The sequence below is a fragment of the Eulemur rufifrons genome, chromosome 30 (assembly GCF_041146395.1).
Source record: "Eulemur rufifrons isolate Redbay chromosome 30, OSU_ERuf_1, whole genome shotgun sequence".
NCBI classification, from domain to species: domain Eukaryota; kingdom Metazoa; phylum Chordata; class Mammalia; order Primates; family Lemuridae; genus Eulemur; species Eulemur rufifrons.
The window spans coordinates 15,556,641-15,628,729 of record NC_091012.1 but is presented as its reverse complement, the minus strand read 5'-3'; the positions used below and the strand labels follow the sequence as shown (position 1 = coordinate 15,628,729).

Here is a 72,089-nt window from a genome sequence, read left to right as displayed (position 1 = left end):
ACTAATATTTCATGACCCTTGCCCTGTCCATCACTGCCCAGGTCATCTCCACTTACTTTTTTTTTTAATTTTTTAAAATTTTTTTGAGACAGAGTCTTGCTTTATTGCCTTGGCTAGAATTAGAGCTGTGGCATCAGCCTAGCTCACAGCAACCTCAAACTCCTGAGCTCAAGCAATCCTCCTGCCTCAGCCTCCCCAGTAGCTGGGACTACAGGCGAGAGCCACCACAACCGGCTAATTTTTTGTTTCTATTTTTAGTTGCCTGGCTAATTTTTTCTACTTTTAGTAGAGACAGGGTCTCACTCTTGCTCAGGGTGGCCTCAAACTCCTGACCTCAAGGAATCCTCCCACCTTGGCCTCCCAGAGTGTTAGGATTACAGGTGTGAGCCACGTGCCCAGACTCCATTTACTTATTTATTTGCCTTTTCCAACAGATTATTACAAAATCCTTGAAAGCCTCCAGGATGGATCGATTCTATTTTTTTGTTTTGTTTTGTTTTCCTAAAGCTCTGCTTGTCATGTTTCTTACTTCATGCTTTTACCTGCATAAAGTTTAAGATTCCTCTGTCTATAAAATGGTTTTTCTTACTCCTTACCATCCTTTTCATTACATTTTCTTTTTCCTAAAGGTATCATCTATATATCATAATAATATTAATATAATAGATTTTTTGGCACTACTGATCTTACCACTTTTGAAAGAGCTCTTACCAGTTAAATCCTGTGAGTGACATAAATGGTTATATCCCCCACCTTATCCAACCTTTCTCCTCTTCAGCATCTTCTCACATTAACCGCCATCTCCCTCAGGAAAGTCACTTTTCTTATCGGCTTTCTAGATCATCTCTGAAAGTGCATGTGTTCCACAAGGCTGTATGTGTGAGCAGACAGCCCAAGTTGTTTGTAAGTTACATTTCATGAAAGTAGAATATTTTTTGTCTTGCAAAATCTATATGCAATATATTTTTGTGTCCCTAATTCTCATTCTTCTCTATACAAACCTGAAGTCCTCACCTGAGTACACTCCTCATTCTCAGAATAAACCTAAACTGGTCTCTGACTGTGCCACTTTCCTTCTTTGCCCATAATATCATGCTCTTCCCTTACCATCTATCTAGTCTTTAAATCCAACTCAAATACCGCTTTTGCTTTGAACCTTCCTAATAAATTCATATTTATTCTACCTACATTTTGTTTAAAATTTGAATTTTACATGGAATTACAGGAATTTTTTATGTGTTTATCACCCACACATTTGTGTAAATTCTTTGAATTTTTGACTGTATATATTTTTTTTAACTTTTATTGCCAAGTACATGTCTACACATGTGACAGTTAATAAAGAAATGCATTTTAATTTATCTGACTGGCCACTAAAATTCTTCCTTATCCTACTTATTTAAAAATGACTAGGTACAAAATAAGATATGTTGTTTCCCAATCTCCATAAATCAATATATTGAATGTAGATTTGAAATAATAAAACTCATATCCCTTGTGAGAAGTACAGGCTAAAGTCTTAATTTTTCAAAGATATTTACTGATTACACACAACCATCTAAAAGCTGTTCTGACAGTGAAGTTTTAGTGGAAGAAGGAAATTATTACTATTTTTAATTGCTTGTTTTCTGTGAGGAGGTAAATACTACGATATATAAGAACACAAATAAATGTGAAAATTTTGGTTAGTAATGGGTAACAAGAAAAACAAATATTTTTTAAACCCTGCAAGCCTTTTCACTCTATCAAAAATATTACATGGAATGGTCAGATATGTCTTTAAACCTGGATGGTAGCATAGAGCTATGGAGACATTTTCTTTTTTTACACTGAACTACCTACAACTTTTTTGTTTCACTAACAGAACTTAGTAAATTGTCCACTAGCTAGTTTGAATTAATTAAACATAATTGATGTATTTTTTTGTTTATATGAGCAAGTTACAACTTGGAATTGCTTTTCTTATTTATTTGACTTTGTTTGCCATGTATCATTCTTACAGGGAAACTCTAGATTACAAAGCAACACACTGAAGTCATGTGTAAAAACCAGTTTGCAAATTACCATCCAATTCTTACATAGGACCTCCAATAATTTTGACAAATAAAAATATAACTACTTTATGGACATGTATATTTTTTAACAAAAATATACTGGCTTTTGAAAATTTTTTAAATTTTGACCATGATAAGTTTAGAGAGACTTATGGAACTAAAACCATCTTAAGTGTAAGGCATGACAGATATTTATTGAAAATTTCCTAGTACAAGCAGTAGGGTGGAGTTACAAATAAAACAAAGATTAAATAGAATTGAAAGAAATATAGCAATAAGGAGAGGATAGCATATTCCTGAATGCCACAAATATTCAAAGGGATTTTTAAAAATGTTTTCCTCTGTAATTGGTAAGAGTAGAGGGTTTACATTTTTCCTGTTGTTGTTATTGGTATTTGTAAATAAGAAAATATTCAATATTCTTTACAAAAATTAAAAAGGATTATTTTAGTTGTGAGATTAAAGATTGTAACAATTTTCTAAATTAGATTTGCCATGTTAAAAATATTAACTAATGTTATCCATAAACCTTTGAGAAATATTTAGGTACACTTCATTACATACTCACATTCAAAATGTGCGTCAAAAAGTTGTACACTATTATTCTCAAATATTTATAAATTGTACACACTTTCATGCCCACACACCCACATAATACACTTTTAGTATAAAAATATTAAAATGATTAGAAAAGACAAAAGGATAGTGATCAAAACTAAAAAGTGAAATTGATTCATTACATTTCAATAAATTTTTATAAAATATAAAAATATTTTTATTTATTATATCTGTATCTACCTACAAACTGTTTTTCAATTTTTTTTGCATTAATATTGGTGTTCTTGTCTTTCTGGAACTTCTACATACAAAGTTCTGTGTGTTTTTCAAGTTGATGTTAAGTAAAGTTTTCTTTAAAAAATAAGAATTGTTAATCAGTAGAGGCAGCATAAAACAATCGTCAGCCATGATTTATTTTTATACAACTATAAAAATATGATAAGAATTCTGCCTACTTGCTATTTGCTTCAAAGAATTAACTATTTCCTTACTAGTTTGACCTACTCCCTTAATGAAATTTTTTAATTGTTTCACAGAATAAAACAAGTCTGTGACATTGAATTGAGACTCTAACCACAAAGTATTTCTTGGTGAGTAACGTATGTTCTTAACCTGGGGAAGAGAACAAAGTTTCTCTTCACAGTTTCTCCAAATCAAGGTCTGATTAATGGTTTAAACAAATTTTCTACGTAGCCATATTTAAGAATGTCTTCAGATGAAAAATGTACCATTCTTATGTTGTCTTAAAAGGTCAATTATGTTGTACTTTATATAAAATGTGGCATGTCCATGCCACCACCTGCAAAGCCTCTGGGAACAAAGCCTTGAACATCCAGTGACAGGAATATGCCCAAGGATCACTTCAGACAGAAAAATGTTTGTCAGAGTACAGGTGATAGGGGACCCAATTAAAACACAAGTGGGGTTGAACACACAGAAATACATTTACCTTTGCATGAGCGTAAATGATTCATTTTGAGTCAATTTTGTACAGGTTTGTGCTAGGAGTCCAGCTTCATTCATTCTGCATGGTTGATATCCAAGTTTTCTAGCAATATTTGTTGACAACTCTTCCCCCCTCCCACGGAAATGCATCTACACCCTTGTTCACAATCAATTAGCTCGGGCTCCCTAGCGGACCCCCTGTGACCCTTGCTCTGGTGGCAGGATGTTGCTGCTGCCTCTTTGGGCCTCAGTGGGACTCAGATAGCTAGTGTCCAGACGGAATATAGTGAAAAATACAAAACAACAAAATTATAAAACCTGCCAATACCTCTCCAAATTGGAAAAGAGCCAATTGCTTGCTGTAGTAGAAAATTCCGAATATGTGCTAGAACAAGAAAATTGATGCGATATAGGAAATACTGCCCTCAAGCAATGCACCTGGCCAGCGCTTGCCAAGCATGCAACTCTTAGCTGAATGCAAGGAGCTTACCACAGCGGGATTCCCCACAGCTGAAGTGCTGGAGAACTTCAAGCCTGGCACCAAAACAATTACAGGCTGTGAAAGGAAAGAGAAAGTGAAGCCCAGTGTCAGCCCATGTTTGAGTATCCACATCCTGGGGAAGGAGAAGATTGCCAACACGATGCCCTTGAGCAGCTCTACTTCCTGCAGAGTCAGGGATAGGGGGAGGAAGAGGCCGAATACCACCCCACGCTGCAGCCCAGAATCATTTGCTGCTTCTTATAGAGAACTGTGCAATGACGAGAAAGAGTTCGTTGCTTCCCAGTATGTGAGGGGACTGCTCCACCTGTTATTCAGCTGTCAGAATAACTTCCAATAAAAACTACAGGAGCAAAATCTCTCAGGAAGGTGCTTTTATAAAGACGCCTGAGGAGGAACCCCATCAACCAATTTCCATCTTACAACTGATACAAATGAATGAGGTGCAGGTGGCCAAAATACAGCAGGTAGACCCAGAGTGTGAGATGGCAGAGGAGGAGAAAAGGATAAAAAATAGAAGTTCTCAATAAAAAGATATATTGGGAAAGGAAACAATGAACTTTTACAGGGGAATGATAGCCTGTTTCTTCATTTAACCAGCCCTTTCCCAATTCACTCTAAGACTTTGGAGGTGCCTCTTTTGTAAGTAACCTGTTGGCAAAGAAACTCTGGAACATGAACTAGCAGTCAGTAACCTGGAACAGAGCTACAGCCAGGCAAATTAGAGTGGTGTAGTCTCTTATTTAAGAATACATTCACGGAAACACCTGCACCCTATGTACCCCTTAAATGGTAAAGAAGCTCTTAGAGTCTTCTGAAAATTATCACCGAGTATTATTACTCTGAAAGTAATGTTTCTTAATTAGAATTCATACAGGAACCATTTGTGAGGATTTTTGTATTTTCTTTAATCAAATGCAAGTGTGACTATAAAAAAATCAATTGACAATAATTATATGGGTTTATTTGTGGACTCTCAGTTGTATTCCATATATTTATTTTTCTACCCATTTGCCATTGCCACAGTTTTGATTCTGTAGTTTTGTAATATATTTTAAAACTGGAAAGTGTGAGTTCTCCTACTTCTATTTTTCAGTTTTTTTGTTTGTTTGTTTGTTTGTTTGTTTTGGCTATTAGGTGGACAATTCCATATGTATTTGAGAATATACTTTCCCACTTCTGAAAAGACAGGCACTTTTTAAAATAGGGAATACATTGACTATATAGATCACTTTCTGGAGTATTGCCATCTTAACAATTGAATTTTTTAATCCATGAACACTGGGTGCATTTTCATTTGTTAGGCTGTTCTTTAACTCTTAGAAATATTTTGTACTTTTCAGCATTCAATTATTTCACCTCTTTGATTAAAATTATTCCATAGTTAAAGAGTATTTTCTATTCTGTGGAATTGTTTTCTTAATTTTTGCCATCTGGTACTGTTTTTCTTTGTTGGGAGTTGCTTTAATATATTTGATTGATTTCTTTTTCTGATTCAGCCTCTTTATATTTTATAGGTTTGTTCCTATTTTCTGTTTCATTATCAGTCACTTTCAGTAATGTATGTGTTTATAGAAGTTTGTTCATTTCATTCAGGTTATCTCTTTGTGCAACGGCTGATAACATTCTTCTATAATCCATTTTATTTCTGTAAGGTATTTATTAGTGTCTCCACTTTCATTTATGATTGTAAATATTCATATCCTCTCTTCTATATTCTTGGTCAGTGTACCTACATATTTATCAATTTTGTTAATCCTATCGGAGAACTACCTTTTAGTTTTGTTCATTTTCTCTAATGTTTTTCTCCTCTCAATTTTATTTGTCTTCACTGTAATATTTATTAGTCCTTTGTTCTATTAGGCTTGGGTTTCATTTGCCTTTATTTTTCTAAGTCCTTCTATTGTAATATAGGGTTATTCAAGACATTTCTTCTTGTTTCATATAGGCATTCACTGCTTTAACCATCCCTCTAAGCACTGCAGTCACTGAATCTATGTTCTGTTATATTGTGTTTTCATTTTTATGTCCCTCTCAGTATTTTCCCATTTCTTCTGTATTATCTTCTTTGTTTCATTGATTGCTTATCACTGTGATGTTTAATTTCCTATTTACGAAGTTTGCATTTTTCCTTCTGTTTTTGATGTCTGGCTTCATTCTATTGTGATCAGAGAAGATACTTGTTATAACTTCTGTCTTTTTACATTTATTTTCACTTGTTTTCTGCTCTAATATGTGGTCTAACTTGGAGAATTTTCCATCTGGGCTTGATAGAAATGTGCCTTATGCTCTGTGGAGGAATTTCTTTATGTCTGCTCTATTTGGCTGGTTTATAGCACTTTTCAAATCTTCCTTTCCTTACTGATCTTCTGTCCAGATCATCTATCCATTAAAGAAAATGGGGTATTAAAGTTTCCAACCTGTATTGTAGAATGATTTCTCCTCTCCATTTTGTCAATAATTGTCTCATATATTTTGGCGTACTGTTGCTTGGTGCATAAATGTTTCTAACTGTATCTTTTTGATGAATCAATTGTTTTTTCAATAAATAATGGCCTGTATCTTTTATAAAAGATTTTGGCTTAGAGTTTATTTTGTCTGATAATAACATGGACACCTAATGTTGAATGGAATGTGTTTTTCTATCCTTTCACTTTCAACATATACATATATCTTTGAATATAAAAGATAGCTTTTGTAGATAACACATACTTGGATCATTTTGTTGCTTGTTGTTTAAAATGTATTCCTCCAGTTTCTTCCTTTCATTGTAGACTTTCATACGTTTACACTTAATTAATTACTGATAAGAGGGAACTTATCTATGCTATTTTACTATTTGTTTCCTGTGTACCTCTTACCTTTTTTTTCTTTATTCCCTCCATCAGTTCCTTCTTTGCATTCAATAAAGTTTTGTAGGGTACTATTTTGATTTCCTTCTCATTGGCTTTTATTTGTATTCTGTTGAAATTTCTTAGTGGTTTATATGTGCTTGAATTTAACATTATAAATTTATTAAATCAAGATTGAGGCCACTAGCCGTTGCTAATTGGCTTGCTCCCTGGCAAACCGGAGGCCTCTGCTCTGGCTCCTAGCTCCCAGTGAGTGGCGGTGGACTCCCACTCAGGCTGATGGCAGTGGCTTCAGCAGCGCCCCCTCATGGGCGGCGGGGCCAGGGGTGGTGGTCCTGGCCAGGATGTGGGGAAGTGGTGCAGCTGGAGGGCTGCCAGTTTGAGTACCTAATTACCAAGCGCTCAGCGACCATCAAGTGCATCTCATCACAAGGCTCAGTGGATGTGAGCATGGGCCACTCGAGCTTCATCTTCCAGTGCCACCTCGAGATCTTGACGATCCCCAGCGGCAGCGTTGGCCATGACTGGACAGCCCGGGACCCACCGCCTGCACAGCCCAGGCCTAAAGTGGTGATTTCCAGTTGCATTGCCTTGGCCAGAATCGTGTTTGTGGACAGGTGTTCCAGAGGCACTGGGTGCCGCTGCTGCAGCTACCAAGCTTCATGCACCAGGTTTCCAAGCACAAACTTCAAACTAACTTTCACTTCCCTATCCGGCCAGAAGAGGAAAAAGCAAGAGGCGCCTGAGTCCCCAGCAAAGGCTGTGCAGCCACATCTCTCGCCTCTGACCATCAACATTCCAAACACCATGGCCCATCTCATCATCCCCCTTCCCTCCCCAGCGGGAACTATCAGTGCTGCCAACTCCTGCCCATCCAGCCCCCAGGAAGTGGGGTCTTCAGGTTTCCAAATGGGCCCACTGATGCCATCCGACCTCAATTTAGTGGCTGAAAACTCGCACCCAGAAAATGAAAAGGAAGCTTCCGGTGGAGGAAGCCCAAAGGATGATTCAAAGCCACCTTATTCCTATACACAATAGTACAAGCAATTACAATGGCTCCTGGTAAACAACTCATCCTAAATGGAATTAATATTCACATCACTAAAAATTATCCATGCTACAAGACTGACAAGGAGTGGCAGAATTCAGTTCCTGACAATCTCTGTCTGAATTGTTATTTCATCCAAGTACCACATTCCCAGGAAGAACCAGGCAAAGGCTCATTCTGGAAGGTAGAGATCCTGCCTCTGAAAGCAAATAAACAGAGCAGGCTTTTAGGAAAAGGCAGCCTAGGAGTGTACCTTGCTTTGGAACCTCTCTGTGACCACTCTCTTCTAGGAGCCTCTCCCAGTCACGCTGGAGTAGTGTCTGCTCACTGCAGTGGCCCCAGAGCCCTGAGAGCCTGTGGAGGGAGGCCTTGCCGGCCCATCGGGAGCCTGAGCCTGGCAACTCACACCCCAGACTTGCCATCATCCAAGAAGCCTGGTTTGCCCAAAGCTCACCAGAGTCACCTCTGTCCAGCCAGCTGGTCTTGATCACCATTCAGTGGCAGCTACTACAGGTGGCTAAGCCTGCTGCCTACACTGCTGCCACCCTAGTGACCACTGCAAGGTGGTGACCTAGTGACCTTCCAGCCAAACTTGGTGCAGACAGTTCACGTCCTCCACCAGATACCAGCAGTGACAGTCACCAGCGTGGCTGGACTGGCCCCAACGAACACCTACACTGTCTCAGGACAAGCCGTAGTCACTCAGGCAGCTGTGTTGGCCTCTGCTAGGGCCCAGCTGCAAGAGAATAGAAATCACAGGGAAGTAAAAGTAGAACCTGTTGCTGCAATTAGCCACGGCACATTAGGTGCTGCCAGCCAGATCATTCAGATGTCACAGACCACCTCTGTCCAGATGGTCACTGTAGGAGCGTTATAGCAAGTGTTACAGTGTGTGGTTCCAAGGACAAACCAAGCGGCACACAGGGAGTCAGAGAATCAAGGTTTATTTGCTGGCGGGCTCAGAGCGGACTTACCACCAAGTTCTGAGCCCGTCTACTGGGTTTTTTCTACTCTTATTAGGTCGGGGTGGTCTGAGGGGTGGGGTCTCAGGAGGCTGATGCAATAGGTAAGCGTGATTACAGAAGCCAGGTAATAGGTTAGTGTTAGATTGATGAGGATCTTTGTTATCAGTACAACAGACACCTGTAGGTCAACACCAGCTACCAGTAAAAAGTGTAACGCAAAACAGGACTCTTGTGGTACCAATCCCCACTGCGGTCCACTGCCAGGTGAACAATGCCACGAGGAGTCCTTTACACGTGCTGGAGACCCCCGCATCAGCATCTGCCAGGACAGCAACCAGCCTGGGCAGCCAGGGCTGAAGCGAATCAAAACAGAAGACGGCCAGAGCGTCGTCATCACCCGGAGTGTGGACACGTCACGGGCAGCTGTGAGGAAAACGGTGTCTAAAACTAGCGACTGGGAAAGTTTTTCTTCCTTTAAAATATCAATGTTGTGGTGCCAAACGGGGACATTGCCTCTCACCAATACTAGGAGTGCGCTCTCTCTCAGTGGGTAAAGGGCCCTGCGTTTGGACTTCACCTCTCAGTACTGAAAATACAAAACCCAGGTGGCCTGAAAACTCCTTAATTTACAGGCAGAAGTCACACTTGAACAAAAACCACACACAACAAAACCTGGTACTTGAGACAGTGTCTCTCCTGCTGAGCACTCCCTGGGCTGCTGACTTTGAGCGAAGCTTTTAACTACCAGTGAAAAACCATGGCCCTTCCTGGAGGACCAGGCATCTCCGTGTGAGGATGATGCAGCGTGGTCAGCGGTCAGGGGCAGGTGCCAGCGGACCTCCAGGGACTCGGCCGCCTGCAGAGACCAGGCAGGACCACCCTCCCATCCGCCCCCCACCACGGCCCTCGCAGTACTCACCGCTGGTACTGGCAGGCAAGACGGTATTTTGTTGTTCACATGTGCAATTAGAATATTTCCAAGTGCACTTTCTTTACACAATAATGAGGTCTGTGACATTTCACATCACTGCCTTTCTACTCTGGAAATTTTGTAAATCATACAGGATCTTTCATGTGGATTTCATTTGGAGAAAAGAAACAAAGTAGTTTTGTGTTTTTGTTGTTTTCAGCCTATGGAATGATTTCTTTATCTTGTTCAGGTGGAGCTACTTTATGACACTTGCAGATTTTCCACGTTAGAGCAGTTGCTTGGTGAATTTAATCCACCTCCATTTCAGTGCGCAGGACAGAAGACTAATGCTGAGGCTGCATGTGACCGTGAGAATTCAGGGACAAGCTGGTGCTGGGAAAGAACTGCCCGGTCTCATCCGAGCTGCACTTAACTGTTCTCTTTCTTGCTGTTTTTTGTTGTTTGTTTCTTTGTGTTAACTTTGTCCCTGGAAAAATTTTCCATTCTAAGTAAAGCCAGTCTCGTAAGTATTGTGTATTTAAAACAACAGAGCCATTACCACTACATTTTGGGGGAAACTCAGTCTCTTATCACAAGCATTTTCAAACAAAGATCACAGATTTCTCCATAGTGTGTTATTGCAGGTTTAGTCGCCAGCTCAAGGCATCATCTGACCAACTGTCTTCTCAGTTATATTGCACTTGTCCCCACTCCAGGCGGGAGCAGCCATGCCAATGGAGCGGGAGCTGAATGTTAATTCTAGGGTCTAAGCAAGCACCCTGTGATTAAGCACTGGAAACATTTAGGTTGTTTTCTGATTTGCAGTAAGAGACTTCCCTGACTTTTCAGAACTGAATTCAAAACTAAGGCTGACTTATCTCCTACCAAAATTGAAAAGGAGAGGAAAGGAAACAAGTGAGAGAATGAGAAGTTCCAACCTCCCCCCACCCCCAGCCTCAGCCCAGACTCCATAGGAAAAAAACATTCTCCTTTCCAGACCTTTCCAGAGTGTTCTAGGGTTTAGGACAGAGCAGCAGTGCAAATAGAAAAAGGATGTTAGCGTTATTTTGAATTTTTGGTGTCATTATCATAATGTTATTTACTTAAATGTAGTAATTTTGGTATTTAACTTTTTTAAGAGAGGAAAAAAATATCTGTATCTTCCTGGTGGAATGAAATGGCTCATAATGGTAAATTTAGGCAATTTTAGGAATGTTTATTAGTTACATAAAGACAAAATGTGATTTAAAAAATCTAGGTTGATTATATACCAACTTAGCATTGGTAGCATGCAAAAGCTCTGCTTCTTACACATCCACCTTAGGTTATTGTTGCACAAGTGACATTGTCATTCACAGTGTGCCTATTAACATGAATTTATAAATATTCATGTTTGTCTTTTAAATAATATAGGAAATGAAAAAAAAAGACTAGTTATAAGCCAAAATTCAATAGTATAGGCTATTATATTTACCTTGCAGTTTATTTCTCTGTTCGTCATATTACTTTGAGTTTCTGCCTAGTGTCCTTTCATTTCTGGCCAGAGGACTCCCTTCAGCATTCCTTGTAGGGCAGCTCTACTAGCAAAGAGCCCCCTAAGTTTTATCCATCTTTGAATATCTCAATAGCTTTTTTTCATTTATGAAAAAGGATAGCTTTGTTGGATATAAAATTCTATATTGATATATATTTTTTTCTTTCAGCACTTTACAAATGTTATTCACTCCCTTCAGACCTTGTTTCTGATGAGAAATATGCTGCTAATCTTATTGAGAATAATTTGCATAGGATGATTCTCTTCTGTCCAGCTGCTTTCAAAATTCTGACTTTTAACAATTTGATGATCATGTGCGTTGGTATGAATATGTGTTTATTCTCTTGGAGTTTCTTGAACTACTTGATGCACATATTTTCTTACTTAAATCATGATATTGTCTGTAATATATTAACAGCCTTAAAAGAATTAGCTTAAGTTCAAAGAAATTTGGCATTTCTAGTATTTCTGTTACTGATTTTCTAGGTAAATTATATTAAGGTAAAGAACGTATACTCTAATCAATTTAAATCATTTGGAATTTTTTAAGGCTTACTCTCCCATTCATCATATGCTCAATTTTGGTAAAATTTCCATGTACATTCAAAAAGATTAGATTGTTCAAGGGTGCAATAAAAATATATATTTATGTTTTATATTGATTAAATAAATGTATTTAATATATTAAAGTATACATGTATTTATGATAATATATTAAATATATTTTAATGTCTATTTAACAAGTATTTAATATACTTGTAGAAGCAGTGATAAAAAATCTTCCATCAAAGAAAAGCCCAGAACATGATGGCTTCACTGCTGAATTCTACAAAAGATTTTTAAAAATTAATACTATCCTACTGTAACTATTTCAAAAAATCAAGGAAGAGGAATACTTTCTAACTCATCCTATGAGGCCAGTATTACCTTATACCAAAATTAGACATAGACAAAACAAGAACAATGACAGGCCGCTGTCTCTCATAAACATAGGGGCAAAAATTCTTAACAAAATATTAGCAAACTGAATTCAACACACGAAAAAGGTCATTCATCATGATAATGTTGAAAACAGCCCAGAGAAGTATTTCTTTTTTCACTGAAGCTAACTCTCCTATCAATGCAATCAATCCCATCCCACTTCTGCAGGTCACTGTTCCAACAATTACCTCATTTTGAAGACTTTCCCCCTCTCTGCCAGAGATTTTCCCCAAGATGAATGTGTTCCCTTTGTTCCCATCCCATTCCCCACAACTCCTGAGATGTTTCTGCTCATTTGCTCACAGAATCATGCTCTGGTGCCAGCTTCTCATCTCCTGTCTCTTCTTAACCCACTCCATCTGCCCCCTGTCACTGTCACTCTCCAGAGACTCCTCTTGCCAAGGTCCCTCGTGTCTTCACACTTCTAAAGCAGAGCTCTTTTTCCAAACACACAACTCCCCAAGTCTGCCCTAATAATGGAAAGGGCATTGCCATTGACTAGTTGCTGGGGCAAATACCTACATGAGTTACCCTGCTCCAACCTGTGAGCAATTCCTCCATCAGGAGTCTGTCCGCTTTTCATTCTGAGCCACCATTTGTCACTGCTCAGTTTTATCACCAGAGTTTCTTCCTAACCCTCTTCTCTGCCTACATTCTGAGTTCCAACTATGGTCTACTCTCCCCTGAGCAGTCAGTATAACCTCTTAAATTAAGGCCCTTCACTCCCCTGCTCAAGATCTACCAAAAGTTACCCATCAAACTGGAATAAAAACCGAACTTCTTTCCATGCCCTGAAAGCCAGAAGGCCCTGTGAGCTATGGCAGGTGTTCCCAACCTATAGTGAATATAGTGTATAATTATTTCATTATGTATTACAATGTAATAATAATAGAAATAAAGTACACAATAAATGTAATGCATTTGAATCATCCCAATACCATCATGCCCCCACCCCCACAGTCCATGGAAAAATGTTCTTCCATGAAAATGGTCCCTGGTGCCAAAAAGTTTGGGGACCACCGAGCTACAGCATTGCCCATGTGACCTCCTCTCCTCCTTCTTTCCCTGATTCCTCACTCAGACCCCACTGGCCACCTTGCTGTTTGTACTTTGAACACACATGAAACACATTCCTGTCTCAGACTCTTGGCACTTTTTCCACTGAGTGTAATGCCAGAGCTCCTTACCTTCCTCGCTTTGGTCAGGTCACTGTTCAAATGTGGCCTCTTGGGAGAGGCACTTTCTGATGATTCTACCTAAAATAGTGAGTACCTCCAATCACTGTATCTCATTCCCTGCTTTGTCTTTTTGGTATTTTCCACCACCTGGGATATTTGTATACCTGAAAAAATACTTAATGTCTTCCTCACTAGATCATCAGCTCATAAAGGCAAGAACTTTGTTCCACCAGTGCTCTCCTCTACCCCATCACTTAGCAACTTCTTGGCAGCATTAGCATTATGACCATAGCCTCTCTTATCTTGTCTCCTTTTATCACTCTTTCCTAGTTTTCCTCCTCCCACTCTAGCTGCCCCTCTGGGGACTTGTCCCTTAAATTATGATAGTCCTTAGAAATCTATACTCTGTCCACTTTGATTCTATAGACTTTCTCCACATGTGAACAGCTACTCTTACTCTTCATTCCTTACCACTAGCTCAGATTCCTGCTCCAGTCTCATATATCTAAATGATGACTACACAGGACCCCTCTGCTATTTCATAGGCACATCAAGCTTCCCTTGTTTGCAATGAACTTCCCCGTCTCCCAACCCAGCTCTCCCTCCTGCATCGCTTATCTCTCCGCATGTGGAAGCACCACCCATGCTTCTCTCCAGCAGGTGCTAAGTGTCCCCAAATGGCTTGCAGCTTCACGATAAGTCCTGTGTCTGATCCAGTGCCCACTGAGGGGTTTCTATTCAAGTGCACAGCAGAAGCCTCCTCTCCTAAACCCTTGCTGGATGCTACAGGAGTAGGCACTGACCTAAGTATTCTGTCCCTCTGGGTCATGCAGTTTGACTTCTCTTTACAGGTTTGCTGTGGGGAGGAGAAAAACAATCCCAAGTACTTGAATAGGATTTGTTATTCCAAATGATGAAGACTAAACACAGGAATTCTGCATAAATGATGCAACTGTCAGGACACAGCTATAGTTTAGCAAGCTAACTAGCAAAGTCTTTGTCCAAGTTCTACTGGTACCATATTCCTGGGCAACTTCCTGAGCAGCAAAAGAAGTCATCAGGAAAAGATTAACACCCATGATCCAAGGAACAAAGACTTTAAGGAAGGAGTTCTCAGTCCCAACACACATGGGAATAGCCTGGGGAATATAGTCTGTGACTCAGCTTAGACCTACACTGTACTCAGTCTCTGCCTATGGAGCAGATGGTTTTAGTACTGCTCCCCATCCCTGCAGCATGCTGTGTGTGCCTGTGTGTGAACTGCAGGTTCATTTGGGCAATGTGTTGTTGGGGGAGAATCCAGAAATCTCTCTTGCTCTACTTTTTATTTCAGCTTATTTTGGGGGTACAAAAGCTCAGGTTATATATATTGCCATTGCCCCCCCATCCCCCTGAGTCAGAGCTTCAGGTATGTCCATTCCCCAGACAGTGCACATCACACTCATCATGGAGGTATTCACCTATCCCGTCTCCCCACCCCCCACCTCTGTCGGATACCCAATTGGTGTTATTCCCAAATGTGCACTTAGGTGATGATCAGGGAAACCAATTTGCTGGTGAGTACATGTGGTGATTATTTTTCCATTCTTGGGATACTTCACTTAATAGAATGGGTTCCAACTCTCTCCAGGAGAACAAAAGGGATTCTATATCACCGTTATTTCTTATAGCTGAGTAATACTCCGTGGTATTTATCTTGCTGTACTTAATAGCAATTGTTTTGTGATGAGAAAACCAATGGCAACTTCTTAAACCATAATGATTATTAAACTCCTATGCATGTATTTACTTTCCTTTGATAGATCTTTTTCTTAAAATTCAGATGTTAATTTCAGGAATCTACTTTTCTTTCTAAAGATGCTTTATAAATAAGAAATATCTTACAAAAGCTATCGATGCACCTGGAGCTGTTAGCTTTGTGTCACTGAAAAAATATGAACATATGTGTAAATAAGTTTGTGTTCAGGATCATCCTTGAAGTATTCCTCCAGACCATTTCCTCACAGAAAGAAGAAAAGATGCAACATAAGTATCTATTGAAGAAAAAAATTTAAGTACTCTTAAGACATCAATTTTCACATTTCTGCCCTTGTATCCCATAGAATGATTTTGGTTGGGTGACATGTATTTTAGGCTTTTAAATATAAACACTGAGAACTTAAATACTATAATGATTCAATGCTCATCACCATTCATTGGAAACTGGCATTAGACATGCCCAAGAAATTGGCACTGAGCATGCTCAGAAAATTTTTATGTTCCTTTCTACTTCCTCCTGACAGAACCTATGGAAATTTAAGCTATTTTTAGGCTTAAAGTCTTATATTGATCATATGTCATGCTTATCTGCAATAAACTTTCAAAAAAACACTTTTAGTTTCCTGTAACCACCAGGCTCTAAGCCTGCACTGTCCAGTACAATTGTCACTAGACACATGTGTCTACTGAGCACACAAAAGTGGCCACTATGAGCCTGAGGAAGTGAATTTTTAGTTTTCTCCATTTTAATAGATAAATTATTTTCTAATTCTTTTCATAGAGGTAATTCATGTCAGGACTAGTGATAAATATTTATATTATTTGATGCTATTGAAAATTATCCTTTAAAAAGATACATTTTCTTGTATTTGGATAGTACATTTACTCACTTAGCTCAATAATTAAATGAACCTACAAGTCAGTTCTTACTCTAGCATATCCTTTTTACAGCACTCCTTTTATAAGATGATTATGTACCGCATGAGTTGGGGAAGAAGACTTAAAGAATGATGATTTTGATTTCAGTATGGTATAAACACACAACTCTAGGAGAGAAACATATAGCCTCAAAAAAAGTAATACTGTGAGTGGCTGTGACTTCTCATGAAATATATCTATTTGCATCTCTATAGAATAAGAATGTTCACTTACAAGTTAATCCAGGAATTGTTACTATCTTAGTAAAATATCTGCTGGGAGTGAGGGGGAGTGGAGGGAGATGCCTAACCTTCAACAAAGCAAACAGCTTTGCAAATTCTCCTCCTGGCTTCTGGCCTCCAGAGGGTTCCTGACCTCTTTTTACTCAGCACATCAAGTCCTGTTCTCTGGAGTCTTCTACAGTGACCTGCCAGAGTTGCCCTTAAGTATTTACCCTCCCTGAAAGGTAATGGTAATAAACCAAATATATTTTCACATCTCTAACCTTGCACTGGAACACCAAGAGCATTTTACAAAGCAGTAGTGTTGGGCAATAAAGTCTTTAGAACTTTATTGAATCTGATTATGAGATTCAGATAGCCCAGGTTTTTCCTCACTTTAGTTCTATTATATTCTTATCATGGATTTCTTGTTTCTTTTAAGTAATCTGAGTTAAAAAATTAAATGCTTTTTTATTTTAAAATAACCATCTTTGATGAACTTTAAAAGTTCATAAAACTAACATATGAGCATTATTTTAAAGCACTTACTTAAACCAGTGATTCTCCAATTGTGGTGTGCCAACCTCTGGAGATCCCCTAAACCTTTTTCCAGGAGGCCCATAAGGTCAAAACTGTTCTTATAATAATGACAAGATATTGCCTGCTTATTCACTGACATTTGCAATGACTGTATAAAAGTATACATGGGTAAAACTGTTGGTTTCTCAGCATGAATAAAGGCAGTGGTACCAAGTTACACTAGTCATTCTATTCTTCACTCCCCCTTGCAGAAAAAAAAAAGCCTGCTTTATTTAAGAATGTCCTTTATGAATTAGTAAAGTTAATGGTGTTATTAAATCTTGACCTTTTTAATATTCGGAATAAGTGAAATGTACACTTAAAGCACTACTGCATGCTGCAGCATGGCTGTGTTAAGCAAAAGTGCTTGTGATTAAATTGGCTGAGCTGAACAAGCCATTTTTCAGAGAACACCATTTTTGTTTGAAAGTACAACCGACTTTTATTCTCAGAAATGAACAAGGTGAGACTTTCACTCCAAGGAAAATAACCAGCATTTGTTGCCAATAATAAAACTCAAACTGTTAAGCAAAAAATAGTACTAAGAATACAGTAGAAGGAAAACTTATACCTTCTACTGTGAACCTGACTGCTTTTCAATACTTAATGTTTTTATAAGATTGGTGCCGATAATAACAAAAGCAAATCTTTCCTCCAAGTGAGAGGAAAATATTCATTTATTGTGCAATATAGATTAATGAGTATTAATGTCACAAATGCATTCATATGCAATACTACATTGCAACTAAGGAACTAGGACTTGTGGAGTTTTGTTGTAGTATTAAAAAAACCCACAATCATCTGAAAGCTTTAAAAATGCACGTCTTTCCCAACTATATATTTGCATGAGGCTAGGCCATCATCTTATTGTCTCTTCAAAACAAATTGCAAAGACAGGAATGAGAATCCAGCTGTCTTCTAGTAAGCCAGACACTAGAGATTTGCAAAAAATGTAAACAAAACACACTTTTTATCAATTTTTTTGTTGCAGAAGAAAAGTTATTTTTGTGAAAAATATTATTTATGTTAACAATGTGGTTGTCAGTCATGGGTGATTTTGTCCCCCAGGGGACATTTTTTGTTGTCACAATCTGGGGGAAGTTACTGCTGGCTCCTAGTGGTGCTTCTAAACATTCTACAATGCACAGGACACATTCCACAACAAAGAATTATCTAGCTCAAAATATCAAGGATCCCAAGGTTGAGAAAACTAAACTAAGCATATTTTTTAATTCTCAATTTTAATTTCTAATACAGTAAATACCAATATAATTGACATGAAAAAATACTCTTTGTGTTCCTCAATAATTTAAGTGCTAGAAGAATCTTAAGGACCAAAAAAGCTGCAAATGGTTTGCTTCAGTACTCTAGTAAGCACACTACAGCCTATGTCTATAGTTATGACCTACTACTAAACTTGATATCATGCAAAGTAATTAGCTGGAAAAACAAGACAGGTTTAAAAAGTTCACCTGTTATTTATGTGGTAATATATTACTAAAGTCACACTGTGGAGGAAAAAAATATTTTTAACAACAGATTATATCATTTGTTATGTCTGAAGACAATTTTTAAAAGGTGCTGGGGGGAACATTCCCAGGGGCTCTACAATTCTCTACTTTAGAACAGTACTGTGTGGGCACTTTCCCCTTTGTTTTAATTCTTTGGCTTTTAGTAAAAATAGGAGAGCCAACATACTAGGCAATATGCTGTTAGAAGACAGGCTTCTGTTGATTATTGTAATATATTAATTATTACTTATTTTCCATGTCATTTGCTCTTCCATAGAATCTTTCATCCTGTGAAAGTTATATCTATTTGTACACATGCTTAAATGAAGACATATAGCAATTTTGTTTACTTTAAGTTGTTAGGCCTTGAATTTCAGTTGATTTAGTTCACTATCACTTACCTTCCTGTTTTCCATTTTAGCTCTAAAAGTAAATAATGAAAGAGCTTTATACCAAATAAAAACATTTAATGTCGCTTTTGCAATAATTATTGAAAAATTTGTTAGTAAATATAAGTGTGAAAATATAAGTGCAAAATCAATGACAGATATAGCTATCCCGAAACAAGCGGTGTTAACAGTGCAGCATAATACTGCACAGGATAATATTAACGGGAGCTATTTCCCAAATATTTTAAATGAAATATTAATGAACAGAGACAACTCACTCTGTTACTGTATTTCTGTTATCCACAGATGTTGTGTGTTAGAAAACAAAGGGTTCTCTTTGGTAAGTTATATGTTTCCATTTGCCTCCAATGTCTAAAATGAGGCTCAGAATAATTGAGGGAAGGCAAATCAGATGTTTAAAAGTAGGTCTATATACTATTAGCACTTTTTAAAAAGCCTGTAACATTATTAGCATATAAGATGGACACTTTTATTAATCTAATGCTTCCAGCAGTTTTGTCTCCAAATTGATTTCAAAATCACAGAATTTGAAGTTATAAGATGGAAAGGACCACCCAACCTCACATGACATTTAACTCAACTCATTTTGCAGGTAAGGAAACCAAGGCTTAAATCTGACCTGCCCAAAGTCCCACCGATAGGAACAGTGCATCCTCCTACATGCAAAGTAAGCAGCATTGCCCCTCCTTTACTGCACACAGAAATTATCTGAAGAACTTTAAAAACAGCCTGACTTTCAACTTGAGGCATTGTGACTTAGTTGGCATTGGATATGACTTGGGCATCAGAATTATTTTAAAGTTCCCAGGTGATGCCAATGTACAGCAAAGCTTGGGAATGATTGCTTTAGGGTTGAGATCAGAATCACCTGGGATGCTTTTGCTCATGTAATTCTGCCTCACATTCTTCCCCATTTTCCTAAAGGGCTTGTGAGTGCCTAGACATGGAGGGAAGGTGGAGGTGGGAAGATGCATATTTGCAGATATGTATTTTGAAAAATGTTGCATAAGTGATTCTAACGTCTCACCTCTCCCACTGAGAACAAGCAATACTACCCCCTCACACGTTTTTCAAAATCTTTCCTAAAAGCCAATTTTTCCTATTAATTTTCTCAAGAAACCTTTCTTTCACCAACAGTGAATATGTCATATGATAATTTCTAAAACTTAATGACAGCAAATTAAAACTTACTGTACTTCCAAAGGGAGACTTCTAAAAATTAGACTAAGTTAGGGAGGAAAAAAGCATAAAATGTACTTGTTTGAGCAAGGTTAATCTTTGAAACTACTTTTGTACTACATATGGAAACATCAGAATCATCTGAATTCAAAAAACGCTGGGACTCTAGCCAAAGTAGAGTGGTTTTTTACTCACAGATTTAGGGCCTTGTCTGAACAAAAGCATACAGTGAGTACTTAATAAGGTACCAAAACCCACGACTTTGGGCAGAGTCCCGGTCCAGTTTTATCTGAAACGCAATTTGATCATGACTATTGTTATAAATGAAAGAGGAAAGTGACATTATTATGAGTGTAAACTTGCAATTTTTAATTAAATGTAGCAGTTACAGATAATTCAATTAGCAAAAAACTAGTACATTAGAAACAAAATTAAGTTTATAAGCTAGTTATATTTTTAACTGTAAAAATGGGGATAAGGACATTGATATTCTAAAGTAGCATTTTCCAAACTGTGTTCTGAAAATCAACACTTGTAATCCAACGTGTTAATAATGTTCAAAGGACAATCCAATGGGGCTTATTTTTGTTGTTAATGCCTTTTCAATAAACTTGAATGGTTCATCTTAGGGTGTTTTCAAAGTATATCTGTGATTGTGCACCTCAAAGGTGCTCATGCTTGATTGGTATATTTCAATGCAGATACATTTGGCTGCCAATGTAAGACAAGCTGTTCCTTCTTCCAAGAATAGTTTCCAAAGTAGTATGCATTACTTCAGGCCGATAACTCATAAAGAAATATTTTTTCTTCAGAAACTTCCAATAAAAGCCACCTCTCCTTTTCATTATGCTCAACATTATCTTAAGGTAAATGCATCATATAAAGAGCTACACTTTTTCTGGAATTGCTCATTTGGTAACTGGCTTTCCCTTCCTCTATGCAGTCTAAGATTAAAACAGAAATTGAAAATTCATACTTAGGCCCTTGAAATTAATATATAATTGATATCAATTTCTCAAACTGATCCCTGAAAAAGGACAGCCAAATGGCTGAAATGACTGAGGATGGCTGGGATGCTTTTAGTATAAGGGGTCTGTCATCTGCCCTTGGCAACCTAGTTGTACTCACTATTTTACTGTTCTATGGTTAGGCTGGTTGACTGCGTTGTTTTCTGGAAACACCATTGAGCATGAGCTGTCCTTTCTTTTTTTTTTATTTTATTTTTTTTTATGTTACAATTATTAATTTCTTTTTTTTATTTTTTTTTTCATCTTATTGTTATGGGGGATACAGAATTGCAGGTTACATACATTGCCCATGTACCGCCTTTCTCCCCAAGTCAGAGCTCCAGGCGTGTCTGTTCCCCAGATAGTGGGCGTTGCTTTATTTATTTATTTATACATTTAAATTTCAGTTTATTATGGGGGTACAAAAGTTCAGATCACCCTTTCTAATAAGCTGCCCTGGAGATACCTAAAGGGAAAAAAAAAAAAAAACAGAAGAAAATGTCACAGTAAGTTAAACCTATAAAAGTGTGGTTTTTTCTTTGGTTAAAATGTCAAGTGATAACGGTAGTAATATTCTCCAGGGAGTAGGGGGTTAGGGGAGGTAAACTCACAACTAATGGGCATGAACGTGGTGAGTATTGTAGAGCGGAAAGGTATGCCTCTAAACCTCGCTTGGGTGAGGCAAAGACATAAAATGTAACCAGAGATATTTGCACTTCGGGGTTTATTGCAGCATTATTCACAATGGCTAAACTGTGGAATCAGCTTAAGTGTTTATCAAGGGATGAATGGATATGAAAGATGTGTATGTACACAATGGAGTGTTATTTAGCCATGAAAAGAAGGAAATTTTGTCATTTGCAGAAACATGGATGTATCTGGAGGACATTATTTTAAGTGAAATAAGCCAGGCATAGAAAGACAAATATTTCATTTTCACACTCCTATATGGGACCTAAAAATAATTGATCTCATGGAGGTAGTGAATAGAATGGTGGCTACTAGAGCTTGGTAAGGGTGGTGGGAAGGAGTAATGAAGAGGTGTTGGTTAATGGGCAATACTGTTAAATATAAGGAAAAAGTTCTAGTGTTCAATAGTGCAATAGGGCAACTATAGTTAACAACAATTTATTATATTTCAAAATAGCTAGACGTCTTCAAATGTTCGCAACAGAAAGCAATGATAAATGTTTCAGGTGAATCATATCCCAACTACCCTGATTTGATCATTATATGTTATATGCTTGTATCAAAATATAACATGTACTCCATGAATATGTACAATTATTATGTATCAATAAAAAAGTAAAGAAAATGTCAAATGATGAAGCATTAAGACATTTCTTATACTTAATAAACTGCCTGTGTGGTATCTATGTGTGGCTCTATAGGAAACCCACTGAAGGCTCTTAACTTCCACAGACAATGTTTGAAGAATGGGTTATAAAATTCTACCTTTGATATAATACCTATAGTCAAATCCAGCAAGAATCTATTTTGAGTTACATTTATAAATAATTTTAAAAGTTTAACATAAAAGTTCAGGCACAAGTGCAGGGACACAGACCAGTGGAACAGAACAGAAAATACAGATATAAAACCATCCTCATGTAGCCATCTAAGCTTTGACAAAGCAGACAAAAACATACTTGGGAAAAAGAATCCTTATTCAATAAACAGTGCTGGGAAAACTGGATAGCCATATGTAGAAGACTGAAACAGGACCCATAGCTTTCACCTCTCACAAAAATCAAATCACGGTGGATAACAGACTTAAACCTTAGGAGTGAAACTACTGAAATTCTAGAAAAAAGTGTGGGAAAGACTCTTATAGACATTGGCCTAGGCAAAGAATTTATGAGGAAGACCCCAAAGGCAATCACAGCAACAACAAAAATAAATAAATGGGGCCTGATTAAATTAAAAAGCTTCTGCACAGCCAAAGAAACAGTCACTAAAGCAAACAGACAATCTACAGATGGGAAAAAATATTGGCATGCTACACATCTGACAAAGGACTGATAACTAGAATCTATTCAGAACTCAGGAAAATCAGCAAGAAAAAATCAAACAACCCTATCAAAAAGTGGGCAAAGGACATGAATACAAATTTTTCAAAAGAAGATTGAAGAATGGCCAACAAACATATGAAAAAATGTTCAACATCTCTAATCATCAGGGAAATGTAAATCAAAACCACAATGAGATATCACTTAATCCAGTGAGAATGGCCTTTATCAAAAAGTCCCAAAACAATAAATGTTGGTGTGAATGCGGAAAGACAGGAACACTCATACACTGCTGGTGGGACTGAAAACTAGTGCAATCCCTGTGGAAAACAATATGGAGATACCTTAAACAGATTCAAGTAGACCTACCATTTGATCCAGCAATCGCATTATTGGGCATGTACTCAAAAGAACAAAAGACATTCGATAGAAAAGACACCTTCACCCGAATGTTTATAGCAGCACAATTCACAATCACATAGATGTGGACACAATCCAAATGCCCATCACTACATGAGTGGATTAGTAAAATGTGGTCCATGTATACCATGGAGTATGACTCAGCTATAAGAAATAACGGTGATATAAAATCTCCTATGTTCTCCTGGATAGAGTTGGAACCCATTCTACTAAGTGAAATATCCCAAGAATGGAAAAATAAGCACCACATGTACTCACCAGAAAATTGTTTTCCCTGATCATCCCCTAAGTGCACATTTGGGAATAACACCAATTGGGTGTCAGGCAGATATGGGGTGAGGGGAGGGGATGGGTGTATACCTACATAATGAGTGCGATGCGCACTGTCTGGGGAATGGACACACTTGAAGGTCTGACTCAGGGGTGGGGGGGGGGCATGGGCAATATACATAACCTAAACTTTTGTACCCCCATAATATGCTGAAATAAAAAAAAGATTTCAGTGTTTTTTCTTAAGCAATAAAAAAACTGAGCTTTTTAGTATTTATTTATTACACTAAAATGTAATGCCTTCAATGATATTGGGATAAGAGAAATTTATGGCAGTAAATTAAAGCCTAACATAAAGTTTACTAATTTGCTCACACTAAATGTTTTAGTTCAGGAGACAGTGTGATGAAACAAATGTTTTAGAGACACAGGCCCTTTGTGCCAGGGCTGCTTAATCAACAACAAATGAGAGGACTGTAGGTCTCCCTGGGCCTGTTATCTTAATGGACGATAAAATTATTACTTTAAGACTCTCATAGCCAAAGAATGAGGGACAAAAACAACTTTTTTGGTTTAACTTTCACTTCATGTTTAAATAAGACTGCCATTATATTACTCAAATGAGAACTTTAGAGAAGAGATTCCACTCATTTCAAAATTTTATTAATTTTATTCTATAAGCTATTTGACATACATCATGGCACTTTCCTGCTCACTCTTGCTGCTCTCTGGCTGGAATGCCTTTTCCTTCCTCCTGTCCCAGCAAACTGGACCCACCTACCTTCCAGGATACCTTTGCCAGCCTCCACACCACAAAACTCTTCTCTTTGTGTACACTCATATGTTTATTTCACCACTTTTTACATGGTAACAGTTGCTTGCAGGACAGCTCCCTCATAAAAAACTAAGCTTCTGCATGGTAAGTGGGACTCTTACTCCTTCTACCTCCAGCTGCTGAGCACAGAATTTGGGACAAATTAGTGCGAACAACTGTTTGACAAATTATTATTTAAAACCAGTTACAATTTGGAAGATAAATCTTGCTACAGACACAAATTAGTGAGACTTTATCTGTAATGATATCAGAGGTTAGAAGAAACTTTTTGACCCCTGTAGAAAATAAACTATGTTTAAAACACTTTATAAGTATCCACTTAGTTGTAAAGAATGCAACAGTCAAATAATGAAATATCCTAAACAATGTTAAGACAGCTGTCTTCCTTAAAAAATGAAATTAGCAACCAAATATAAGTGACTGAATAGTTGAAGAAACAGCAGCATTCTTTAAAACCACACAGTACCAATGATTTTAATGCATTTAAAAAAACTAATTCAGATGAGCCTTCTTTCCTCCTATTAATATGATAGTTTTTAACATGTTGTCACATTCTCCTATCAGTAGCCCCCACAAATACATGAAAGACAGGGCAGGGATCTACTTGTTGCATTTAAAAGTACACAGCATTTAAAACTTGCCAGTAACCGACAATAAGAAATATCCACATCTAACACCCTTTCGTTTGTTTCAGTTGTTTCTACTGCAAAATCACTTATTCCTTATTAATAAAAAGTCCCAGACTTATATTTTTGAGAAGTATTACTATTTGGAGGGCCCAATTCTCCTTTAAGATAGAAATGTTTTAATTCTATCTAACTCTTTTGTGTTTCTTAACCTATTCAGTTACTGTGTACACATTAACTCTCTGTGTTAATATGTATACTTTTATAATCTCAAAAAACAAATGCAACATGAAAAATGAAAACTAACTCATTCAAATACTTTCATTCCAAGTGGTAGAAGGTATCTTTTAAGGTCACTACTCTTAGGTGCTATATGGCATACCCTACACCACAACAAAAGTTAGTTGTTATGAAAAACTTATACATGAGAATAAACAGAACAGAGAGGAAATGGACCAAAATGCAGACTAGATTGTAGAACTTGACATGATGATTTCTCCAACTTTTTTCCCTTAAGATTTTCTGTTATGAGTGTACATGGTTTGTCTCTGAAAATATTAATGCTAAAACCTTTAAAACTTTGAATTATATGTGGCTTTTAGTGAATCACCAACTTATGGTCTATTGGCTAGATCCAGCCAAAGAAACATTAAACACTTCCCCATCAGTCCAGCCTTACTCTAAACTCCGGCTTGAAGACAGAGGAATTATTCATTCCAGGAAAATGGCCATTTCTACTTGCTTGATTTTTTCCCACAACCAGGCCATTCCCAAATTTTGAGATGATCAGAAAAAGATAGATGTAAAAACTCTCTCCTAACAAGTACACAGCAAGAGACATACAGCAAGTGTGTGTAGTTTCAGCTACGCAAACTTTTCAATATCAAGAGCATCTCTTTGTCTCTTGAGATTAGAGGGTGGCAGAATTAAGTTTCTGAGCAAAGCAATTATAGCTTCTAACAGGTAATATTCTCCTCATCCTGCTTGAAAACTTGACAATTCCCCTTTATGGCTAAAGCCTTACCATTGTCATCTTACAATTGCAACAAACTATACTAACAAACTTAAGGATATAGAATGCAAATACTAAAAACAAATTTAGGCAGATGTGGATGGGGGAGGGGATGGGTGTATGCACACATAATGTGTGCAGTGCACACTGTCCGGGGAGGGGAAGGACACGTTTGAAGCTCTGATTCCGGGTGGGGGGTGGAAGGGCAATATACATAACCTAAACTTTTGTACCCCCACAATATGCTGAAAAAAAGAATTAGAAAAGACTTTAAAAAATTAAACAGCAAAAACTCTACCAACAATTCAGTGTTCATAGATATTATTTCAGGTAGTCACAAAATAGATAGGGACAGAGAATTGCATTTTTCTTCAGTCAGCACAAATACCAAAATATAGAATTTTATAGTCTTTAACAGGAGAGGAAAGAGGGCACTTAGTGGATTTAAAAGTTGAATAGCAAAGACTAGAAAATAATACCTAGCAGTCACAACCCAAACCTTACCATAAAAGATCGAGTACCTGCTGAAATCCTGTACCCACCCACTGACTTTTTCCATTGTGCCTACTCTCTCTGACTTTAAACCAATTAAAAAAATAAAAGTGAACTAAACTTTTTCTCCTCCTTTATTTATAAGACAGACTTTGGATTTTTTTTTTTAAAGATTTGATGACTTCTCATTCACTTAATGATATCTAACACTGTGCACTCTTGAAAAAGCTCCATGTATGCTGCACAGTGATGGGACCATATGGCAGGGTGAAGAGTTGAAATTCAATTACTAAATGAGGGCTTAGTAGAAAAGTGCAATATGATTATTATAAGAATAACTAAAAATTGCCTGAACTAATATTATTATTTATATTGAATTTAAATTTAGAATTATACTTTCTTTTTTTTTCTTTTTTTTATTTCAGCTTATTATGGGGGTACAAAAGTTCAGGTTATATATATTGCCCATGCCCCCCCATCCCCCTGAGTCAGAGCTTCAAGTGTGTCCATTCCCCAGACAGTGAGCATTACACTCATCAAGTAGGTATACACCCATCCCCTCCCCCCACCCACCACCTCTGTCCGATACCCAATTAGTGTTATTCCCAAATGTGCACTTAGGTGATGATCAGGGAAACCAATTTCCTGGTGAGTACATGTGGTGCTTATTTTTCCATTCTTGGGATAGTTCACTTAATAGAATGGGTTCCAGCTCTCTGCAGGAGAACAAAAAAAATTGTATATCACCGTTATTTCTTATAGCTGAGTAATACTCCATGGTATATATATATACCACATTTTACTGATCCACTCATGAATTGATGGGCATTTGGGTTGTTTCCACATCTTTGCAATTGTGAATTGTGCTGCTATAAACCTTCGGGTGCAGGTATCTTTGTCATAGAATGTCTTTTGTTCTTTTGGGTAGATGCCGAGTAATGGGATTGCTGGATCGAATGGTAGGTCTACTTCAATCTGTTTAAGGTATCTCCATATTGTTTTCCACAGGGGTTGCACTACTTTGCAGTCCCACCAGCAGTGTATGAGTGTTCCTGTCTCTCCGCATCCATGCCAACATGTATTGTTTTGGGACTTTTTGATAAAGGCCATTCTCACTGGAGTTAAGTGATATCTCATTGTGATTTTGATTTGCATTTCCCTGATGATTAGAGAGGTTGAGCATTTTTTCATATGTGTGTTAGCCATTCTTATATCTTGTTTTGATAATTTTCTATTTATGTCCTTTGCCCACTTTTTGATAGGGTTGTTGCTCTTGGTTAGTCTAGCCAGAGGTGTGTCTATTTTGTTTATCTTTTCAAACAACAAACTTTTTGTTATATTAATCTCCCTTATGGTTTTTTTGTTGTCCTTTTCATTTTGTTCTGATTTGATCTTAGTAGTTTCTCTCCTTCTGCTGGGTTTGGGGTTGGTCTGTTCTTCTTTCTCCAGCTCTTTGAGTCTACTCATTAGGTTGTCTATTTTTTTTTTTTTTTTTGCGTGACAGCTACTTAGCATTCTTTGAATTAGAGGAAAATTAAATTTTACAATATAATGAAAGAACTCCATGCTGATTCAGATTTTTAAGATTCTAACCAGCATTAAGTACTGTATCATTCAACACAAATATTAGGAAATAATGTTTCCTCTAATTTTTCTGTTATCAATGTCAATTTGACAAGAATGATGAAGCTAACAGGATTCTGGTTCACAAAACAACTTGATGTTTTTTATTGACTGAGATACAGTTTATCTCTTTATATGTGTGCTTATATCTTTATTTCCAAAAAAGAATTTAATGTGGCCTTTTATAGTAATGAATATAGCTGATGCCTCGACAGTCTGAGATAAATATTAACTAGAAAAAACATTTAATCAAATATGGCAGTAAACTGGAATCCTTCCATTATTGCTTTGATAAGATAATGTTTGTTTCACAAAAATTGCCTATTTCTTCTAAACAGAATACTAAGTTTTTTTCTCTAGAGATTGTTCCTATATGTTGAGTTGATAATCGTATTGCTATCTTTATAAAATAAAAATAAACAATGTATTGTTTTGGGTTTTTTGATAAAGGCCATTCTCACTGGGGTTAAGTGATATCTCATTGTGGTTTTGATTTGCATTTCTCTGATGATTAGGGACGTTGAGCATTTTTTCATATGTTTGTTAGCCATTCTTATGTCTTCTTTTGAGAAGTTTCTATTCATGTCATTTGCCCACTTTTTGATAGGGTTGTTTGATTTTTTTCTTGCTGATTTTCCTGAGTTCTAAATAGATTCTTGTTATCAGTCCTTTATCTGACGTGTAGTGTGCAAAATTTTTTTCCCAACCCAAAACAACACATGTTGGGGTGGATGTGGAGAGACAGGAACACTCATACACTGCTGGTGGGACTGCAAACTAGTGCAACCCCTGTGGAAAGCATTATGGAGGTATCTTAAACAGATTCAAGTAGACCTGCCATTTGATCCAGCAATCCCATTACTGGGCATATACCCAAAGGAAAAAAGATCATTCTGTAACAAAGACACATGTACCCGAATGTTTATAGCAGCACAATTCACAATAGCAAAGATGTGGAAACAACCCAAATGCCCATCAATACATGATTCGATTAGTAAGCTGTGGTATATGTATACCATGGAATATTACTCAGCTATAAGAAACAATGAAGATACGACATGTCTATGGTTCTCCTGGAGAGAGTTGGAACCAATTATATTAAGTGAAGTATCCCAAGAATGGAAAAACAAGCATCACATGTACTCACTAGAAAATTGGTTTCCCTGATCATCACCTAAATACACATCTGAGAATGACACCAATCGGATATCAGACTGAGATGGTGGGCGAGGGAGGGGATGGATGTATGCCTACACAATGAGTGCATTGCGCACCATTGGGGAATGGTAATGCCTGAAGGTGCTGACTTGGGAAGGGGGAGTGGGGAAGGGAGGGATATATACCTACATGATGGGTGTAATGTGCACTATCTGGGGAACAGACACACCTGGAGCTCTGACTTGGGGGGAAAGGCGGTACATGGACAACGTATATAACCTGCAATTCTGTATCCCCCATAACAATAAGGTGAAATAAAAAATAAAATAAAATAAAATAAACAATGTAACTATAAAGCTTAGTTTGCCATTTTCCACTGTATAATTTATTCACATTTACTTAAAACGTCATATTCCTTTTTATATATGTCAAAAAATAGTGACTAGGTTTTATGACTTACTTAAAATATAAGTGAGAAAAACGTAGACATTTGCCATACCAATGGCCATTTTAACTTTTTTATAAAGAAATGTTATAATTTAAAAAGAGTTCCAAGAAATTTAGTAGAATTCCCAGCAATAATCATTTCTAAAATATATGGGATTTGAAACATAATTATAAAAGGCTAAAAACCCAAAGGATTCATTCTTTCTTTTTCTTGTTTACAAAAATCCGGACAATTTGTCACATCAAGAAAGTTAGGCAAGCTGTGGCAGCTGCAGCCTTAGTCATCCTCCAAATCACTATCCCTCCTCAGAGGGACAGAGCACCGCACTGAGGACAGCAATGTGTCTTCAATCGGTTTCTTAGGGTTTTCCTCCTCGTCTGTCTTGACTGCTCCAGACTCAGACATTTTCCACTCCAGCTCATCTCTTGTCAGGTTCATGCCGCCAAACACCAGAAGACCAATAAACTGAGCCTTGATATCACCTTCAAGGTAAACAAATATCGTGGGCAGATTCCTATCAGGATAATTGGGTATGCAGGTTGTTGAAATGGCTTTGATAAATTTGACATCAGGAAACTTCCTGGCAAGTCCACTGAGGTGTTGATTTATCAGGGCACAGAGGGGAATCCCTTGTTTGTAAAGGTGCAAGACTACCCACAAGCCTTCACTGGCTTTGGTAACTTCTTGAACATAATCCTTTCCTGAGATCTCCAAAACTTCTCCAAATTTATTCTTCAATTTAGTTGCTTTCCACTCAGCCAGTCTTTGCTGCCTGTACATTTCAATAGCATGTTCATCCTCCTCATTAAATTCATCTTCATGATCCTCCAGCTCTTCCAAAGTCATATCTTCATATGTTTTCACCACTGACTGCTGAAGGACTCTCTGCTCCTCCTCTTCTGCCTCCTTTTCCAAATCTTCCAGACTTTGCTTTGAGGGCAAGGTGCCCTTTTTGCGTAAGATGTCATTCCACTCAGTGTCTGCACTGAGGTCCTGCATTGTGTCTTCAACCGCTCACGCCAGTCTGGCCGAAGTACCCAGGTTGTCTATTTATAAGTTTTCTGTCTTTTTGATATAGGCATTTATGGAAATGAATTTTCCCCTCAGGACTGCTTTAGCTGCGTCCCACAGATTTTGATAAGTTGTGTCTCCTTTGTAATTTAATTCAAAGAATCTTTTGATTTCCATTTTGATTTCTTAATTTATAAAATAATCATTCAGGAGAAAGTTGTTTAACTTCCATGACTTTGAGTAGAAATGAGAATTTCTGTTAGGGTTAATGTCTACCTTTATTCCTCTGTGATCTGAGAAGATTCATGGTATAATTTCTATTTTTTTGAATTTTTTAAGACATGCTTTATGTCCTAGGATATGGTCAATCTTAGAGAATGTCCCATGAGCTGATGAGAAGAATGTATATTCAGTGGATTTTGGGTAGAATGTCCTGTAGATATCAGTCAGACCCATTTGTTCTAGTATTGTATTTAAGTCCATTATTTATTTGTTTATTTTCTGTTTGGAGGGTCTGTCCTGTGCTGTCAGCTGGGTTTTGAAGTCTCCGGCTATTATGGTGTTGCTGTTTATCATTTGGTTTAGATCAAGTAGGGTTTGCTTTATGAATCTGTGTGCACCTAAGTTGGGTGCATACATATTAAGTATAGTTATGTCTTCTTATTGAACTATATCCGTCAGCATTATATAGTGTATATGTACATGCAAAGATGCATTTAGACTGAAAATAAAAAGGGTGGAAATCGATATTTCAAGAAAATGGAAGCCAAAAGAAAGCTGGTGTGGCAGTTTTAATCTCCAATAACTTAGTTTTTAAATTAAAAAAAGTAATGAAAAACAAAGATAGTTACTATATACTGGTGAAGGGTACAATTCAGCAAGAAGACATAACTATACTTAATATATATGCACCCAATTTAGGTGCACCCAGATTCATAAAGCAAACCCTACTTGATCTGAACCAAATGATAGATAACAATACTATAGTAGCTGGAGACTTTAACACCCTGCTGATAGTATAGATTTGTACTTTAGGTATAGCTTCTAAATTTGGGTTTAATGGGTAGACCATGAATTTATTTCCTCTCCCTCCTGAAATTCATTAGAATTAAAGGCATCAAATAAAGGTTGTATAGAAGACCAGGAATAAGGATTGATAGCAGATTATTTTTAGTATTGAAAGATAAAAAGATGACAAAGGAGTGGTAACTGGTATGGAAGCACAACTATGGTGCACCCAGAGAATGACTGGAACAGCCTCATTGAACTCAAGGCAGTCTCAGAATTCAGAAGGCACATGGCACTGTGGGAGGTAGGTAAAACAAAACAAAAGCCAACAAAGTCAGTTCAAAATCTGTGGTTAGAGCCCCTCCTCCACCTGTGCCCCCATCTTATAAGGAATTTAGATGTGCATTCCTGGAGCTATAAACCTGAGTGTTTCTGGGCTCAGAGGTACCACTTTCAGAGATACTAGGGCTGAAATTTGGAAAATGGGAAAAGTCCATTCACTGAAAAATGTACAAGTAGCCAAGTTTGCACTTCCCGGGTAGAAAGTGAAGCGTTCTTTCTCTGAAGAGCCTGAACTGTCCCAGAGAAAAGACTCTCAGCTAATACCTACATGATGAGTGCATTGCGCACTGATGGGAATGGACACGCTTGAATGTTCTGACTCAGGGGGATGGGCAGGACATGGGCGATATATATAACCTGAACTTTTGTACCCCCATCATAAGCTGAAAAAAAAAAGCCAGCTTGTCCTTCAAATTTTCACAGTGAAAGCCATCAGTTAACAAAAGTCCTGCTCCTGCATGGTGTTTCCAATTAGAAAAATATAGGGACCACCACCACACATTTGAGAGAAGGATCCAACAAGAGAGATCAAAACAACAGGAAAAAGGAATTTATAGAAGTCATAAAAATTCAGTAGAAAATAAAAACTTTAAAAATTTCTTAAAATACTCTCAAAAAGACAAAACTTTTAATAGAAGTGTTAGAGTATACAGTCAAAGAATCCCCAGGAAGTAGAACAAAAAGACAAACTGGAAAGCAGTGGAGGGATAGTTAAAGATCAATGCAGAAATACTGGTCAAAGAGGCCCAACATTTGAATAGTGATATAAGAAAAAAGAAGGAACAGAAAAAATAGCAAGGAAACAAAACTCTCTAGAAGAGATGGTCTGCAAACTTAGGGGACCCAATAAAATGAAAAAAATCCCCCCAAACCATATTACAAAATTGCATTAATCCCAGATATAGAGAATGCACTAAAATTCTTTCAGAGAAGGAAAGGGGTAAAGATGACAAATTGGTTACATATAATGTATCACACAATGGCAACAGATTCAAGGACAACAGTAAATTGAGAACACAATAGAGAAATGTCTTCAGATGATGAAATTTAATTTCAAGCTAGAATTTTATGTTCTATCAAATGGGAGGGATTTTCAGACAGGCTAGATCTCCAAGAATGTCTGCCCATGTGCCCTTTCCTGGGGGAATGTGCTCCAGTAAAACTAGGGATTATGACTAGGTGAGGTGGCTCAAGCCTCTAATTCCTGTACTTTGAGAAGCCAAGGTAGGAGAATTGCTTGAGGAAAGAAGCTTAAGACCAGCTTGATCAACACAGAAAGACTCCATCTCTGCAAACAGAAAAAAAAAATAGCCAGGTGTGGTGTCATATGCCTGTAGTCCCAGGTACCTGGGAGGCTGAGACGGGAAGATTGCTTGAGCCCAGTGGGTTGAGGGTGCAGTGAGTTAGGATGATAACACTGCGCTCTAGCCTGGGCAACAGAGAAAGACCCTATCTCAAAAACAAAACAACAAAAGACCCTCAAGGAGTATAACAAGACACGGGAAACACAGAACCTATGGCATAAGGGATCTGACACAAGAGAGCCATTATGTGAGATCCCAGAGGACTTCAAAGAGATGTCCCAGAAAAACAGGCTAACAAAGCAGGACTAGCAAAACAAAGCAGTCCATACTGGAGGAGAATGACAAAAGGCTGAGAGGAGTTGTCTCCAAGAGATAAATGAAACAGATATATTTTAGTAGATGGAAAATATTTAGATGGGCATGTGACAAATGTCACAAAATTTGGGGGATTAATAGCTGTTAGAAAACAGGCAAATAAATATAGTCAGGAAATTAATTCCACAAGAAATAGAAGGCTGTGAAAGCAGGGAGACCAGCCGGTGACCACTTATTTGGTTGTGTGAGCTAATGTAGGCTAAGAAAAGAGGATTGTCTGGGAGAAGTGAGGTTCTTAGATTTCAGAAATATTTAAGAGAAAGAATGAAGGGTGTGCAGAAGAAGAACAGCAAGAAAACTGTATGACTCAGCAACAAACAATATTTGCATAGTCATAATAATGCAAATATTAATTACTGATTTAATACAAAATGTGATACATGTTAAGGAAATGGAGGGAGGGAAATAAGGTCATGGTGGAGTGAGGAAGCTCAGCTTTTACCTGCTATGACGGGAAATCAGCAGAGAGTGCTAAAAATGAACTTAGCTATTATCACTATTACTTTGATTAAAAAATAAGTTTAAATAATTATGGCAAAAATGTTTAAGGCAGATCTATATACCACAACCAAGTTATTGAAATTTAGCTGAAATGTTAGAAACCCTTAAAAAATTGGCACCACTCAGTCAAAGGCTTTTCCACATAAGTTTGATACTTAGGAAAATAGAAGAGATTTAGAAAATCCACAAAAATGAGTTCCATGCTAACAGTGTTTGGTCCCCTTTATATTTTTAGGGAATCATGACAGACATACTTTTAATTCAAACTATTAATGTCTTAATTTTTCAACAGTTTACTTACGTGCTTTAAATGGTTGCTCTTCCTCTTTTCTTGCCCTCAAAATAATAAAAAAACTGATCAATTATGATACAAATGCATAGAATAAAAGTAGTTGCTAAATATCTGATGAATTACCAATCTACAAAATCAGATAAAATTCCATTTTTATTTATTTATTTATTTATTTATTTTTATTTTTATTTTTTGTTTGTTTTTCAGCTCATTAAGGGGGTACAAAAGATCAGGCTATATACATTGCCCATGCCTCCCCATCCCCCCGAGTCTGAGCTTTAGTTGTGTCCATTCCCTAGACAGTGCACATCACTCTCATCATATAGGTGAACAACCCTATCAAAAAGAGGGCAAAGGACATGAATAGAAATTTTTCAAAAGAAGATATAAAAATGGCTAACAAACATATGAAAAAGTGTTCAACATCTCTAATCATCAGGGAAATGCAAATCAAAACCACAATGAGATATCACTTAACTCCAGTGAGAACGGCCTTTATCAAAAAGTCCCAAAACTATACATGTTGGCGTGGGTGTGGAGAGACAGGTACTCTCATACACTGCTGGTGGGACTGTAAACTAGTGCAGCCCCTGTGGAAAGCAATGTGGAGATACCTTAAACAGATTCAAGTAGACCTACCATTCGATCCAGCAATCCCATTACTGGGCATCTACCCAGAAGAACAAAAGTCATTCTATAAAAAAGACACCTGCACCCGAATGTTTATAGCAGCACAATTCACAATCGCAAAGATGTGGAAACAACCCAAATGCCCATAGATTCATGAATGGATTATCAAAATGTGGTATGTGTATACCATGGAATATTACTCAGCTATTAGAAATGATGGCGATATGGCATCTCTTTGGTTCTCCTGGAGTGAGCTGGAACCCATTCTATAAGTGAAGTATCCCAAGAATGGAAAAACAAGCACCACATGTACTCACCAGCAAACTGGTTTCCCTGAGTGCACATTTGGGATTCACACCAATTGGGTATTGGACAGAGGTCGGGGCTGGGTGGAAGGGATGGGTGTATACCTACTTGATGAGTGCGATGCGCACTGCCTGGGGAATGGACACGTTTGAAGTTCTCTCTGGGGGGGGATGGGGTGGGGGGAGGGGAGGAGTGCACACCTATATGATGAAAATTCCATTCTTTTAAAAATAATTTTCTGCAAAATTTATAATTTAAATCACCTCACAAGATGAATGTCATAAAGTAAAATCTAAAATGTTAGTTTTACTTTTTGATTTAACAGATATTCTATTCTATGCAGGCCAGGTGCAATGGCTCACACCTGTACTCCTAGCACTTTGCAAAGGAGGCCGAGGCAGCAGAATCACTTGAGGCCAGGAGTTTGGGACCAGCCTGAACAACAGGGAGTCCCCATCTCTACAAAAAATCAGAAAAATTAGCCAGGCATGCCTGTAGTCCCAGCTACTTGGGAGGCTGATGCAGGAGGATTGCTCAAGCCCAGGAATTTGAGGTTGCAATGAGCTATGATGACACCACTACGCTCTAGCCTGGGTCACACAGAGGAAGATCCTGTCTTAAAATAAATAAGAAATAAATGAAAATCTATTACATACAAATGAAAGAATCCCCATGTAGAAAAGAGCAAAACAAATTAGGCCAGATGAGAAATATAGCTAATCAAAAAGTAAACCTGTTGCATATTTGAACCTCTACCCAGTAGTATCTTCTAATTCTACATTGACACACAGCTTACTTTAATTACCAGTATCTACCAGTGGACAGCTCTTAAGAACCAGTTTCTGTTCAGGCACCAATCCCTAGATGCATCTGAATCCCTGGAAACATCCTTATTGGTGATCTAATATGTCACTGAAAAATAAATTGATCTTTACATAACTGGAAAGTAACCTAGCTGACATTGAAATAATAAAATGAGTGTGCTACCTGCATTGAACATGATACCTACAGAACACAAAATAATTTTGTTGTAACAAAGGTGAGAAGAGTAAATGCTCCAAGAGGGACTTTGGCTGCACTTTGTTTCCCACACTGCTTCCTCCTCTGAGGCTGGATGGCATTTTAAGCACACATTTCTCACCACTGAAGAGACAGGGGGATGGGATAGTCTTCTTCTGTTTCCACACACTCTACATGAGAGAAGCTAATGGCTCTGCAAGAAACGGAGAAATGCAGCGATCCTAACCAGAAATGATTGGTTCAAGACAGGCAAAGTACGCACAAAATATGGAAATGCAGTATAGACAGACACCCAATTTCTTCATTTCTAAAGGATAGGGGGAAAAAAAGAAACCCCTATTTTTTATTGTGCTGCATTCCTTTTTTTTTTTTTTTCTGTCACAATCCAGTTTATTATGAAAACAGGCTGGCGTGGGGACATGGAACAGACAGATACATTTAGGTCAGGGGGCCCAGGTGAAGTAGTGGGGCTTCTTCGCATCGATGCCATACTCGCTGAGGGCAGTGGCCTGGTCCTCCATGGTTCGAGTGGACTTGCAGTCCTTGCTCTTGCTCCGGGAGCTGCCAGAGGCTGTGCCCTTCATTTTGCAGTGCTGTAGGGCATCCTTGGCAATATCTGGGATGAATTTCTGGACAGCTAGGGAGATGAGCCGAATTATGTGTGGGTCTGAGGCCTCAAAGCCAGCAGGGTTCAGGTAGTAACCAGTCACTGCATCAGGGACCCTGGGCGAGTAATCCTCCCGCTGCATTAAGAAGTCCAGCAGAGGCGGGCTGGACACCGCAGGCTTTGCGTCTCCGCCGCCGCGCTCCGCAGTAGGTAAACCGCGCCGCCCGCCCACACCTGAGCCGCCCCGCTGGGCTGGTCCCGCCCACGCAGCCAAGGACCTCCTGCCCCCAGCCAAGGCTCCAGCCCCAGGTCCCCCTGCTGGCCCTGTGGGGCTGGTCTTGTTCTCTGCGGCTGGGCGGCACCAGTGGGCGGCGCTGTGGGAGCAGAGATCAGGGGCGCCGGGCCTGGGGCCAAAGTGGAGGAGGCTGGAGCCAGTTCCGTCTGCATTAGAGCCGCTGCAGCTTCTATGACCCGTGGGAGAGGCTGACTTCTAATATTCTTATGTAATACAACCCTCACTTCTTGTATTCTTGCTGTTGAGATCAACTGAAAAACCTGGTTGTAGATGGCCTTTTAGCAAATAAACTAAGATTTAACATAACATTAAGGTAAATAAGCAGGAGTGCAGAACAATCCTAGGGTTCTGATTCTCATCCTAAAACAAGCAGGATTGGAAAATTGGCAGTAGTTTCAATGGTGAGGCCAACCTCTGGGAAATACCTCAGCGCATGTTTATATTACATTAGGATGAAAAGGTTTCCAATAGCTTAAATTTCTGAGCAGGACAGATGTGGATGTGACAGGATCATCTGGTTAGATCACCGTGTTAAAAGGGGCCAAAATCATAGTTTCAATCCCCACATCTAAACAACTGAGTTTTTCTTCATTTGCTCAAATAAAAACCTAACTGCAGGCTAAATCCGATCGTTCATCTTTAAAGTGTGTTCTTTGGAGCAGGGCAAGAAGGGTAAAGAAATATGGAGAGATGGGGATAAATCTATGACCACTTCTAAATCATGGGGCCTATTGTGTTCATAAAGAGGTGGCAAATTGTATAAACAGAAAGTCTAGATGTTCTCAGTGAAACAGTGACAACTAGAGGCAAGTGTATCAAATGTCAAAATGACAGGTGAACAAATGAAAAGTTGAAAATGTTAAAGTAATTATGAGTTCTTCTAAATACTTTCTATAAGGCATTCCATAAAACAGAAACGGTTTTTAGTCTTTTCTTGGAGGAAAAAAATATTGTCTTACCATCCATTTTAGATTTGCTCAGAAAAATTGCTCCTGCCCTTGGATGGTCAGCTGGATTTTATTCCAAAGTTCAATCTGTAGAGGAAAAAGACGTGATAATTTAGAAGAATGAAAAAGATGCTTTTAAAAACAGCTACACATTGTGATTACAGGCATACAGACTCATGCCTGTAATCCAGCACTTTTGGAGGCTGATACAAGAGGATCATCTGAGCCCATAAGTTCAAGGCTGCAGTGAGCTATGATTACAACACTGCACTCCAGCCTGGAAGATAGAGTGAGATTCTGTCTAAAAAATAGGTACACGTTAATTTTAATCACTTTTAGCAGTCTTGAAAGAAGTGTGTAGTAATAAATATGAAGAAATATGGTGGCAACAATATAAAAATTCTACTGGGAAATGCACCATGGTTCAATCTTTCCACACATGTAGACTAAAACTAGGCTATGCAACTTCTTTTCTTTTTTAACTTGTACCTGAATAATCTGATGCAACTAGTAGGTGAATCATCTACATGACCTCCTCCTTCTACTTATCAAATAGGAACACTCTCACCCTCCTCTATGCTGATATGACTAGCACATTTCAGGATCAGTCTAAAGTAGCAAGTGATGCTGTGGCCAATTACTGTCAGACACCAGCTCAATATATCAAATATACTAAAATAAACAGGGTGGTTTTTGGCAAGCGTTCTTTAGATAATCAAAGGCTAATTTTAACTCCATTCAATAAATGATCTCATTTATTTAGCTGTGATGTATCTGGGATATTCATCATGGCAGATTTAAGAGGGCTGCATAAAAAGTTTAATTTTCTAATCTACAGGAACACTGTCATAACAGAAAGTGAGGTTTTTAATTTTGCCCTCAATATCCGAAGCTAAACTCCCATGTTTTTCTTCCCACAGCATGGTTAATTTGGGGATTCATCAAAATTATCTTCCGGAGCAGGTCATAGAACGGCTTCTAAAAAATTTTGATCCTACCTATGCCTGCAGGTCACCAAAGTGGGATAATCTCCTATTTAAGTGAGACAACAAAACAGATTATTGAATTTCCATAAGACAAACTTTACCATCATATGGGATAATAAAAGTTGTCATGAGAGGAAACAATAAACTAATTAATTAAGGTAAACATCCCTCAGAGGCAAAAGTCCCTAAGACACCTCACTAATGTTGAATATTGCTTTTCCTCTAAGATTATCCTAGTTGTAAGATCCATCTCAATTGCACAGATGTTAAAATGTAAAAATATATGTAACTTAGAATAAATGAAATGCATTATTAAAGGCTAAAAATGTTAAAATTATACTATAGTAAACCATCAAGAAATAATTTTCCTTGCAAAATATTAAAGGGAGAGGGCAGTGACCAAGAAATTAATCAAAGAACCAGTACATTTCAGAGAAAGAGATTGAGTTCAACATTGATTGCAGTATATCTCAATGAAATAGAAGCAGTTTCTGGGCCAACTGCTGGGCACCCATTTATGTAAAGGCTCATTGCATTTACTGACCTGCTCTCTCATCCCTATACTGCACATTGTATTAGTTTTATGGCCCATAACACAAATATTTTAAGTCTCTCAATTTTTTATCTGTCTCTGCATCAACTCTAAGTCTTGCCTTAACTTTTTTAATCCTCAATTTATTTTAGTGACTGTGACTGAGCTGTGACAATTCATATACTGTAGTATGCCTTTCTTCCTTCATATATTCCTTAAGAGCACTTAACTCCATTTCTTAGACTTTTAAGAACATTTCTGTGTTACTGGTACCTCTGTTTCATTTATTATCTAATGTTACTGTTTTAACCCTAAAGCTTAATTACTTTAGTACACTAAAAAAGGATGAGAAAAAATGTAATATCCAAGAGGCCTATATAAGTGATTCTATAAATTTTGTTCCTATATTCAATGTGTCTGGAAATTACATTCTTGATCTACCAAGTCTTATTTAAAATCTTGGAAACTCAATTTATACTTCTCAAAGCCTGTCTTCTCGTATATAAAACAGGTATAATTTCTCCACTACCTAAATCAAAACATTGTGAGGAGTGAATGAAATGCAAGAGCAATATATATACTATATAATGCACAATAAACTAAAAAACAAAGGTTTCACTAACTCAAAAGCAAAACGTAAATATTTGACATTCATTGGAAAACCCATACCAAAACAATATCTTGGGCAAATATTCACTTTGGCTACCTACTAAAGTTGAGAGAAAAACAGTCACACACACACACACACACACACACACACACACAAATTCCTTTCAGTGTTTTTTTTTAAATAAACAAACATATATTTCCCCTGCTTTCTTTCATGTAAGTTAATGTATGTTCTCCCCCTTGCTTTTTCATATAACATCCTAGTGATGACTCCATAGCAGTAAAGAGAGATATTATTATTTTTATAGCTCATAGAACTCCTTTGTGTGGATGTACCAGTTTATTTTACAAGTCCATTGCTATACACTTAAGTACTTTCTGACAATGCAAGCCAGGCATGGTGGTTCATACCTGTAATCCCATCACTTTTCGAGGCTGTAGAGGGAGGATTGCTTGAGGCTAGGAGTTCATGGCCAGGTGGAGCAAGATAGCAAAATCTATCTCTAAAATTTTTTTTTAAAAATAGCTGGGTAAAATATTAATACGATGGATTCCTCATCTTTTAAAGTATTTTAAGAACCAAATTTGGCATATCTGTCACCTCCATGCCAGTCTGAGGACTTAGAACTTTTGTGTGGTTCAGTAGCTGTCTTACACAGTCATTTCAGATCTTTAAGTCCTTGTTTCTTCATCAGAAATATAGAGAGAATATACACAGGCTTTATTTGTATTTGGAAGGGCCAAATATGATGTACATGAAAATGTGTTATACATCCTAAAGAATGATGTAAAGAGACCATTTTGGACTCTCATCCTATGCTACCCATCTAATAACTGTTTTGTAAAATCACTCACAGGCTTATTTTAAACCACCAAGCAGAGCAAAAATTTTCACAAGTACTTACATGCTTTGTGTATAAAGGTACAATCAATTAATTCACATAATATATTTGTTCATTCTTTTGCAGTTTTTGAATATTCTGAAAAGTGAGTACAGCACTTCCCAATTGCAAAGGCACATCCCTCATGTCATGAGGCTTAATTATTCTAACTTTTAAGTGAATTAAGAGTCTAACCAAAGTTTCAATAAAAGAGCTCTAAGGCTTTTCCTCTATAGCAATGAAACCACTGGCACTTAAATGAAAAAATAAGCCAGCCACATGTAAACTTCTTTGTGATCCAATGTTTTCTATTTCAAAGCACTTAATTTTTATTCACAAACCACCTTGTTATCCTAAATTATTTTTACCTAGATTCATCTCTTTTCAAAATTCTAGAAGTAAAAACTCAAGTACACATTTGGGAATAACACTAATTGGGTGTCGGGCAGATGTGGGGGTGGGGAGGGGATGGGTGTATACCTATATAATGAGTGTGATGTGCACTGTCTGGGGAATTGACATGCTTGAAGCTCTGACTCAGCGGGGTGGGGGGCATGGGCAATATACATAATCTGAACTTTTCAACCCCCATAATATGCTGAAATTAAAAAAAAGTAAAAAAAACCTCAAATATTTCTTCCTTTTCCCCCTCCCATCTCCCTCCTCCCAGTGGTTTAGAGTCTTAAGAACTTTCACCTCAACAATCTTATCTTTGAACAGGATTCTACTGGGGGCCGGAGGTGGGGAGCCATGGAAACAGTCTTTTACAGGCAGGGTCTGGCATTTTAACTCCCAAACCTTTACACCACCTCTCCTTTAGAGCAGGAAAATGAAGTCTTAAGTCACTGAAGATATATCTGTGTCAAAGTTAGAATTTTAAAGAAATCACAAATCCAACGGTAAACTACTTCATATTTAAAAAAAATTCTGCAGCTCTGGCAATAACATTTCACACTTTTCAGTTCTTTTAAGCAGCCCCCAAATTTCTTTCTTTGTGTTTGAATTATACTTGGAAGGAAAAAAAAAAAAGCTTTCATCAAGGTAACAAAAAACCTGTATTAAGAATACCATATAGGAGATAGGAAGATGGCGGAGTGGCGGTGACTGCTTGGATCTGCGCTCCGGCGAGGAACCGTGGATTCGGACCTGCCACAACGCTAGAGGACCGCTCCCACACAGGAACAGCGGTGTGAATCCCCGGAGAATCGGCGTGGAACAAACAGAGCAAGTGAGGTCTGAGGTGAACAGAAATTAAGATCGCGGAACTCTGCGGAAGGCGCGGAACAGACAGTAGCCAGCGGAGCGCAGGCGGCTGCGCCCGCCCCCAGGTGGGGCGGGGGCAGTCTTTAGGAAAAGCAGCTTGCGCTCCTCACTGACCTCCACCCCCAATTGCTTGGAGACCCCCTCGCAAGCCAGAGCAGAATCACCAAGGGAGACGTAGGGCATTGCAGACAGGAGGCTTTTTCGGGAGAATAGCTTGGAACCTGGGAAATCTCGGCTGAGACAGCCCTTGGCGAGAAGGGAGGGACCTGTGCCAGGGGGGAGGGGCATGAAGGATCCCCGATCAGCGAATTGTGCTGTACCTCTGCGCTACTTTTGTCGGTGGTTCTTCAGCCGGTGGCCCCCGGCGGCTTTGCCCGCCAACCCCCCCAGCAGTGGCGGTCTCTGGTCTCTGCCTGCCAGGGAGCCGGTCCCCCTCCGACCCCGGAGCGCTGCGGGCGTCATCTTGAAAGCAAAGGCGGAACCGCTCGGGAGCCATAAGGTGCCGAGCAGCTCTCTCACCCAGGCGCCCTCCGCTGGTCTCTGGGCCCGCGCCATCTCCGCCAGGACGTGCTCGGTGTGAAGGGGCGGAGCTGCGCTAAGACGTAAAATAAACATTGAGTTGCCGCTCAGGACCCAACGGAGCGGGCATGAAGGGGCGGAGCTGCGCTAAGGCGCAAAAACACAATCATTGAGCCCCTGAACTGTATACTTCAGAATTGTGTATCCCTTCATTTAGCGATGTGCTGTGGTGCTGTGTAGCTTTGTTTTTGTTCTTTTGTGTTTGTGTTTTTGCTGTTTCTGGGTTAGGTCTCTTGTATTATTTGTTAGTTTGGTTTTTGTTTTTTCTTTGTTTTGTTTTGTTTTATTTTGCTTTTTTGTTTTTTTTTTTTTTTTTTGGTTTTGTTTTTTCTTTTCTCTCTTTCCTTTTTTTTCCTCTTCTTTTCTCCTTTTCTTTTCTCTTTCTTTTTCTTCTCCTTCTGTTCTTTCTTTTCTCTTCCTTTCTTTTTTTTTCTTTTTCTTTTCTTTTCTTTTTTCTTTTTCTTTATTTCTTCTCTCTTTTTGCCTTCTAACAGGGAACCCACGGTGAGCTTGGGAACGGGCCAGGCCCCTGGCTCTGGTACATACCGGAACCTGAGTAGTCACTCCCAACGCCGGCGATCTGCGGGTGCGCAATCGCCATCTTGGGGCCCACAGCCAAGTCACTGCGGAGCAATAGGGTGCCAAGAGGCTCCCTGGACGGCCCCCTCCCCTGGTCCACAGACCTTATATAGGGACCCCACCCATGTCTAAACATTGACTACTTCTCCAGAAGTGAGAGTGTGGAGCCTGGTCCCTGGGGACATTGGGCCAAGGCAGACTTTTGCCCGTGGGAGTTGCGGCAACTGGGGCGCTGAGCGAGCGAGGGCACCATCCACTCCCCACAGCTAGTATCTTTCCTGCAGATAGAGACAGAAACCACCCCTATAGAGGGAGAACCAAAGGGAAACAAACAAACAAACAGAATTTTGGTCCACTACTAGTGTGGACCCTGCCTGCCTTCTGAAAGACTACAACACAGTGTCCTAACTCGCCAAAGCAGTCTTGGATCACTCCAATCCTCTAGGATTGGACCCATCAGAAGCAGTCCCCCAACTGAAATAGAAAAATTTCTAAACAATTCACAACAGTCTCCCCCTCTTGCCAAAGGAAGCAATATACCTAGACTGCTCCACAGCCTAAGAATAGAGCACAGAGAGTGCTGTTAACCAGACTAAATCTATAAGAAAAGATCCAACGATTAATCTAGATGGGAAGGGCCCAGCGAAAAAACACAGGAAGCACAAAGAATCAAACAGAAAGCTCACCCCCAAAGAGAAATACCAGCTCTCAACCATTTGACACAAACCAGACTCAAAACACCAACATGTCACAAGAAGAATTCCAATTATGGATTATAAACAAGCTGAATAATATACAAGAATCAATGGAAAAACAACACAAGGAAAATGGCAAAAAAAAAATACAGGATTTGGAGGAAAAATTCACTAAAGAAATTGAAATATTGAAGAAAAACCAAACAGAACTCCTAGAAATGAAGAATTCACTCAGAGAGCTACAAAACACTGTGGAAAGTCTCAAAAGCAGGGTAGATCAAACAGAGGAAAGAATCTCAGAAATTGAAGATAATTCCTTCCAACTAAATAAGTCAGTCACAGAGATAGATCAAAAAAGTAAGAGAAATGATCTGAGTCTTCAAGAAATGTAGGATTATGTGAAGAAACCTAACTTGAGAGTTATTGGCATTCCTGAGGGTGAAGAAGACAATAAGCAAGGGTTGGACAAGCTATTTGAAGAAATAATCGAGGAAAATTTTCCAGGCCTTGCCAATACTCTAGACATACAGATTCAAGAAGCTCAAAGGACCCCTGGGAGATTCATAGCAAATAGGAAAACACCACACCACGTAGTCATCAGGCTGACCAAAATATCCACTAAAGAGTCCCTTCTCCGAGCTGTAAGGAGAAAGAAACAAGTAACTTATAAAGGAAAACCCATCAGAATTACGCCAGATTTCTCAGCTGAAACCTTACAAGCAAGAAGAGTTTGGGGCCCCATTTTCACGCTTCTGAAACAGAATAATGCCCAGCCTAGAATCTTGTACCCAGCTAAGCTAAGTTTTCTATACGAAGGAGAAATCAAGACATTCTCAGATAAACAAAGGTTGAGGGAATTCACCAAGACAAGACCAGCCCTACAAGAAGTACTCAAAAGAGAGTTATACACGGATCAGCACAAGAAAGATCCACGAATGTAAAACTACTCAAGAGCTAAAGATGAAATTCCAGATACAACAATGGCTCAGGAGAGAAAACATCACAATGAAGTTCTACCCAACAAGCTGAACAAAAAACCGTCTCACTTATCAGTTTTCTCAATAAATGTGAATGGCTTGAATTCCCCGATCAAGAGACATAGACTGTCCCAATGGATAAAAAAGCACAAGCCAAGTATCTGCTGTCTTCAAGAAACCCACCTAACGAGCAAAGATGCATTTAGACTGAAAGTAAAAGGATGGAAATCGGTATTTCAAGCAAACGGTAACGAAAAGAAAGCTGGTGTGGCAATCTTAATTTCCAATAACTTAGCTTTCAAACCAACAAAAATAATAAAAGACAAAGATGGCTACTACATACTGGTCAAGGGCACAATTCAACAAGAAGCCATGACTATACTCAATATATATGCACCCAACATAGGTGCACCTAGATTCATAAAGCAAACCCTACTAGATCTGAACCAGATGATATATAATAATACTGTAATACCTGGAGACTTTAACACCCCACTGACAGTACAGGACAGATCCTCTAAACAGAAAATAAACAAAGACCTAATGGACCTAAATAGAATGCTAGAACAAATGGGCATGGCTGACATCTATAGGACATTCCACCCAAAGTCCACAGAATATACATTTTTCTCATCAGCTCATGGGACATTCTCTAAGATTGACCATGTCCTAGGACATAAAGCATGTCTTAAAAAATTCAAAAAAATAGAAATTATACCATGCATCTTCTCAGATCACAGTGGAATAAAAGTAACAATGATCACAAACAGAAACCCTCACTCTTACTCAAAGTCATGGAAGCTAAATAACTTTCTCCTGAATAATTATTCTATAAAGGAAGAAATCAAGATGGAAATCAAAAGTTTCTTTGAATTAAATGACAATGGAGATACAACTTATCAAAATCTATGGGACACAGCTAAAGCAGTCCTGAGAGGGAAATTCATATCCATAAATGCCTATATCCAAAAGACAGAAAACATGCAAATAGACAACCTAACGGATAGACTCAAAGAGCTGGAGAAAGAAGAACAGAACGACCCCAAACCCAGCAGAAGGCGAGAAATTACTAAGATCAAATCAGAATTAAATGGAAAGGACAACAAAGGAACTATAAGGGAAATTAATGAAACAAAAAGTTGGTTCTTTGAAAAGATAAACAAAATAGACACACCTCTGGCTAAACTAACCAAGAGCACAAAAGTAAAATCTCTAATAACCTCCATTAGGAACATGAAAGGAGAAATCACAACCGATGCTACAGATATACAAGATATCATCTATGAATTCTACAAAAATCTTTATGCACACAAACTGGAGAATGCGGAGGAAATGGACAAATTTTTAGAAACACATAGTCTTCCCAGGCTCAACCAGGAAGAAATAGAGTACCTGAACAGACCAATATCAAGAACTGAAATCGAAACAGCAATAAAAAACCTTCCCAAAAAGAAAAGCCCTGGTCCAGATGGGTTCACACCTGAATTTTACCATACATACAAAGAAGAACTGGTGCCCATCCTACATAAACTATTCTCTAATATTGAGAAGAATGCAATTCTCACCAACACGTTCTACCAAGCCAATATAACATTGATACCAAAACCAGGAAAGGACGCAACAAAAATAGAGAATTACAGACCAATTTCTCTCATGAATATAGATGCAAAAATTTTCAATAAAATACTAGCAAATCGAATCCAAGTACTTATCAAAAAAATAATCCACCACGACCAAGTGGGCTTCATCCCCGAGATGCAGGGGTGGTTCAACATACGTAAATCTATAAATGTAATTCACCACATAAATAGAAGCAAAACCAAAAACCATATGATACTCTCATTAGATGCAGAAAAAGCATTTGACAAAATTCAACACTCTTTTATGATAAAAACGCTTAACAAAATAGGCGTAGATGGAACCTACCTAAAAATGATACGAGCCATATATGACAGACCCACAACCAACATCATTCTGAATGGGGAAAAATTGAAAGCACTCCCACTTAGAACTGGAACCAGACAGGGCTGCCCACTGTCCCCATTACTTTTCAACATAGTATTGGAAGTCCTTGCGAGAGCTATCAGGCAAGAGAGCAGAATCAAGGGAGTCCAAATAGGGAAGGAAGAGATCAAACTCTCACTTTTTGCTGACGATATGATGCTATATCTGGAAAACCCCCAGGATTCAACCATGAGACTCCTGGAATTGATTAACGAATATAGCAAAGTCTCTGGCTACAAAATTAATATACACAAATCAGAGGCATTTATATATGCCAACAACAGTCAATCAGAAAACCAAATTAAAGACTCAATACCCTTCAAAATAGCAACAAAAAAAATAAAATATCTAGGTATATATCTAACTAAAGAGGTAAAGGACCTCTATCAGGAAAACTATGAAACACTGAGAAAAGAAATAGCAGAACTTGCAAATAGATGGAAAAATATACCATGCTCGTGGATCGGAAGAATCAACATTGATAAAATGTCTATACTACCCAAAGTGATCTACAGATTCAATGCAATCCCTATTAAATTACCAACATCATTCTTTACAGATGTAGAGAAAATAATTATACACTTTTTATGGAATCAGAGAAGACCCTGTATAGCAAAAGCAATTTTAAGCAACAAAAACAAAATGGGAGGTATTAATTTGCCAGACCTCAAACTATACTATAAGGCCGTGGTTCTTAAAACAGCCTGGTACTGGCACAAGTACAGGGACACAGACCAGTGGAACACAACAGAAAATCCAAATATAGAACCATCCTCATATAGTCACCTAATTTTTGACAAAGCAGGAAAGAATATACTCTGGGGACAAGAATCCCTATTCAATAAATGGTGCTGGGAGAATCGGTTAGCCACTTGTAGAAGACTGAAACAGGACCCACAGCTTTCACCTCTCACAAAAATCAAATCACGGTGGATAACAGACTTAAACCTTAGGCGTGATACAATCAGAATTCTAGAAGAAAATGTAGGAAAGACTCTTACAGACATTGGCCTAGGCAAAGAATTTATGAAAAAGACCCCCAAGGCAATCACAGCAGCAACAAAAATTAATGAATGGGACATGATTAAATTAAAAAGCTTCTGCACAGCCAAAGAAACAGTCCAGAGAATAAACAGACCACCTACAGAATGGGAAAAAATTTTTGCATACTACACATCAGATAAAGGACTGATAACAAGAATCTATTTAGAACTCAGGAAAATCAGCAAGAAAAAATCAAGTAACCCTATCAAAAAGTGGGCAAATGACATGAATAGAAACTTCTCGAAAGAAGATATAAGAATGGCTAACAAACATATGAAAAAATGCTCAACATCCCTAATCATCAGAGAAATGCAAATCAAAACCACAATGAGATATCACTTAACCCCAGTGAGAATGGCCTTTATCAAAAAAACCCAAAACAACACATGTTGGCGTGGGTGCGGAGAGACAGTAACACTCATACACTGCTGGTGGGACTGCAAACTAGTGCAACCCCTGTGGAAAGCATTATGGAGGTATCTTAAACAGATTCAAGTAGACCTGCCATTTGATCCAGCAATCCCATTACTGGGCATATACCCAAAGGAAAAAAGGTCATTCTGTAACAAAGACACATGTACCCGAATGTTTATAGCAGCACAATTCACAATAGCAAAGATGTGGAAGCAACCCAAATGCCCATCAATACATGATTGGATTAGTAAACTGTGGTATATGTATACCATGGAATATTACTCAGCTATAAGGAATGATGAAGATACAACATCTCTATGGTTCTCCTGGAGAGAATTGGAACCCATTATATTAAGTGAAGTATCCCAAGAATGGAAAAACAAGTATCACATGTACTCACCAGAAAATTGGTTTCCCTGAACATCACCTAAATACACATCTGGGAACAACACCAATTGGATGTCAGACTGAGGTGGGGGGCGGGGGAGGGTATGGGGGTATGCCTACACAATGAGTGCATTGTGCTCCGTTTGGGGAGTGGTAACACTTGAAGGTGCTGACTCGGGAAGGGGGGGTGGGGAAGGGAGGGATATATACCTACATGATGGGTGCAATGCGCACGACCTGGGGAACAGACACGTCTGGAGTTCTGGCTTGGGGGGAAAGGCGGAACAGGAGCAACGTATGTAACCTGAAATTCTGTATCCCCCATAACAAGATGAAATTAAAAAAAAAAAAAAAACCCTAGGAACTTAGAGAGAGAGATAGAGAGAGAGAGGAAGATAACATTATGGAATATGTCTGAAGGAAGAACAAACCTAAGTTTAAACAAAACCATTTAAATGGTGAAAGAAATGCTGACGTTCAGTGTGGATGTGGATTTGGGTTGATTGGCAGCAGAGGGCTGAGACCAAGTCAGGACAAGAATCTTTAGATCCGAAGGGTCAAGTTCTTAGGTCAGGCTTGAGGCATTTTATATGGCGGTTCCCTCATGGGGGTCTTTGGATCACCTGAGGGAGCTTCTGAAAGACAGTGGCTCAAGCTCCACCAGGACCTACTGAAGAGAAATGTTTTGGAGAAGAGCTTGAGAATCATGAATTATCAAAGGCTCCTTGTGTGTTTCTGATTGAGGTAGACTGAGCTTTGGGGGCTTTTACTCAAATGGAGAGAGTCGTCTGGGTGAGAAGAACTTGAAGAGAAATTACTTTGGACATTTCTTCCCGGGAGTGGGGTTAGTTTCCTAGCACGATTCAGATTTCTACTCAGCTGACTTGTCACTCTTTGCTCTGTAAGTTCTCACTCTTTACTCTTTAAGATTTCGGGGTGGGTTGTGTCTCTTATGGAAACTTAATGTCTGTGAAACAAACCGTGGAGTCATCCTAGGATTGTGGTATGAGTTGGAGGGGAGGGCCGTGTTTCCCATCCTGAATGGGTCAGTCACTGAGGCTGCCTGTCCTCTGCACATGTGACATCAGCTGTATCTGAGGCAGGCTCCGTGCTCTTTTACGATGTAGGCTGGGTCAGGTTCACAGCCTGGACTGGACAGGGAGGCCAGAGAGAGGCACCAGGAGGAAGTGGACTGAGAGCCTCTTTATAACCCCTATTGACACTGCCTCTATTTCCTTGCCCAGGACTGCAAAGAATCACTCTGCTTGTATAAAAGGTGCCTCGGGACTCATACTGCATGGTTTCAAGGTTTACTGGAAATAAATGGTTTCAACATTTCTTCCACAGGACACACTAAAACCTATTTCTAGACCCTATTTGTGAAGCTGAGAAATGTTCCTATTTTTGCTTTACAAACCAAAGTCATTATTTTATTATTAGTTTTAATTGACAAATAATAATTGTATACATTTATGGGGTACACTATGATGTTTTGATATATGTAGATAATGTGGAATGATGAAAACAAGCTAATGTGATTTTTTTGCCTCAGTTGTCATTTTTTGTGGCAAGACATTTGAAATTTACTCACTTACTGTACATTTGAAATATGCATACATTTTTATTACTGTAGTCATTATCCTATGCAATAAATCTCAGATCAAAAAAAAAAAAAAGAATACCATATAGAGTCTCCTATGGCAACTTCTATTTTAAATTTAAATAAGAAATCCTCAAATATTTGGGTGTGAACTATCCAGACTATCAGCTACCTTAATGAGTGGGAGGAAGGAACAATGAGGCCCTTCCCTGGCTCCTTCACTTAGGATGGGGAAGTATAGAGAATGGGATGAATACTCCATAAGTGGGGGTAGTTGAATGTTCATTGAGAAATGGGAGAGAATATACCAAAAAGATTTATCAGTTCCTATGGGATGATGAAGAGAGCTACGGACCAAAGGAGGTGTGGGCTGCAGTCTCCCATGTGGGGTTGGGGGAAGGTGCAAAAACAAATCAATGGAGAATGGATAATCCTTTCAAAAATGATACTAGAATAATCAGAAAACTGTATGCAAAGATATAAAAATAAATGCAAACCATATCATAGAGGTAAGCATAACATGTAAAATTTTGAAATTTTTAGATATATGAGGAAGGGGTATATGAAAAATTCTATACCTTCCACTCAATTTTGCTGTGAATCTAAAATCTCTCTAAAAATAAATGAGCAAAAGACTTGAATGACACTTCGTCAAAGAAGATATACTGATGGCAAAAGGCATGTGAAAAGATGCTGAGCATTACAAGGAATTGGGAAATGCCAATTCTGTTACAAGGTGATGTCGCTACAAGTAGGTAAAATTAAAAATCAGAAATACCACGTCCTGGTGAGTGTGTAGAGCTGAAACTTGTGCATCGCAGGCAGCAATGCAGAGTGGTGCAGCCACTTTCAAAAAGTTTGACAGTTTCTTAGAAAGGTAAACATTCATTTACCAAATCAGTAATCCCAGCTAGGAATACATCCAAGTTAAAAAAAATTAAAAAGGAAAACTGTGCTTACATTTGCAAAGTGTGTAAATATTTATAGTGGCTTTATTCATAACTGCCTCAAACTGCAAACTGATTAAACTGAAGTCCTCGGTGGGTGGACGGATAAACAAACTGTGGCTCATCCATCGATGGAATACCTCTCGGCAGTAAAAAGGACCACACTGTTGATTAACATACCAGAATGTATGAATTTCAGATGCCTTATGCCCGCTGAAAGCAGCTGGACTCACAGACTTCATTCCGTGTGGATTCAGTTACCTGACATTCTGGAAAAGGCCAAAAGACCTAGGACCACCGAGCAGGGAAGGGCCAAGCGTGGCACACAGGTCACTGGGGGTGATGGAGCTGCTCTGTGTTTGATTGTGATAGTGGTTACCCAATCCCCTGCATTGGTCAAATCTAGAACTATGCACCCAACAAGTGAATTTTACTCTATGGGAATTTAAAAATTAATAAATACAAATTTAACAGAGGGCAGGGGAACCCAGATCTCCCTGGTCACCTGTGCCCTAACCTTCACTCCTCTTCCATGACGCCCAGGTTGTCTCCAAGGAAGCAGAGGGCTCCTAGGGCAACTGGAGCAGCCTTTCTGCAGGCTGAGAGCGACACCTCTGCATTCTTGAGTCGTGATGTGATTAGATGATGAGAACATTTTAGGAAGAAGAATATGGTGGTGATAAATTATGTGTCTTAGTGTCTGCACTCTGCTACAATTTGAAGAGGATTAAGAAAAGGCAGGGAAGTGAAGACCTCGCCTCCCTTGTCAGAGAATCACAGAACCTCAGGGATTTCATCAGCATCTGCTCTGGCTTCTCCCGGGTAAAGCTCCCCTTCTCCCAAGAGAGGGCCCGCCTGGCTACTCCCTGCATAGGCAGCAGTCTGCCGAGGAGCCGCAGGTCCACGGAGACCTACTGCTGTCCGGATCCCTGAAGGACTCTGGGCCTCATCTTCAGTTTAAAGAACTGATTTTGCAATTGGGTCTGGGAATCTTCCGGGGGTAGTGGAAAAGCCACAGGTGTGTGTACAGAGCAGAGCATGTCGGGTAGGCCTGTGCAGTCCCACACGTGCTTCACTAGAATAATTCAGGCTTCTAGGTTTTACTTGTTGGACTGCCAAGTGCGCCACTTGCTAACAATATGACCTCAGTTTCCTTATTGTCACATGGTCACTCTAGCGGTACTTTCTTCAGAAGAGAGTTGTAAGGATAAGTGACATGTGCAGAGCACCTACCTCCAGCTAAGCCTAGAGTAGGAGTTTATAACATTCAGTAATTACATGTTTCCATTTGTGTTTAGTGCTCTGCACATTTTATTTGTCTGTTTATCTTTTGATGGGCATTTTGGCTGATTCCATATTTTGGCTACTTTGAATGGTGTTGCAACAAACAACACTATAAACTTAAAGTCATCCCACTGGATATTCTAAGGCCCCATCTACCCTGTCATTCAATGATTCTATGATTTCACTTACAGAGAAATTGGTAGAGAATGGGGTCTCTTCATCCCCACTCCAATTTGAAATGCTTTATCTATCTACACACACGCACACACGTAGATACATATATGTGCTTGTTTTTACATTTCTATTGATTCATTTTTTCCTGTGGTTTTAAAGTAAAAAAACATAAAAGGGAAGCTATCTAAATGTTCATCATGAGTGGATCAATTACATATTATATCCGCACTACAGGATCTTATGCAAATCCAGAATGTGGCAGATCTGCATATATTGACATGATGAGATGTCTGCAACATATGAAATTAAAAAGAAAACAGGTTAAAGAGAAATGGGCTGTGTAGTTGCCCCATCTTACAGCAAAATCTGCTGGAGTAAACAGCCATTGGTCCATTTTAAATGGTTAAACATTTCTTCTGTATTCTGGCATCCGTCTCCCTCAGAACTAGCTCTTCCCCCTGGAACACCACAAAATCCTTGGCCTCCCTCCCCAGGGCATCAAATCTTGAATTTCCTGCTTTTCTCCAGGAAATGTGGCTCTGGCTCCCTGGATTCTCCCACGGTTGTCCAAATGGCCAGGTCATTGTCCTGGCGGCATTCCTGAGCTTCTACCACGTGCTAATCCTGTGCTACTCACTTTACAGAAAGGATCTCACTGAACCTTTACAAAAACCTCTGCAGGGGGTGTTAATATTACCCCGTTATTACAGATGAAGACACTTGCTTGGGGAAATTCAGTAATTTTCCCAAGACCTCTCATCTAGGAAGTGATGAAGCAGGGATTGGAACTGAGGCAGCAAAACTCCAGGGCCACACCTGCTAAACTGACCAGAGCTGCGTCTCTGAAACCAAGTTGTTTTTTGCAGGTTGCATTGCCTATATGTGTTTTTGTTTCCCCTTCTTCAAAGACTTAGAGTTTGCCTTTGACATTAAAAATTTTGGTCTATCTGGAATGATTTTTTTGTATGTGTATGGTGTGAAGTGTGGATTCGTTTTCATGCACTTAAATTAGTGAACAGTCCAGATTTTCCCATAGAAACAGCAGTAAATCAGGTTTCTATACTATACTCATAGGTCAGTTTGTTCGCTCTCTTTTTGGCCCATTGCTCAGTTTGTCTATTCCTGCTCCGATACTACACACGGTTGTGTTAATATGTTTTGATATTGGGTCACGCAGGTACCATCACCTTGCTTTCCTTGTTCAAAAGTGTCTTAACTACTGGCAACCTGAACTTCCATATACACTTCGCAATCATATGGTCAAATTTCATGAAACCTTAATTTGCATTTTAATTAGGATTTAACTAATTCTATGAATTAATTTGTGGGAGAGTTGATGTGATTCCAATATTGAGTCTTCCGAACTATACTCTGACATGTGTTTCCATTAATTAGGTTTTTTTAAAAATGTTTTTTAACATAGTTTTAGGATTTCTTACACTAAGGTCTTGTACATGTTTGCTGCATTTATCCTTAGAAACATTATTTTTTGTTGCACTTGTATATAGTATGTTTTAAAAATTGAATTTCAGTTTGCTCCTGGTGTACGGAAATGCAATGGACTTTTGTGAATTGATCGCACATCAATGTAACTTTGCCAGGCTCTCTTGTTAATTTTTAATAATTGCCTTATATAATCTATCTTTTAGGGAAAAGTATCATTTGTGAAAAAAGATATTTTTAAATTTTTTCACTTCCAAAGCTTAAATCCTTTATTTCTTTTTCTTGTCTTATTTGGATTGCCAGAATACAATGTCAGATAGAAGGGGTAGAAGGAGACATCAGTGAAATATTCCTGAAATTTTTTCCACATTTACTGAGATCATAACACAGGTTTTTAAAAATACATTAAAGTGGTAAAGTATCTAAGCAAATTTCCTAATATGAAATTCATCTTGCCTTCATAGAGTAAGCCCACCTGGACATGAGTATTATCTTTTCATTCATTGTGGAATTGGTTTGCTAACATTTGGTTTAGTAGGATTTTTCCCCACTCATCCTTTGTTCTCTTTGTAATTTTTAATTCTTATTGATACATACTAGTTGCACATATTTTTAGGGTACCTGTGATGTTTCAATACAAGCATATGATGTGTAATGATCAAATCTGGTAATTAAGATATCCATCTCCTCAAACATTTATCAGTTCTTTGTGATGGGAGCATTCCAATTCTTCTCTTCTAGCTATTTTAAAATATACAATATTGTTAACCATAGTTGCTCTCTTGTGCTAGACCATATTCCTTATATCTCACTGTAGTTTTGTTCTCTTTAACTAACCCCCCTTCTTCCCCATCCCCATTACTTTTCCCAGCCATCATTCTACTCTCTACCTTCATTATATCAATATTCTTTTTAGCTCCCACATACGAGTGAGAACATGCCATATTTGTCTTTCTGTGCCTGGCTTATTCCATTTAACATAATATCTTCCAGTTCCACCCATGTTGCTGCAAATGTAGAATTTAATTATTCTTTATGGATGAATATGACTCCATTGCATATATGTATCACTTCTTTTTTATCCATTCATCCACTGATGAACACTGAAGTTGATTCCACATCTTGGCTATTGTGACTAGTGCTGCAATAAACATGGGAGGGCAGATATTGCTTCAATATAGTGATTTCCTTTCTTTTGGATATATACCCAGTGTGGGATTGCTGGAACAGGTAGTGGTTCTACTTTTAGTTTTTTGAGAACCTCCATACTGTTTTCCATAGTGCCTGTACTAGTTTACTTTCTGATCAATGATATATGAATGTTCCCCTTTCTCTCATTCCTTGTCAGCATTCGTTTTCTGTTGGTGGTTTTTTTTTTTTTTTTTAGACAGAGTCTGACTCTGTTGCCGGGGCTAGAGTGCCGTGGCATCAGCCTAGCTCACAGCAACCTCAAACTCCTGGGCTTAAGCGATCCTCCTGCCTCAGCCTCCCATGTAGCTGGGACTACAGGCATGTGCCACCATGCCTGGCTAATGTTTTTCTATATATATTTTTAGCTGTCCAGATCATTTCTTTCTATTTTTAGTAGAGACAGGGTCTCAAACTCCTGACATTGAGCGAGCCTCCCACCTCGGCCCTCCAGAGTGCTAGGATTACAGGCGTGAGCCACCTCGCCCAGCCCTGTTTTTTTGATAATAGGCATTTTAACTGGGGTGAGATGATCTCTCATTGTGGTTTTGATTTTCATTTATCTAATGATTAGGGATGTTGAGAACTTTTGCATATACCTTTTGGCATTTTGTATGTCTTCTTTTGAAAAATGTCTATTAAGATCTTTTGCCCCTTTTTAAATCAGATTATTTGGATTTTTTGCTATTGGTTTGTTTGTGTTGCTTATACACTCTGGTTATTAATCCCTTGTTGGATGAGTAGTTTGCAAATATTTTCTCCCATTCTATAGGTTTTCACTTTGTTGATCGTTTGCTGTGCAAAAGATTTTAGCTTGATATAATGCCATTTGTCAACTTTTGCTTTGGTTACCTGTGCTTTTAAGGTCTTATTCGAGAAATCTTTGCCCAGACCGATGTACTGAAGCATTTCCTAAATGTTTTCTAGTAGTTTCATAGTTTCAGGTCTTACATTTAAGTCTTAATCCACTGGGACTTGATTTTTGTATATAGTGAGTGATAGGGGTCTTGTTTCCTTATTCTGTGTATGGATATTGAGTTCTCCCAGCACCATTTGTTGAAGAGACTGTCCTGTCTCCAATGTATATTCTTTGTGCCTTTGTAAAATGTGAGTTGGCTGTAAATGCATGGATTTATTTTAGGGTTCTCCATTCTGTTTCATTGATCTGTTCCTCTTTTTATGTTAGTACCATGCTGTTTTGGTAAGTATAGCTTTGTAGTATATTTTGAAATCAGGTAATGGAATGCCTACAGCTTTGTTCTTTTTGCTTGGGACTACTTAAACTATTCAGGGTCTTTTGTCATTCCCTGTTAATTTTAGAATTGCTTTTTCTATTTTTGTGAAAAATGTCATTGGTATTTTGATAGGGATTGCATTGAATCTGTAGATCACTTCGGATACTACAGACATTTTAACAATATTAATTCTTCCAATCCATGAACATGGGATGTTTTTCATTTTTTGTGTCCTCTTCAATTTCTTTCACCAGCGTTCTATAGTTTTCATTGTAAAGATCTTTCACTTCTTTAGTTAAGTTTATTCCTAGGTATTTTATTTTAACTTTTTATAGCTATTATAAAGGGGATTGCTTTCTTGATTTCGTTTGAGATTATTCACTATTGGCATATAGGATTGCTACTAATTTTTGTATGTTGGTTTTGTATCCTGAAAACTTACGGAATTCATTTGTTACTTCTAAAAGTTTTTTGGCAGAATCTTTAGGTTTTTATAAATATAAGATAGTATCATCTGTAAACAAGGACAATTTGACATCTTTTCACTTTGGACGCCCTCTATTTTATTCTTTGTCTAATTATTCTGGTTAGGACTTTCAGTACTCTGTTGTATAAAAGCAGTGAAAGTGGCCAACTTGTCTTTGTTCCAGAACTTACAGGAAAGGCTTTCAATTTTTCCCCATTCAGTATGATGCTAGCTGTGATTTTGTCATATAGGATCTTTACTGTTTTGAGTTATAATATGTTCCCATTGTATAACCAATTTGTTTAGAGTTTTTATTATGAAGGGGGATGTTGAATTTTGTTGAATACCTTTTTTGTCATCTATTGAAATGATCATATGGTTTTTGTCCTTAATGTGATGTATCATGCTTATTGATTTGCAGGTGTTGAACGATCCTTGCATCCTTAGGATGACTCCTATTTGATGATAGAGAACAATCTTTTAAATATGTGGCTGAATTTGGCTTGAAAGTATTTTGTTGTGGACTTTTGCATCTATGTTCATCAGTAATATTGACCTGTACTATTCTATTTTGCTGTGTCCTGGTCTAGTTTTGGTATCAGGGTATTGCTGGACTGTAGAACGGAGTTTGGAAGTATTTCCTCTTCTTCAAGTTTTTGGAATAGTTTGAGATAGAATTGGTATTAGTTTTTCTTTAAATATTTTATAGAAGTCTGCATTGACACTATCGGGTTCTGGGCTTTTCTTTGGAGACTTTTTATTAGTGTTTTTATCTTGTTACTCATTATTGGTCTGTTCAGGTTTTCTATTTCTTCATGGTTCAATCTTGGTAGGCTGTTTATGTCTAGGAATTTGACCATTTCTTCTACATTTCCCAATTTATTGGCACCATAAGAGACTATGTAATAGTCTCTGATGTTCCTTTGAATTTCTTGGGTAATAATTATAATGTCTCCTTCTTTATCTCTGATTTCATTTATTTGGATCTTCTTTTATTTCCAGGTCTAACTAAAGTTTGGTCAACTTTGTTTATCTTTTGATAAAACTAACCTTTTGTTTTGATAATCTTTTTATGGTGTTTTCATCTCAATTTCATCTATGCTCTAAACTTTATTATTTCTTTCTGTCTACTAATTTTGGGTTTCACTTATTTTTCCTTTCTTGTCTTTTAAAGTGCATTGCTAGGTTGTTTATTTGATGTCTTTCTACTTCTTTTGATGTAGATGTTTATTGATATCAACTTCTGTCTTAGTACTGCTTTTTCTTGTATTTCATAGGTGTTTGTATGTTATATTTCTATTTTTATTTGTTTTTATCAATATCAATGTTCTTTAAAATTATTTTGTCTAGTTTTGTATCAAGGATATATTGTTAACATAAAATGGTTTGGGAGAGATTCTTCTTTCTTGTCTTCTGAAACAGTTTCTGTAAGGGTGGATTTTTTTTTTTTTTTTTTTTTTTTTTTTTTTTTTTTTGAGACAGGGTCTTGCTCTGTTTCCCAGGCTAGAATGCAGTGGAGTCATCATAGCTCACTGTAGCCTACAACTCCTGGGCTCAAGTGATCCGCTTGCCTCAGCCTCCAGAGTAGCTGGGACTAGAGGTGTATGGTACCATGACTGGCTAATTTTTCTATTTTTTTAGAGACAGGATCTAGTCTTGCTCAGGCTGGTCTTGAACTCCTGGTCTTAAGCAATCCACAACCTCGGCCTCCGATAGGGCCAGGATTAAAGGTGAGAGCCACCATGCCTGGCTGTGGAATTGTTGATTTATTAAATATTTGTTAGAATCTACTCACAAAGCCAACATGAAATGGTTTATTCTATTTGCAGAAATACGTTCACAACTAATTGAAAATGTTTAATAGTTCTATAATGATTTAGATTTGTTAATTTTTTATTGAGTCATCAAGGTGGTTTATATTTTTCCAGGAATTTGCTAACTTTTTTTTATTTTTGATGATATTGGCAAATATTTGTTTATAATCTAATTTATTTTTTTTATATCTCCTCGATCTTTAATTGTGTCTCCTTTTAAATGCTATTCATACACAGTCAGCAGGGGGGCTAAGGCGTCAATGGCTGAGAAGTCCATGGATTCTGCTGTAGCTTCCTGGACAATGCGATGGAGCCTTCTTAATCCCGCTAGGCCGAACCTTCATTGCCTGGGACTACAGGCTGTCCGCTCTGCTGTTCAGGGTAGGAGGAAAGGCACAGCAAGGCAAGTCTCAGGTACAGCAAGTATGAGCAGAGAGTGGCGACTGGGTAAGACCTCATAGACAAGCAGGGTGCAAGGAAAGAAGGGGTCTTAAAAGAGTGTGCACGGCTCACTCCAAGACCGACCTTGGAGAAAAGGCACCCTTTCCAGGGTCACAGAGGGCCCCAAGAGAGCTCAGGGAAAGCAGAGCCTACCTAGGAACACATGCACAGGCCCGCTTCTGCAGGCCTGGGCAAGACTGGGCATTCTTGCCTGAAGAGAAAACAGTTACCCAGGCAGTGCAGTCAGTGCCCCAACCAAAGCGAAAGGGAACAGGGCCACCACCACCCTGCAGCCACACAAAACCCAGTCTCAACTCCTCCTGCCTCACCCCCTCAGTGTAAAGAGTAGCGGGCAATGGCCCCTACCAGCCATTGTCCACCCCTGCTGACACTTCCCCAGGAACAAGCCAGGCATATATATCCCTGCAAGAAAGGAACGAATGGAGAGTAGACGAAAGGGAAACAGACTCTTCCACAGAAGGCAAAGGCCAGGCGGGGTGTGATGCCGCTCTACCAATGGGAAATGAGTGATGGGGCACTGACACGAAGACCTGATTAACTTGCCAGCAGAAAAAAGGGCTGGCCAGATGGGCACGGGTGTCAGTCCTAGCCAGTCACTAAGAAGTCACTGTGGAGAAGGAAAGCCTGAGGCAGTGGATGCCCCCAATGCTGACCTTGATGGAGTGGGAATGTATTCTGGCACACAGGGTTCATCCAGATGAAGAAGGGTCCAGGCCTTCGGAAACCATCAAGAGAGAAAAGATGATGGGTCACGGTGTTGGGGTAAAAACTGGCACCCCGCCAGGAGAAGGCACTGCTAACCGCCACACGGATGCCACCTTGGATGGCTGAGCTAGCCAGAAAAGCCCCTGTGGAGGGCAGATGTTCTCCCTCCATAGTCTCTGCTTCTCTGCCCTCCGGCCTCCAGCGGAGAAGGCAGGCGTGAGCCTAGGTAGGGCATGAGGCCCAAGGGAGGCAGAATCTCCTTCCTGGCCTTCCCTGCACACCTCTCTGGCCTCCAGAGTTCCTGGTGAGGTGGTGGTGGTAGTCGTCAGCTTGGCTGTTATCCTCTTCGTGTGGGAATACTGGCTCACCTCCTGGTGGGGAGGACGTTCCTCCTCTTGCCGGTCTCAGGTGGCACCCCCGCCCTTGACCAGGCGGAACCACACCATCCTACCCCCATGCAGGATCCCCACAGTAAACGAATGGCACCGGGGCCCTAGCCCGAGCGGAACTGCACCAAGGGGCTCACAGCGAGGTGACTTAAAGGAGCCCCGAGGCAAACGGCCAACACGACAGACCAGTGACTCCCACTTGCGAACACACATACATAGAATCTCCCTCTCTCTCTATGTCTCTCTCTGTCCCTCTCTCTCTCAGAAGCCACAGGTACTCAGGCAGGTCCTGTCAGGGCCAGGCTCTGCGGCCGAGGAAGGTGGACCCCTGAGTACAGAGGGACACACGGGCATACGGATAGTGGAGCCTTGGGACTCACGGGCGTGAAGACCCTGGACTCTCGGGGAGACTCACATACACAGCCAGCAGGCGGCTGTTAGGTGGCGATGGGCGACAGGTCCAGGGATCCCCCTGCTGCTTCCTGCAGGCTGCGACGAGGGAGCCTTCTGCCGCCCGCTGAGCCCTCCTTCTTCTCCTTGGAACCGCGGACGAACCCCTGGCAGGCATCCTGGAGAGGACAGGCCAGAGCCTGACAAGGACGTGCCCGGCCTGGCCCCAGAGGGCTCCTGCCATAGAGACGCGCCCCTAGGCAACGGCCGCTGTCATAATGACAGCGACTTGCGCATGCGCGGTTGTAAGGCCGGCTCCCCTGGCCGGCCAAGGCTGTCAGAAGGCCAGGGCGGCTTTGGCCTCGCGATCCGGCCATGGCCACGGGGATGCCCACCTGCGGCGGCGGTGGAGGGCGAGACGGTGCTGCCTAGGGTGTCTGGAAGGGCGGCAGGAGGCTGTGAGGGGAAAAAGACCCGGAGCGGACAGGGACCACCATGGGTGGGGGGAGGGGCGAGGAGGGGGCACAGCCTTTAGGTCCTCTTTGCGCAGAGATCTGGTTGGGATCCCAGCTCCCAGTGGAGGGCCGGCCTCAGGGTGAGAGGCGAACATTGCCATCCCTCCTCCTGGGATCTGAGCTGGGAAGAGACCCACTGGGGACAGGCGTGGCTGCCCACGTCGGCCGCGATGAACTCTGGTGAGCGGGGACCGGGCCTGTGGGGCACAAGGGGTTACCTGAGGCCCGAGGGAAGGCTCCAGGTAACAGTTCATCAACTTAGGTGTCCTGTGCCTCCAAGGGCCCCTGGGGCCACCAGGTACTGGCCCGGTCTTAATCGCCGTGGGCTCCTGCCTGCCCCCAGTGCTCTTCAGGGTAGGAGGTAAGGCGCAGCCAGGCAAGTCCAGGGGACAGCAAGTATGACCAGAGAGGGGTGCCTGGCTAAGACCTGACAGCCCAGCAGGACGCAGGAAGGGAGGCGGCGTTGTTTCCCGCGCAGGACCGGCCAGCTCCATGACTCACCCTGGGGAGAAGGCACCCTTTCCAGGGGCCAATGGGACCCCAGAGAGCTCGGGGAAAGCAGAGCCTACCTAGGAACACATGCACAGGCCCGCTTCTGCAGGCCTGGGCAAGACTGGGCATTCTTGACCAAAGAGAAAACAGTTACGCAGGCAGTGCACTCAGCCCCCCAACCTCAGCGAAGGGGAACAGGGCCAGCACCAACCTGCAGCCACACAAAACGCAGTCCCTCCTCCTCCTGCCCCACCCCCTCAGTGAAAAGAGTGGCGGGCAACGGCCCCTGCCAGCCATTGCCCACCCCTGCCGACACTTCCCCAGGAACAAGCCAAGCACAGATCTCCCTGCAAGAAAGGAACGAAGGGAGAGCAGATGCCAAGTGAAACAGCCTCTTCCTCCGATGGCAAAGGCCAGCAAAGGTGTGCTGCCGCTCAGCCCGTGGGAATCATGGGGAACGAGCAATGGGGCACTGACACCAAGACTTGACTCCCTTGCTGGCAGAACAAATGGCTGGGCGGAGGGGCACGGACGTCAGGCCTCCCCAGTCACTAAGAAGGCACTGTGGAGAAGGAAAGCCTCACGCAGTGGATGCCCCCAATGCTGACCTTGATGGAATGGGAATGTTTTCTGGCGCACACCGTTCATGCAGATGAAGAAGGGTCCAGGCCCTCGGCAACCATGGAGGAAGAAAAAAGATATGGGGGCATGGTGTCGGGGTACAAGCTGGCACCCCGGCAGGAGAAAGCACTGCCAACCGCCACGGGGATGCCGCCTTGGATGGCTGAGCTAGCCAGAAAGGCCCCTGTGGAGGGACAGATGTTCTCCGTCCAGAGTCTCTGCTTCTCTGCCTTCTGGCCTCCATCGGAGAAGGTAGGCATGAGCCTAGGTAGGGCATGAGGCCAAAGGGAGGCAGAATCTCCTAATGGGCGTTCCCTGCACAGCTCTCCCTGGCATCCAGAATTCCTGTTGAAGTGCTGGTCATCGTCATTGGCTTGGCTGTCGTCTGCTTCGCATGGGAAAGCTGGCTCACCTCCTGGCAGGGAGGACGTTCCTACTCTTGCCATTGCCAGGTGGCGCCCCATCTCCGCGACGGAACCAGACCATCCAACTCCCTAGCAGGAACTCCACAGAAAACGAATGGCACTGGACTTTCTAGCCCGAGCAGAAGTGCACCAAGGGGCTCAACACGAGGAAAGGTGACTTCAAGGAGCCCTGAGGCAAACCAGTGGCTCGCACCTGCCAACACATATACATATCACCTCTCTCTCTCTCTCTCTCTCTCTCTCTCCAAAGCCTAAGAAACTCAGGCAGTTCCTGAGAGGGCCAGGCTCCACGGTGGGCAAAGAGAAACCCGTGAGTACAAGGGGCACACGGCAATCGGACAGTCCAACCTCCCGAGTAAGGGGCATGATGACTTTGGACTCTGGGGGAGACTCACACAAACAGCCAGCAGGTGGGTGTGAGGTGGCGATGGTGGACCGGTCCGTGGATGCTGCTGCTGCTTCCTGGATGCCGCCATGGAGCCACCTTCAGCCTGCGAGGCCCAGTCTTCATTGCCAGGGCCTGCAGACTGTCCCCTCTGCTCTTCAGGGTAGGAGGTAAGGCGTAGCCAGGCAAGTCCAGGGGACAGCAAGTATGACCAGAGAGGGGTGCCTGGCTAAGACCTGACAGCCCAGCAGGGTGCAAGGAGGGAGGGGGTGTTTTGCCAGCGGGACCGGCCCGCTCCAAGACTGACCTTGGGGAGAAGGCACCCTTGCCAGGGGCCCAGAGGGCCCCAGGAGAGCTCAGGAAAGCAGAGCCTACCTAGGACCACAGGCACAGGCCCGCGTCTGCAGGCCTGGGCAAGACTAGGCATTCTGGGCCGAAGAGAAAACGCTTACCCACCAGTGCACTCAGCCCCCGAACCTCAGCCAAGGGGAACAGGGCCACCACCACCCTGCAGCCACACAAAACCCTGTCCCTCCTCCTGCTCTCCCACCCCCGAGGGAAAACAAGGGTGGGCAATGGCCCCTGCCAGCCATTGCCCACCCCTGCACACACCTCCCCAGGAACAAGGCAAGAATACATCTCCCTGCAAGAAAGGAACAAACGCAGAGCGGACGCCAAGACAACAGCCTCTTCCTCAGAAGGCAATGCCAGGCAAGGTGTGCTGCCGCTCAGCCCATATGAATCATGGGCAACGACCGATGGGGCACTGACACCAAGACTTGACTGCCTTGCTGGCAAAACAAATGTCTGGGAGGATGGGCACGGGCCTCAGGCCTACCCAGTCATTAAGAAGTCACGGTGGAGAAGGAAAGCCTCACGCAGTGGATGCCCCCAATGCTGACCTTGATGGAGTGGGAATGTTTTCTGGCGCACACGGTTCACGCAGATGAAGAAGGCTCCAGGCCCTCGGAAACCGTGGAGGAGGTGATAAGATGTGGGGGCATGGTGTTGGGGTACAAGCTGGCAGGAGAAAGCACTGCCAAGCGTCACGGGGATGCCACCTTGGATGGCTGAGCTAGCCAGAAAAGCCCCTGTGGAGGGCAGATGTTCTCCCTCCATAGTCTCTGCTTCTCTGCCCTCCGGCCTCCAGCGGAGAAGGCAGGCGTGAGCCTAGGTAGGGCATGAGGCCCAAGGGAGGCAGAATCTCCTTCCTGGCCTTCCCTGCACACCTCTCCGGCCTCCAGAGTTCCTGGTGAGGTGGTGGTGGTAGTCGTCAGCTTGGCTGTCATCTTCTTCCTGTCGGAATACTGGCTCACCTCCTGGTGGGGAGGACGTTCCTCCTCTTGCCGATCTCAGGTGGCACCCCCGCCCTTGACCAGGCGGAACCACACCATCCTACCCCCATGCAGGAACCCCGCGGTAAACAAATGGCACCGGGCCCCTAGCCCGAGCGAAACTGCACCAAGGGGCTCACAGCGAGGTGACTTAAAGGAGCCCCGAGGCAAACGGCGAACACGACAGACCAGTTACTCCCACTTGCGAACACACATACATATAATCTCCCTCTCTCTCTCTCTATCTCTCTCTGTCCCTCTCTCTCTCAGAATCCACAGGTACTCAGGCATGTCTGTCAGGGCCAGGCTCTGTGGCTGAGAAAGGTGGACCCCTGAGTACAGAGGGACACACGGGCATACGCATAGTCGAGCCTTGGGACTCACGGGTATGAAGACCCTGGTCTCTCGGGGAGACTCAGATACACAGCAAAGTCTTGTGTACCCAGCTGAAGTTTCTAATGTACCTCCGTGTGTTCCATATACTCCCTCCTCTCCCCACCCCACCACAGAGAGAATCCCGAGATCTTCTTAGAGAAAAGCCAGGGTTGCCGGCTTGCCCATCAGCCTGGCATCCATCACTTGCCCCACCTCTGCTTCCTCCCTCCTGCCACACTGCAGGCCCGTGCATTTCTGCTCAAGGCTCATCTTTGCACCTTGCCTTGGTCTCCATCTCCTGCCTTCACTGCTGAGTACCCTTCCCTCTCCTGGGCAGTTAGTCTTTCCCATTCAACTAGAGCCTTCCCGTTGCTTTCTCTCTTTTAAAACAAGAGTGGTTTGCAATTTTTACCTTTTTAGAAGTGACAGGTGCATATGGCAAAAATAAACTTCGAAGATATACAATGAAAAGTATGTCTCCCTCTTACCCTTGACCTCCATTCCTCCTCCTCAGGTCATTAACCAAATCCTTCCAAAGTTATTCCATACAGATACAAGCATGTAGGAATAGATATCCTTTTCTTGTCATGCGCAAGCACAGCAAGCTACAGTCACTGTCCTGCGCCTTGCTTTTTACACAACATGCCTTAGAGAGCATCTTAAACCATCACATATGGATCTAAAGTATTATTTGTCACATCTGTCCCAATAAGGATACACTGCCTGCTGCTTCAGGATGGAAGGGGCCCAGTGTAGTGGGCTGGCACTGTGTGTCCCGTCAGTCTCTTCAAGGAATTGTGCCACAGCAGGGACTCAGTGTCGGTCCCTGTTGCTGGAAGGTTGGCAGTAGTAGATGCATCGGCCTTGGTACGTGGGAGTCTTTACTCTTGGGGCTCCATCTGGGGTCACTCAGGACAAAAGGTGGCCAACATCAACTGCCTTGTTCAGTGCCTCTTCCACGGTGGATGCTTTCTGCCGGGAGTTTGCACACACTTCATGCCCACTCCCAGATGTGCGTCCACAAGCCTCTCCCCTAGACCTCTTCCTTGCTCCTGATCTTCCAGTCCTTTCCCCTCAGGCCCGGGTCAAAAACCAAGCCATTGGGCATTGCCCAGAAACATTTTTATGCATCTATTTCTATTTAATATATTCATTATAATTAATTATATAGTTAATTATATTAATGTCATAATATGAAAATATTACATATTTTATACAGTACATATATACATACATATTTACCTGTATTTTATTTATGTGTGTGTGCATTGTGTGTATAAAAAAACAGAGCTGCCATAACAAATTACCACAAACTGAGTGGCTTAAAACAACAGCTCGGGAGACTGGAAATCTGAAATCTGGGTGTAAGCAGGGACATGCTCCTTCTGAAGGCTCTAGGGGAGGATCCCTCCTGCCTCTTCCACCTTCTAGGGGCTCCAGGTGTTCCTCCCTTGTGGCTGTATCACTCCAGGGTCTGCCTTCATCTTCACGTGGCCATCTCCTCTCTGTGTCTCTCCTCTTCTGTCTCTTGTGTCATTGTACTTAGGGCCTAGTTAGATAAGCTAGGATGACCTCATCTTAATATCCTTTTTTTAATTTTAATTTAATTTTATTTTATTTTTGAGACAGAGTCTCACTCTGTTGACCAGGCTAGAGTGCCGGGGTGTCAGCCTAGCTCACAGCAACCTCAGACTCCTGGGCTCAAGCGATCCTCCTGCCTCAGCCTCCCGAGTAGCTGGGACTACAGGCATGCACCACCATGCCCAGCTAATTTTTTTTTTGTATATATTTTTAGTTGTCCATATAATTTCTTTCTATTTTTAGTAGACACAGAGTCTCGTTCTTGCTCAGGCTGGTCTCGAACTCCTGAGCTCAAACAATCTGTCCGCCTCGGCCTCCCAGAGTGCTAGGATTAGAGGCGTGAGCCACCGCGCCCAGCCTCATCTTAATATCCTTAACTTAAATAATCTGCAAAGACCCTCTTTACAAATAAGGTCACATTCACAGGTTCTGGGGAACATATCATTCAACTTACAGATAGACAGATAGATAGTCCCACCTGGGGCCACTTCTCCTTCCCCATAAAGTGGAGGATGGGGTGCACCACTTGCAGCTCTGCATTCCTATCCAGGAGTGAGGGTCACCCCTGGGTGTGGCTGGAATGCAGCTGCCTTCTACTCTGTGCTTGTACCCAAATACCAAGCCAATCTAGTCAGAAACCAAGCTCAGGCCGTTCCTCCTCCAGATGGTCACATAGCCTTTGACTCAGTCTCTGCCTGGATGGGCAGGATGCAGTTCATAGGCTTCTCCTTGGCCTTCCTCTGTGTGAAAGCTCTGACTCCATATGTCAAGGACCCAATGTGAGGGTTACTCCAATTACCAAGTGTGCCAATTCCAATTATACACTCAGGGGCTGGGAAAATGACCTCTGGGTGGATCCAGTGGGCCCACTATGAGCCAGACCTTGGCCAGGACTTCACTTATTAGATTGTTTTCAAAATCACATAATTATAGGTAAATTTTACTTTCTTTTTTTATGTTCCAAATTTTCTCAAAATAAAATGGAAAATATATTGTTTTCTGACTAGAACTTCCTGATACTTTAGTTCTTTAACTTCATTACTTTCATTCTCCCTGTCCCTGGTCCTCATCAAGACACATTTTTAGGAACTGGGAACACAATTGCTACACCCCTAGACCTTCAATCACAAGTCCCCAACCCAAGATTAATCTGACCACCTATTTTCTCCATTCTTGCTCATAAGCTGTGACGCATGGCTGGAGGAAACAACCAGAGAGATTGGCAGCATTAGAAACTCAGGACCATGCCAGGTGCGGTGGCTCATGCCTGTAATCCTAGCACTCTGAAAGGCCAGGCAGGAGGATGGCTTGAGGCCAGGAGTTCGAGACCAGCCTGAGCAAAAATAGAAAAAAATAGCTGGGCAACTTAAAATAGAAAAAAAACTAGCCGGGGTTGGTGGTGGCACCTGTACTCCCAGCTATCGGGAGGCTGAGGCAGGAGGATTGCTTGAGCCCGGGAGTTTGAGGCTGCTGTGAGCTAGGCTGACGCCACGGCACTCTAGCCCGGGCAATAGAGTGAGACTCTGTCTCAAAAAAAAAAAAAAAAAAAAAAAACCTCAGGACCCCAGTCTAATGTGAATATCTATGCTGCCCTCGCTCCCCTCAAAGCTTGTTCTCTCCACCACCTTTGCCCACAAAGTCCGAATAGATGACCTGGATCGAGGTAGTTTCTTGCCTTGTACATGACATGTTCCTGAAAGCCCTTGCAAATCAGACATCCAGAAGTCTAACGATAGATGTGTGTGCTATAGGGAGGTATTTATTGTCTAGCAACCCAGTAGACAACTAAAAAGGCCCACACTCACCTGGGGCCCACAGGGGACGGTGACTGCTAACCAGAGCCATCCACTATGCCCACATCTCATAGTGTAGAATTGGCTACATACTTGGTGTTTTCTTTCTCCAACACATGCATCTACCACAGGCAAAGTTTCCAGTCTCCTTGCCCATGGCCTAGCACTGCCCAGCCCTCCTCTTCATCCACATCCTTAGCCACATGACTTTGAAGGTCCTACCTCTAGTGCCAGGATATGGTTCCCTGCCCACTGATACTGAGCTTGACTGTGTGACTACCTTTAGCTAATGGAATGTGGACAAAAGTAACAAAGTGCGAATTTGATCCTAGGCCTTAAGAGGCATCATGGTCACCCCTCTTAAATGTCTGCCATCATCATGAAAAGAAAATGTGAAATAGCCAGGTGACCTTCTGGTCTCAGAAGAATGAGAGACTTGTGGAATAGGGCCATCCTAGCTGCATGATGTTCCATAATATGGATGTACTGTGATTTATTTAAACACTGCTCTATTGACCAGACACTTGGGGATTTTATTCAAAATTCTCCCAAGTCCCAAGAGTGCTTTAACAGGCATTCTTGCACATCCCCATTACATACATCTACAAGCATTTCTGTGGTGTAGAAGAATTGAGGTGGCATGATGACATGAAATGCCAAAGTGGGTCCTTCTTATTTTCCTAGAATTGATGAGTAAGGTCCACAGCTATGAAAAAAAGATCTTCAAAGTACCTCTCATTCTAAACAAAGAGGGCCACATGTTCAGGACCAGCCTTGCAGGGATTGTCAAGAGGTGCCATTTCAAAGAAGCCCTTTCTACAGCTTTCTCATAAAGAGGGCAGAGGTGAAGGAGTTACCTTTGGGGAAAAGCCACCCTTCTTCTCAAGGTTCTCTCAATTTCTGGAAGGGTACAGGGCTAGCATCTCAAGTGTACAGTCTGTAGGAGTCTGCACAAAGCAGAGACTGACATCTTGTTCCGGGTTAGATATTTTCAGAGCCACTGGCCTTGGAGATCTGCCCCAGTGCTCTCAGAGCAGCAAATGCAGAGGGCAAGAACAAATGTTTGGTTTTTACAGCTACTGAAATTGCCCCTACAAAGGCTGCACCTACAGTGTTGGCTTACAGTTCTCTACCTGGGGATGGGAATAACTTTGGTCTCTGTTCAGAGAGTGCTTTCCTTCAGACAGAGGTCAACAGGGTTGATTGTTAGTGACTTGAAGAGCTCAACAGTAAGAGATTAAAATAGTTTTATGGACCTAAGAGCTGTATATATCAATAGTTGATGAATTATTTCCCGATTGTTTCTTCAGAGACTGGATGCTTAATAGGTAATTCTCTTCTACTTCTGAAAAAGCAGGCAGTATAGTAGAAAATGAACATGTGGACAGAGGTGAGTATTTCTTCTTCTCAGGGGTGCAGGGTAAATTTTACTCTTTTTCCATAACTATCAATATTCCTAACTAGTTGTTCCCCAGATTCTGAGGTCCACCTGGGACAGACAGAAGGAACATCTCCCTAGACACAAACTTGCCAAGGACTTCACAGGCCTGGACTATGCCAAGAAAGTCTTCTGAATCTGAGTTGCCCTACAATCCTCCGCTGTTACCCCATTGCCCGTGATTCAGGGCTGCAGTGAAGGCAAGATAGGTATTAATAGTATGACGGTCCAGTGCTCTTGCTAGGAACAAAGGCCCACCACAGCTGGCACATCTCCAGCAAGATCGCACTGTAAGAAGAGAGATATACTTCCCAGAGTCACGTGGCTCACAATGTGGCTCAATAAAGTAATCCTGACTTTTCAACCTCCAGTTGGATTGGAGAGGTGAGAGTTGACTTGAGAGTTAACTCTGCTGACGTTATTAAGCAGAGAGAGATTTAGGAAATACAAAAGGATCTTAGCAAGAGAGCCTCAGGAGAGACAATTAGAGGTGTATGCCTACCGTATTACTGAAGTTGTCGGCAGCCAAACTTGTAAATGCGGTCCCAGGTGGAACAAACAGACTAACTCTTTGAGCCAAATAATTACAGCAAATAACAAGTTCATGCTGCAGCCTCCCAGCCCAATGCATGGGATTTCTGCACTCCTTGCCCATAACTGAGTTTCAGGACACTTTCAAGAATCAGCGACTCTTGTCCAGACATGAGAATTATGAGACTGACTATGATCATTTACTTTGTACCTCCTCTATGCCAGGCTCTGTGCTACTGCTGTGAGGAAGGGAAAGATCAGCAAGAGATCACAGACTAACAGAAGGCCAAACGTAAACACTTTGAAGCAGGCGTTAAGAATTAGGCATTATTTTTTCTATATCTGTGAAAAATGATGTTGGTAATTTAATAGGGATTGCATTGAATCTCCGTAGATTACTTTGGATAGTATTGACATGTTAACAATGTTGATTCTTCTGATCCACGAGGATGGTATGGTTTTCCACCTATTTACATGTTCTGCTATTTCCTTCCTCAGTGTTTCATAGTTCTCCCTATAGAGGTCCTTTACCTCTTTAGTTAAATATATTCCTAGATATTTTATTTTCTTTGTTGCTATTTTGAAGGGTATTGAGTCCTTAATGTGGTTCTCCGTTTGACTGTTATTGGCATATATGAATGCCTCTGATTTGTGTGCATTGATTTTGTAACCTGAGACTTTACTGAATTCATTGATCAATTCCAGGAGTCTCATGGTTGAATCCTTGGGGTTTTCCAGATATAACATCATATCATCAGCAAAGAGTGAGAGTTTGATCTCTTCTGTCCCTATTTGGACTCCCTTGATTCTGCTCTCTTGCCTGATAGCTCTCGCAAGGACTTCCAATCCTGTGTTGAAAAGTAATGGGGACAGTGGGCAGCCTTGTCTGGTTTCAGTTCTAAGTGGCAATGCTT

General features: G+C 40.5%; 3 pseudogenes; 1 reads left to right on the top strand and 2 right to left on the bottom strand.

Moving 5' to 3' along the window:
• The first annotated feature begins 7,215 nt into the window (after positions 1-7,215).
• LOC138378782 (forkhead box protein K2 pseudogene) lies at positions 7,216-9,475 on the top strand (annotated as a pseudogene).
• Positions 9,476-30,276: 20,801 nt separating this feature from the next.
• Positions 30,277-30,999, bottom strand: LOC138378638 (phosducin-like protein 3 pseudogene; annotated as a pseudogene).
• A 6,233-nt stretch (positions 31,000-37,232) lies between these two features.
• On the bottom strand, positions 37,233-61,077 carry LOC138378781 (transcription initiation factor TFIID subunit 10-like; annotated as a pseudogene).
• Positions 61,078-72,089: the final 11,012 nt, after the last annotated feature.